The sequence below is a fragment of the Drosophila rhopaloa genome, unplaced genomic scaffold (assembly GCF_018152115.1).
Source record: "Drosophila rhopaloa isolate 14029-0021.01 unplaced genomic scaffold, ASM1815211v1 contig_3, whole genome shotgun sequence".
NCBI lineage: Eukaryota > Metazoa > Arthropoda > Insecta > Diptera > Drosophilidae > Drosophila > Drosophila rhopaloa.
The window spans coordinates 17310855-17363706 of record NW_025335123.1 but is presented as its reverse complement, the minus strand read 5'-3'; the positions used below and the strand labels follow the sequence as shown (position 1 = coordinate 17363706).

The 52852-nt window shown below is 38.8% G+C and overlaps 1 protein-coding gene across 1 annotated transcript; it reads right to left on the bottom strand.

Annotated features, from left to right (window-relative positions):
- Nucleotides 1-7815: 7815 nt before the first annotated feature.
- Nucleotides 7816-52211, bottom strand: LOC108045270. Its single transcript, XM_017124544.2, has 4 exons — nt 51646-52211; nt 16816-17027; nt 14167-15394; nt 7816-12351 (listed from the first exon to the last, which is right to left on the bottom strand). The coding sequence occupies exons 1-4, from the start codon at nt 51893-51895 to the stop codon at nt 10517-10519; spliced, it is 3525 nt and encodes a 1174-aa protein (XP_016980033.1). The 5' UTR covers nt 51896-52211; the 3' UTR covers nt 7816-10516.
- Between the last annotated feature and the right edge of the window lie 641 nt (nt 52212-52852).

The window sequence follows — 52852 nt, the reverse complement described above, 5'->3', positions numbered from 1 at the left end:
ATTTACGTAAGTATATATGGGAGTGTGTGGGAAAAGCGCATTGCGACGTTGGCTGGCAATATGCCCGAAAAACATGGCCCCCTCGTAAACCCCCAACCCACCCCCAGTACCGGAATTTCCCATTCCAAGTGTCATAAAGTGACAAATCCATCAACGGCTCGGAAGTGAAATGATGCGAGGCGTGAGCAATTTGTCTCGTCTGAAACGAAACGAAATGAAATGAAATGAAATGGAACGGAACCGGAATGAAACGGGATGGGAATGGAAACGGGGAGGGGGTTCCCGGGCAATTCAATTGCAGAACATGCGGGATGGGATTTTTCCGAGTATGAGGAGGCCAAATCGCTGGCCGCATAACCATCCATCGTAAAAATTCTTTATATGCCTGGGTGCTAAAAACTAAATTAAAGAGGAATATTATTCGAGGTCTGTGGCAATCTGTCGTTTATGTTACTCCTTAAGGCCGCCACTGATGTTAAAATAGCAATGAAACTGGCAAGTAACTTAATGTTCAGGAGCCAAAGAAACTTTATACAAGGAATACCAAAAATCAAAATAACTAGAATTTTCTTATGCAAAATAATTGGATATTATTGAATTACCAATTTTAAAAATGGTTTCTTAACAACTTGTTAAAATTCTTTTACTAGATTTAAAAGCAGAATTTGAACTTTTTGATTTTAATTTAAACTTCATTTTTATTGCTGCTTTTTGATGTAGAAGTTTCATGCAATTTTTCCTCTTCACAATAATTCCTATATTCCGTATGCATCTTTTGCATGTTGGTTTTTTTTTCGAAATGTTCATCGCAAATATTGAACGAATGATGAATATGCACACCTCGGTCCCCCTTCACACCCAATTCGAAACTAAATAAATATTTTTGTTGTATTTGAATTTTATTTGCCTGACTGCTGCAACTGAAAGTCAATATATGTGCTATATGCAAAGATATATGTATATTCCCATAGATATATATGTTTTTTGCAAACTAAATTGAGCGTATCCTTTCGTGCCTTACGGTGCATTATTGGCCATGCTGAAACACACAATCGCGTATACATGGAATTGTAAAGGGAGTGACGGACAAAACAATCACATAAATTGTTCATAGTTCATTTCAACGCTTTCGGTGTGTCCGCTCTTAGCTGTCGATTTAATACCATTTCTACCCGGCATTTTTGGGTATAATGGGTTGTTGATTTTTGCGTTTTGCACAGCCCATAAAGTATATCAGAACTTTCCCTTTTAATCTCATTATAACTATTTTATTTTCCTTCTTTTCTGAGAGTTTCATTAATTTATACTTAAACTGCAAATGTACATTACTCTTCATTATATTAACACTGAAAAAGTATTTATAAACAGTATACCAATAATTTGTTTAACACAAAAAAGAGATACGTTATTATGAAGTTTTAATTGTTTTCTTTTTGTAATTTCGATCGTTCTATATAGCTAACCCTTTCTGATTTTTTCCGACCTGCTAATATATATGTTTTTCTTAGTGCATTCATGGTATTTATTGTACTCGTGTTCGGCCATAAGCCGTTTATGCCCTTGATTTATTATGGGCCAACAAATCACCAATATGTTGGCCCAAAGCCCACCCCCGTCGATGTTGGTGCATTTTTAATACATTTCGTGGAAAGGTGGAAAAGCACTGACATTTGCATTGTGCCCGGGGGTCCTTGAAGGAAGACGTCGAATTAAAGTTCAATTCTGCGGCGAACACTTAAAGTTGGGCCCCCAAATTCACACACCCACACATGAAAGTACGCACGCACACCCAAAAAAAAAAGGGAGGGGTTAGGGGTCAGAGGTTGGAGGAGGTTTTTGGAGGCTTGGGGATGGCAACCAGGTGCGGCTGAGGCTGCCACAAAAGTGATGATGACAGGGGCAAATGGAACTTTCGTGTATTATTATTACTTGCCTTGTTCGGTTTTTTTTCGGTGCCTTTGCTTTAATGGAAAGCATGGAGGTTTCCTTTCAACCACCTCAAGGGGTTTCCCTACCTCCTTTTTACCATTTCTTTAAGAAGGGCACAATTTTTGAGAAATCAATTGCTTGATTTAAGATGAAAACCCCTTTTTGTGTGCCTTGATGTGCAATCAAAATCAACATTGGTTTTACGTAATAATATAGAATGAAAATATAATCGTTACTAAATATTTGTTTACGGTGTTGGAAATATATTTACCCTTTTTTTAAATATTTGTTTTATATAGAATTTATAAATTTTAAAGGTAATATTGAGTACAACTTCTTTTTGCAAAGTTTTTGAAACCATCTAAATCAATTTAAACGTCACCGAATTTTTCCCCATGTGACAGTAATCAATATGATCGAAATATAATTTCTGGTTCAATTTTCTCGGTGATTTCTTCCTGGTCTTATCCTCGTTCTCGTCCTGAAACTACTTGAAAGTAAGCGGGAAAAGGGGGAAACTCGGAGAATGGAAGAAAGCAGTGATGCGAAAAGTGTTGAAAATGAAATGGTGTACGCATCGAGAGCATAAAACGTGCATAAAAATCTGTCATTTACATTGGTAAAGGCGTGAAAAATTGGCAAAGTTACCCCCGCCCCCGTTCCCCTCGTTCTCGCACCCCCTTTCCCTTTTCCCGATTTTCCACACTTATCCCTACCTTTCTCTTTCACTCTTTGTGTGTTTGCTCCCCTGGCGAAAAGTTGGAAAAGCGCTGACGAGAACTCGGCTTGCCTTTGGCTGTCGCAGCATCGCTTTTCCCTACTTATATCCCTCCCGATTTTCCTGATTTTCCCTCAGTTTTTTCCCGCTTTTCCCACCTGCCCTCGTTTCGGCTTCAACTCTTTTTCGTTTTGAATTTGCTTTATGAGAAATTTATTATATCCCCCAACTCGAAGTCGAACGGAACTTGTTTGTTAACCAGAGAGAAATGGGCGGCGGTAAAAATGGGGAGTGGTCAGGGAAAATGCTAACCAGTTAACTTAACTAGTTAAATATATCTGGAATTTACTGCAAAACTTCGCTTTCAATTTGTATTATTTTTTCCTCGAAAAAAAGCAAAGGGCTATTTTATTTTCAAACAATTTTCTTAGTTATCATGTCGCTTTATTAGATTTGAATCAGTCTTAATTATTAATAATTAATTTTAATTGATTTCAAACATCCAGGAATTGTGTTACAGATTCCTCTTCACAATTTTGCATGGCACTTGACTTAATAGCAAGTTCATTTTCAGCTGAATACTTCAATGCATTAGTAAATTAGCCATCCCTCCAGGGCAAAATAGCGATAAAAGAGTAAAACCCCATTGAGGGTTGAAAATCAGGACAGCAACTGTACTTCTAGTTGAGCCACAGATATAAGTTGATTAATTAGCGAACGGATTCCGGATATCAAAATGGATTAACTGCTAGCCCCTCCCAGCAACTTTTCAGCAAGTAAAAACATTTTAATTGAAATGCCATTGCGTATACGCAGCATGGGCAGGATCATTAAAAATGTAAGCGTGGAAAATGTTAGGGGTTTCGAATTAGTTAGAGTTGCGCGAGAGCTCTCCAAAACGCAATTATCAAGTGAGCATAAAAAGTAATTATTTGTCATAAAAATGGTACTAATTTAATAGGGATAACAAGGATGGGAATTCGGGGGGGGGAGTGAATATTTGACTAAAATACAAATCAACATGGCACCGCTTTAAGTACACGACATTAATTCCACCAAAAATAAACCGAAAGTGAATCAGATACTTGGATCCCAGCCTGCCGGCTGTGAAGCAATTACATTTAATTATCAAAGCGTTATGCAAATGCTGTCTGGCTCTTAAATAACAAAAATATAAAGCTCTAGGGCGGATAGCGCCGAAAAGACGCTCGAAAATTAAAAAGAAATCAAATGCGGTGGAGTCAGTCGTGCCGGTTTTACATTACCCTCCATCGAAACCGTCCCCAAAAAAACCGCCCACAAAATTCTCGTTTGAGGTCGTTCATACAGCGTGACAGTCTGTTGCCTTTTTTCGGGCGGAGCTGCCAGGAGAACCACATGGACACCACTGGAGGAGAATGGAAACCGCAGTGGGGCAAAAAAGGGACGGGACATAGTACCAGATGGATGGTTATCCTGGCAGAGTCCTGCAACGAACATTGTCTCACAATGACGGGAATTTCATTTCGGATATGAAAATCGGAAGTGTTGTGGTTCATTAACTATGGCAACTTTAATAGTATAAATTCTTTGAAGCATTTCAAATCGCCTAGAATTTTGATTACAATTGGTTTTGGGAAAAATATTAAGTTAGAGTAAACATGTTCTGATATTACCATTAAAGTATAAAATTTAAAAATGTTTTACTATTACTTAAATAGCATACAGAAATATTGATAATGTATAATGTGTAGTATATAATGAATTTGATTGATGATCTATAAAAGGCAATAAAATATAACTTGTTTTATTATTATAAATGCAGGTAGCAAGTTGGTCAAAATAAATAAATTGTTACTTATTTAAATGAATACTATACATTTGTGGAAAATGTATTCTCCAGTGTGGGATTTTCGTATTTAAACAATTTTGCTTTGGTTAAATTCCCACTTCTAGTTATCTTTGTATTTTTACCACACTGCCATGCTGCTCATTTCCCTTTTTGTCCACTATTTCTCTTGCCAGGCTTCAGGCGGGGCCACATGGCGTATGCTTAATTTTGTTGCCACTTTGACAACTTGACTGTCTGCCTGGAGGCTATGTGTGTTGGTATGTGGGTGCCTTTCTGAGTGTGTAGGTGTGAGTGTGTTTGTGCTGACCAAAGGACATTCAAGTCCTGCCAGAGATGAGTTGAGGTAAGCTGGGCTGAGCTGAAATAAGGTGTTGTCTGCCAGCAATTAAAAGGACTTTATCACAAGTACATTAAAATATACCTCGCCCTCTGAAAATACACAAGGCGAAAATAGAGAAATCCGGAAAAGGCGAGGGGCAAAAGGAGCAAGCGACAAACAACCTAATTAACTTGTCAAAAATTCAGACTCTGCTCACCGGCCCAAAAGAAAAGGCAAAGCAAAAAAAAAAACAAAGGAAAAAGGAAAAGGAAAACAAACAAAGGCAATGGCAGTTATCCCCGTTTTGGGCTACGTGCCCGGCTTAAGGTTCTATTAAAATTTCAATTAAATATTTTCCTTTTTCCCCCCCTGCCGACACCGAAAATACCGACAAGCGCAGTACTTATGTGCTTTAATTATTGTTTTTATAATTATTATAATTATGATTGCGAGACAGCGAACCTCCGGGGTTTAGCGACTTGGAAAACTTTCGGGGAAAATCGGATGAAAAGTGCGCTGCTGGATTTCACAGTAGAGGGAACTCTACGCGGCCATTTCGCACACAAATGTTTAATTATTGAAAATGCCTGGCTGAGGAAAACAAAACGTGGAAACGTGCGGAGTAGTCGAAATATGCGAATGGTTGCTGAGACAACAAAAATCTGTTTACGTGATTTTCTCCATCTTCGTTTGTGTGCGACTTTGTCGCACATGGAAAATGCAGGCAAAAAAAAGTTCAGGAAAAGCTGTGGTAAACTACAGCTAAGCCAAAACTACAAGAACACACGGAACAAAATGTTAATCTCATTTCATAGACTACTTTTTATTTCGGAACTAAAAAACAACAAGATTGTTAATAAATTTGTTAACAAAAATCTAAGCTTTTGAGGTATTTTATTTCAGATTTTTGGATTAGTTAATTGCTTTTAAATTTCGAGTCATAAATGGCTTAAGTTTTTTTATTTAATTTTTTCCTAAGTAAAATAAATTTCTCTTAGTGAAGAACAAACATACGCAGACAGACATCGAGTTAAACTAAAGCAGCGGCAAAGACAAACAGACGGGAAAACTCTTGGACAGACGGGGCCACACACGTAGGTACAAGGAATGCTGCTGCACTTGGCACGACTAGGAAAATGTCTCCACCTCTCCACCTATGCCCCTCTGCCCCTGGTCCTGCTCCTTGTATTTTCTGCATCGCTTCGAAAAGAGCGCCGCAAGCAGTTTGCCTTCAACTTGAGCCACCATCTTGACGACATTGATGCACTGCAAAAATAGTATTATAGGTAAGCTTTATTTTGTTACAAATAGCGTACATTCTTGCAAATATCTTTATGCGAATAGAAAGTCTTGTGATAGCAAATAGGAATTTAGAATGTTTTAAAAGGTGCCTAAAAGTATGCTCTAAAAAACAGAACTTTTTTTTATTGGACTTCTTTGATTTCAAATATATTTTATAACTTGTAGATCCTTTTTTTATGAACTTTTGTTACAGTTTGTGAGTTTGTTTTTAATGGTTTTATTTTACTTCTTTTCAAAAATGTTTTACTGTTTATGTTTACAGAAATAATGCCTCTTGATTTTGTACTTGTTTAGAAAAACTCTTTAAAAAATATTTTTTTGATAACCATTTTACCCTTTGTAAAGGTTTTTATATATTTTTTGTTTTAGTGATATGTTGCCGCTACGGGACTTTGTTTTGAGTCGGCGGTTTTGGCAGCTCCACTCCCTCAGTTGCAATGTCTCCATTTGGCTGTCTGGTCTCCGACTACGTGTCTATTTAAATTCTCGCCAAGATACCCTGTAACCAACGGGGGAAGCGGAAGTGCTTGCCTGTCGACTGCCTGGCACTTTCCACGATCGCCAACATTTATTTTAACTTTATTTCGGGCGGAGACTTGTGGAAACTGAAACTGCCTCGAAAGTTCAAAGAGAGATTCGCAAATTGAATTGGAATTATTTGGCAAGTGTGCAGCGACGTATAGAGTAAAGTCAAATAAGAATAAAAATAGAAATAAAAATAAAAATAAAAATAAAATACAAATAAAGCGCAATGGAGTGCGGCAACATTTTATGCAAATCAACTGACAGATTTTCACCCCTGGCACGTGAGCGAGTAAAAAAAAGAGGTGAAAAACAGGTGAAATAAAACGTTGCCGTCGTAATTGAAAAACTGCAGCGACAAATGCATCACTGCAGCAGCCGTCTCTCTCTTATCGAATCGCCCCGTCTCTTTCTCGACGGGGGCTTTATGCTTCAGTTTGCCGGTGATTTGTGCGTGGCCGTTATTCGATAAACGTTTAAGTAATTAAATGCACGCCCGTTGCGATTGATAAATGACCTGCCGTCTCCCTCACTTCTTCTCCCCGTCCCGCTCTGATCGGTTTAAATGGGATATATGGCATATATCATTCTACTGGAGAGTAATGTACAAATATTTATATGAGAGAAAGCCCGAATAATAAAATAAAAGGGGCCTTTTCATCTGGAAAATGTTTATTTCTAGAAGTCCAAAAATTTGTTTCTTTTTTTTTTGGGTTTTTAAATCTCCATAAGTTTAAAATCAAAAATATGATATTTCAATATTTTAAGTGGAGCATCTCCAATTTTCTTATTTTAAAATTGTAATTTGCTTTTAAACTATTTTGGAGTATGTTTCTATTTTAATTACTTCGTTATAAAAATCAATTTTTAATATAATGTTAAGTTGAAGTTAGTAATGTGGTATGGGAAAGTATAAATATATAATTAAACGAACTACCATCTGGTAAATAAACCCCTTGAGTTGTCAGAAATTTCTTTAATTGAGCATTCAAATGCGCTACGAACACTTGATCGTTCTCATTGTTGTTCCACAAATAGGTTCAAGGTAAAATGGCCCTAGGGAGGTTTTCCACACACATGACCGCCATTCCAAGGGAAAAGCGCGTTAATTGCTGAATATTTCATTTGCATTTAAATGGCTGCCAATGGCGGCATGCAAGTTCCCCATGCCAAGAACAAGAAACGAGCCCATGATTATGCGTAAATAATAAATTGTTGCTTTATTGAATTTCATTCCATTAAAATGTTACCACATAATGAGAAGTGTATACATGTATATGTTGGTGTGGTTTTGTGTTGCCATTTCTTTTTTTTTTTTGCATTTTTTTCTTTGGTATTTTTGATACGCTGATACCTTTGAAGGATTTTCCATTATACTGTTCATTTACCCGCTGTGCCTCAATTTTTCCTGTTCTCATTTCAACACAAATTCCAATTAAATTGTACAACAAACAAACGGCGAACATTTCTGCAAATCCGGTAAATTTAAAATCGGGTTTTGCGCTTTCCCTTCAACTTAAAGTATTTGAAAAATTAAAGTTTAAAGTTGAGCCACAAGGAAGCTCTGTATGAAATGAAATTACTTTTTATGAATCCAGTTTGAGAAATATTTGCCACTGCGCTTAGTTTTAATTGCTTGGCGCTTTTGCCATTTTTTCTTCAGCACGTTTCGCTTTTGATATGTTAATTACACCGCATTGCATTCTCCCCCCTTTCTCCACGACTCTCCTTTGCCCTCTCCTTTATCATTCGCCTTGCTTATGAAATTTTTTTTTAATTTCGCTCACATACTTTGTGTGGGTGTGCGTGTGTATAAACTTGTAATTCGGCTAAAGCTTTTTGGGAATGCATTTTATCCTTTGCTGTTTTCTTTTATATTCCTACACAAAGTATTTTTCATTTCTTAAGTTCTCGACTTATTTTTGGGGGGAAATTTGTCAGAGTTTTTCATCATTTTCCTTTTGCACTTTTATTTTCTTTTTTGTTGTAGCCCGTTCGTTATTTCTGAATCGACTGTGTGTGGGTGTATTTATGTTATATTTGCTTCATCCTTTCCACAGATAAAAATTTAGCTTGGGGAAGACTGTAAAAATATTATAAAACATAAAAATAATAAAAGTATTCATTAGAATTTTTCAGTTATTTCTCCAAATTTATTCTTACTAAATCATATCTTGTTAACTATCTTGTGAAAATTTGTATTTCAATTTACGTTGCATACTTTAACAAGAATTAAAATGGCAAAAAAAATTAATACTTAGGTTTTTTTTTGTATTTAATATGATAGTCATTAGTTTGGTTAAAAAAATAGCAAACAAATTATGAAAAAGTTTGTAAACTAACAGTTTAAATTTCCCCTTATTTCCATTTTCTTCAATTGTCGGCCCGAAGCAAAGTTTTTTTTTTTTAAATATATAATTGTTTTTCCTCTGCCTTGATATGTTGTTTTACACTTTGTTTTCTGTTCGTCTGCTTTTCTATTGACCACTAAAACTTATTGCTTGTTTTGTTCTGGCTAATTGAATACTTTTAAAGTTTTGTGCAACATTGTCCGTCGTCTTCTGCTTAATTTCGTTTTACCTTTATTGTGTTTTCATTGTTTTTCGTTTAATTTTGAAACCTATTTCGATGGATTTTGCGTGCAAGGGGCGAAAGGAAAGCATTCAGTGTGTAAATATCTGTGTGTGGAGAGGCGCTTTTTCTAACAATTTCCTCTAATTTTCAGCTACTTTACACCCAAAAGCAATGCTTTCTAAAACATAAAACACCAATCGAAACTAAGGAATAAATTATTCGAATATTTTTTAGGCTATCACTTTTTGATTTCTAACAGCTCTTTGAGTGTCTGTATGTGTGTTTTGTATATATGTGTGTGTCTACAGGTGTTTTTCGCTATTTATACACAAAAAAAGTTTTTCGCTTAATTTTAATTTTACATTTCATTTTTTTTTTGTATTTTCACTTTATTTTAATGTTTACTTTTTCTAACGTTTACCGTTTAATGTTTTTTATATATTCATCACACCAAAAAAAAACGTTTTCGACAATTATCTCTATATCCATTGATTCGCTTCTTTCGTTCCTTGTAAAACATAAAACACCAAAAATAATACATCCGAAAGCGGCGACTATAATATAGTACTAGAATTATGTTTAGATTTTGAGTTGGTAACATGTCTGGAAAAGGGAATCGGTATAACACAATCGTATTTATTAAGTAAGGGCAAGAACCCGTTTATCGCATCGGTTTATTGTGGTTGAAACGGTTAAAAACGGTTTTGGATTTCCCATAAAAGTTTCAGCATGCATTTAAATAATATTTTTAAACACATTATACTCTAAATTTAAAAAAAATTATACAACATTTTTATAATATCAGTCTGAAGTTGTCAACTTAATTTTTAAACAAGCTTCTTAAGTTTCGAAATATTCGTATTAAAAAGAAGAAAATACTTTTTTAAAACTGCATGAATACAAATTCGGAAATTTTTAAGGGTAAACAAATTGAAGTTGGTGTTTTGAATTCAAACAAAATAAAATGGTGTATGTGTAACTCGACTTTATAAAAGGGTTTTTCACTCACTAAATAGAATTATCTTCCCAAAAACGTTAAAAATATCTTACTAACTTTCAATTTTTAAAAGCAGACAAATGTGTACTTTATAAATTTTAAATACAGCTGTTTGTTTGCTGATATACATTTCCTCAATAAACTTTTCAAATTGAGTCATTGTTTAAGGGTTCTTATTTTTTGTATTATCTGGTATTCCCGATAATTCCCCTTCCACCCACAGCTACCAACTCATCGTTAATTTTTCCTTTATTTTTCCTCTCTCTCTCTCTCTCTCTCTCTTTAGCTTTTCCAGCTTTTCCACTGCTGCACAAAATTCGCGGCTTAAGGCATCGGAAAGTGATTCTGCTCAAAGTCTTTGTGTCGCTCCGCCAGCGATTTCTCCAGCCGTCGATCCGTGATGGCCACGAACGGCAGTCGCGACTGTTTGCCTCTACTGCTGCCGACGAACCCGGAAATGGCCGAGCCACTTGCTCCGCCCGGGCCAATGCCGTCGACCACGCGATGGTAGACAAAGGAGTTCAGGGGGGAGGGATCTCCCCGGCCACCGCCACCGCCCCCTGCACCTCCTCCGTCGGTGGTTCCCCCGCCAGCTGGCTTCTCCGTGGAATTACCCGTCTCCAAACGTGGCCAACTGCCCTGACTTTGACCCCTGCCCGCCACATTGGCCACAAACTGGGCACTCCGGCTGCGACTGCGCGGTGTGCCCAGGAAACTCCCGGCTATGGCGGGATACGAGGGTAGCTTGAACAGCGCCGGCTTGGGCGTGGTTGTTGTGGCTGGCTGATTTCCCGCTGCATTTCCCACCCTACCCGCCTTGCTGGCCATTTCCCGCTGCCAAAAGTCCAGGGCATCGGGTGCAGGATCTGCCGGTTCCTCGCCAGAAACAGCGGGAGCATCTTCCTCGGGCAACTGATTGCTGGGCGCAGCTGTTGAAGTCACTGGATCCACCTTAAAACCCACATCCTTCGAGCTCTCCTCCTTGGACACGGTGACCTCCAGTTTCGGTGTGGATTGGGTGGTGCTCAAGCGACTCCTTTGCTGGGCAAACAAATCCTCGAATCGCTGATGTTGGTGGTAGCGACGCCTCTTCTCCTTCAGATACTCATCATCCAGGCGCACGGCTTCGGTGCTGCCCGATGGAGAGTTGCCCGGATTGTTGGTCGGCGTGGGCAGGGTGCCCTCGAGGAGATTGAGCAGCTGCTTGTTCCGCCTGTTGTACTTCTTGATGTAGGGCGGCAGGTTGGCCTCCTCACCCCGCTCCTGCTGGGCCTCCTCCAGTTCGGCGGCACTCTCGTAGTCATCCTCGTAGTCGCTGTACAGCTCGGGATGCGATTCGCGGTAGTGCTCGTCGTAGACCTGGAACTGCACCCTGGCTAGATGTGGCCACTTGGCGTAGTACCGCTCCAGATGTTCCAGTTCCGTAATCTGATGTCCCAGTTGGGGCTTCGGTGGCGGCAGCGGTGGAGTCGGCGGTGGTGGCGGTGGTGGTGCACTGGGCGCACCAACTCCCGACGGAACCTTCCGCTGGTAGGGATTACTGGGACGTGGTCGCAGGTGACTCGACTTCTGGTGGCTATGATGGTGGTGGGTGGTATGTCCGCCGCTGTGATGACCGTGACTGTGATGGTGGTGATGATGGTGGTTGCCCAGATGACCACTGTGGTGGTGATGATGTCCATGGTGGTCCTTCGCCGGCGGATCACTCTTAACGCCGTTTCTCAACACTGGACTGATGCGGCGATACCAATTGCCATTGTCGTGGGCGATCAAGCGCTCCATTTCCGTGTGATGCTTGAGATCCACATCCAACTGCTGCTGGTTGTCGTAGTAGTTGACCTGTCCCTCGTAGAATGGTTTCCCGGTGGCCACCAAAGGTCGCTGGGGTCGCAATCCCAGGGCAAAGATCGGTGCCGAGTGCGTGGATCGTTCCCGTTCCTTTTGCAACTTTTCCAGGTGCCTGGTGGAAATGGTCGCAGGTGGATTTATTTCCGGAGGCGATGTCGCCTCCTTCTGCGGATGCTGCCGCTTCAGATAGTCCTTGTACCGCTTCTTGTGACTCCTGTGACCCGTCCGCTGGCGACTCCGCCGCAGCGCCTTAAAACGCTCGAAGGCCGACGAGGGGGCGGCTGTGGTGACGGTGGGCGTGGCCATGCTAGCTATGGGGCGAAAAGAGGACAGAAGAATATCTTTGTTAGTCTCGGCACGCTTTTTAAGGCTCGGAAGTAATAGATTTCTATTAGGCCAACGGACAACAAGAGCTTCTCTTGTCCAATGCCCTGCAAAAAAGCCAATGGGGTATATTAAACACGCATCAAGTTTGACAAATATAAACAATTTATTTTTCTTTACTTTAAAGTACCCAACAGTTAAGTGCTGATATGATTTGTTCTGATGTTTTTAACATCCTCAAAAAGACCATTTCTTGTCAATATTATTATATTTATTTTTTTTACTTTTATAACATGATCAATTATTTTATTCTATTTTACAGCTGTACTTAGTTCATTTATATTTAGCTACAGATGGTTTTTAGTGACCCTGGCTTTGCAAAAAAATTAACTTCTTAGCCCAGACTTTTTTGATTTAATTCCCTATCTTCCTAGGTTATAAAGTTCCGTTGTGCCTTAAGCATAAATATAATATTGTAGGGTATGTACGACTCTCGCCGCTAATCTTGCCCTTCTTTATTTTTTGACCCAGCTCAATGTTGGTCCTGAAATCCTTACAAACCACACAAAATCCCCAAAACCGCCGTTCCCCAACCCCCCAAACCCCCCGCCCCTCGAACCACCACACACAAATTCATTTCAACTTGATTTGTGCCAGCGAGGGAGGTGCCAGAACTCCTAAGAAATAACCAACGAATTTATGGTGGAACTCTCGAAGCAACCCGGGCATTTTCCTCTTCTAGTCAGGGCACGTCTTCCATCACCACCGCCCCCGGAAAACTTCATTTCTTGGCCAATCCTCTGGACAGATTTTGTTGCTTCCGCTGGCTGCTATATATATATATATATATATACACACGATATTTGCTATTTTGTGAGCTTTATTGTTTAATGCCAGGAAATTGCGGAGGGCAGTGGGGAGGTTTTCACGTCTCCCGAGGGAAAGCTAAACTTTTTCCGTTTGATTTCTTGACTTGCAGAAAAATTTTAAAGAAATTTGCATATATTTTTTTTTTTTTTTTGACTAAACTAATTAGGGGCAGGCAAACTTTTAGCGTTTTTTTTTTGGTCTTTAAGCAGAGTGCTCGAGCATTTCGCACATGTGCATTAAAGCGATTTTCCTGCCATCATCTGTCTCTCTGTCTGAGGGACTTCGTCTGCAGAATGCTTTGGGGATTTCCTTTACATATTTTCAATTTACGGTAGGCACACACACATACACACACACACAACCGCACACACAGCCACATAGCTGACTTTGATGGGATCTCTAACTGGGGTCCAGTTTTGTGGGGTCCCCTTCCGAAAACCGAAAACTGCCAGGCAAAACCAAACTCAGAGCGGAATTTCAGAACAGTGGGTCAAAAGAAGATGTTTTGGGGGGCCGAAAATTCCCATTGATTTAGGCATTTTGCGGAGCTCACTCATCAAAGGAAAATGGAATGCGACAAAGGGGATAGTTTCCAATGTTTGACTGCAAAGCCATGACAAATAATTTACAATTTTAGTTTATCATTAAGTACAGTGGATTTCCCATGTCGTAGATTTAAAATAACCTTTAAGAGTTAAGACCAGTGATTTAACTTATACAACTTTCTCTTGTTATTTTAATAAATATCTTAATTACTGAAATTGGTTTTAGAAATATATATTCTTTCAGTATTATGCAATATTTTTCTATATCCATAAATCTCCTTTCCTTCACACTGTGCCTTTCAATGCGGCATTCAGTTTGTATTTCAATGTTCTCTTTATTTTTGTTTTTAGTTGCTTATTTCACAGTTTTACGTGCGAACGACTTACCCTCGTGATATCGCTGCAATGCAGATTCCAAATCAGATTCCTTTTGCTCCTCCTCCTCTGGCCTTTCATCGCCGGATTTCTCCCAGGGATTTTCCGCCATGGAATTTTCCGGCGGCGGCTGCTGTTCGGCATAGTCGTCGTCCACGTAACGTGTTGCATGTTGCTGTTGTGCAACAACATGTTGCTGTTGCAGCTGCTGCTGCTGTTTCCTTTCGGTTGCATTCAATTTGTCAGCATAGTAGCTGCTCAAGTAACTCTCCTCGGACTTTTCCGGATCGAAGCTGACCAACTTTCTGGGACTGCTGCTGGTGTCGTAGTAGTGCAACTCGCCCACGTCCTGCTCATCGGTGGTGTCCTCCTCCTGTGCCCGAATCCGTCCGATGTCATAGCTGCCATAGTATCTGGTTTCTGGCTGGGGTTGGCCAAAGAAATTCCTCTTGAGTTTGCGGCCAATTGTTGGCGGTGTTCTTGGTGTTGTCGATGTTGTTGTCGTTGTGGTGGTGCTGCTGCTGCTGCCGATGGTGGTTGTTGATGTGGCCAAGGTGGTTGGGGCCTTGGTGCTTGCTGATGTGGCTACTGGGTATTTTTTGGCCAATTCATCATTGTCAATGGGCGACTTAATGTCCTCTTCGTCGCCATCGCCATCGCCATCCACCTCATCTTCATCGCTGGGCAATACTTCATCATTATCCAAATTGTCCTCGATATCGCCAATGGCCTCATCCACTTTCTTCGGCTGAGTCTTCTCCGTTGATTGGAGCGATGGCTTATTAAATTTTCGTTCATTTAATATTTCAATAGCATCGAACAGCTGTGACGGGTATGTCTCTAGTAAATCCTCATCGCCATCATCGCCCCGTTTCCTGTTGGCTCCTTTTTGCTGCTCCTGTTGACTTTGCTGTTCGTGCATGTTCTTCAATTTTTTATACGCAAAACTTTGCCTGCCAAAGTTCGCGTTGTCCTCCTCAACGGAAGTGAATTTGGTTCCGCCACCCACATCCACATCCACAGCCATCTCCATTTCTGATTTTCCGGCTGCTTCAGCTTCCTCATTGCCAACTCGCTTTGGTAGCTGCTGGTTCCCTTTATTGTTTTTCAATTTGTAGTTGTAGTGGCTTATATTGTTCTTTTTGTTCTCCTTGGACCGCTTCTTGTTGTTATTTTGGTATTTCTTAGCGTCCAGGTAAACACTGAAATTCCTTGAAGTGGGCCTTTGAGATTCAAGTATCTGCAAGTAGTTGCAATGCACAGAGCGGAAAATCAGTTGAATGTGTATTTTAGCAAGAAAGTTAAAGTTTATTTCTGAGAAATTTATTTGGTAATAAAAAATTCTTACTTAAGCATGCTTAATAAATTTAAAGTTGTCGTCATTACATAATTGAGTTCAAGTATTGCAAAGCAGTTAAAAAATGGTGTTACTATAAAATTTATCAGTGCACAAGAATAGAATAGATGCCTTTCACTCAAAAAAAAAACTTAAAACAAAAAATCTTTTCCTTGAACCTCTCCTTAGGATTTAAGGGGTTTTTTTTTCGAGAAGGAGGTCCTGCGGATAAGAGTGTGCACATGTGCAGTTAGACAATGAAATGAAAGTTTCATTTCGAGCCCTCAGCTGCTTTCCCCACTCAACTCAAGTATCTGCAAATCGGTGATTAAAGGAGTGGAGAGCCAGGAATTTCGGGGAATTGCAGTTCCAAGACATTGTCAATGCCACGTTGGTATCGATAGAGTGAGTGAATTTTAAAGTAATAAAGGATTTTTCCGATTCATTACAGACCACGTTCCGGGAATTTCAAGTCTAGTAGTTAGTCTTGATTACATGAACAAGCTATTTTAAGGCTCCTATTATTATTTTTAATGAATCAGTCATGGGTTAGTTATGTGCTGCCTTATAGTTTCTATCGATTTTTAGTTTAATCGTGTACTTCCGTTTTTAATATATTTCTGTTAGTTCCTTACTTTATTGTGAGCTTTATAGGTTTTTATCAGGGTCTTCTTTTGTTCTCCTTTTGTATGGAAAATATTCTTGATGGCTAAATTTTGGTTTCAAAAACGCTTTCAAACGCTTGGCTCTTGCTCTACTCGACTTTGGTCTCATTTTTTGCTCAAGTGAATTTTATTGCTAGGCTTGGCCTCCTCACCTGCCTCAACTGGAAAAAGTAATTTGACTTGGCCGCTCGCATTGTGCGACATTTCAATGGACACCCCCACTTGATTCAATAGAACTGACCTCATTCGGAATGGACTTGACTGTAGGTTCGGGCACTCCATAAAGCATCTGTGTGTGGCTATGTGCTAGAAAAACGTCATGGCAGGGGAGAAAAATCTGTGACAGCATTTGGATATTTATTTTCCATCATTTTATGCAACTGAGGTCTTTAAAAATGTAATAACTAAAAATATGTGCATATTGTAAGTCTAAATATCGAGGTCAAAAGTATATTATTTAAATACTAACATAAACTTAATGATGAAGGTTAATATAATACATATGTTTAGACAAGCTATAAAAAATCTGTTATTTATTAAGTGATCCAAAACTATGAGGAAATAGATTATTATTTTAAAAATATTTTGTTTGAATGGGGTCATGTCGATAGAATAAGAGGGTGCATATTTCTGCAAGTGCATAGTCATGTGTGTACTCACGATATCAGCCGCCTCGGATGCATCCTCGTCCTCGCCCTCCTCCTGAATCAGCCCCACATCCTCGTCGCCGGCGTCTTCATCCTCGGCGGTGGAAGCTGCAGCAGATGGGGCATATTGCAGGTGCGGAGTGGCGGCGTCCTCATCCCCGATGTCGCCGTCGTGCTGGTCAAATATGTCCTCCGGAATGGAGGCCTCTTCTTGCAAATTGAAATCTGCAAGGAGCAAGCGAGAGGCAAGATGAGTAAGAGAGACAGACATGTGCCCGTGGGCGTCGTTCAGGTGGATAGTCAGAAAAAAACGCCACAATCCCCACAATAAAATAACATAGAAAAGGTCAGCAGCCATAGCATCTCAAGTATATTTCGAACAAAAAAAGGCTATATGTACATATAAATATATATACATATAGGACTGAATATGTGTTCTTTTGGCTTTTACTTAAATAAAAGTAAGCTGCTTGAATTGACTTCCACTTTGGGATATATATATGCAGATATATGTAGATATATCTGTGTGTATCCGCATGCATGACCTGGGCGAAATAGGTTTTTACTCATAGTTGAATAGACAAGAATTCTTTTTCATTTTTTTTCTCGTGACCCTCTCGTGCGGTGGATCTTTTATGCCATGTCATTGACTGAATTGCCATTTGGGGAAACTCAAGAAAGGACGTGGGGAGTGGTGATGGGGGATGAGGGGGTGGCAGGGCTTTAGAGGCACACATAAGCAGGATTAAAATAAAAATGGCATTATGTTGTGTGTGCATGGTGCCAAACGGGCGAAAAAAGTCAGCGCAAATTGCCAGTGAAATTTCCTTTTTTCGGCAGACACACAGACAGAAACATAACCAGAAATCATTGCATTTGGATTTACATTTCACTATTGCTTTGATTTATCAAATTGTTTGGCTCTTGAAGTTCAAAATATTTGGTATTCATTTTTTTATAAATAATGATGAGGGATTTTACACACTTAGGTCAATTTTGTCTACGGATACAATAGTTTTTTTTTTATAATTTATATTTATATTATATATTTAGCTTAACTCGTTTTTGTACAATATTTTCGCTGTGTATTAAGGACTGCATCTCCTCAGGAAGCACTGCATCTTCATTTTTTCGCCTTACTTCCTTTGCTTTCATGCTTTATTTTTTTTTTTTGGCCATTGTCCACACCTGGCGAAGGATTTAAGTCAAGTTAATAATTTGACTAGGCCAGATGTTTCCATTTCTAGGCCTCTCGAATTATGGAAATTTTATTCAGCACGCCCTTTATTATTGCCATTGTTGCGCATTGCCGCTCTTGTTGTTGTTGTTGTGTGCGCGACTAATTAAATTCTTTTTACTGTGATTAAATTAACACAAGCTCGGCAAACACACACAGCCAATCTCCGGAGACGAGCCTACACTCCGGCTGCAGAAAACAGAAAGCTGAAAACAGTGAAAGAAGCGCCGCCGGTAAAAGCAAAGTTGAGCCGAAGCAAGTGGAGAGGCAGGAAAAAAATGCGAAATAAAATCACGCAAATGCTTTTTATGTCCCTCGACGCTCTGCGGCGACACTTTGTGGAATGGGAGTGAGGGGGACAGAGCGGCAGAGACGGAGACAGAGACAGAGCGAGACGGGGCGCGAAGATTGGGGGCATGGGGACCACGGATGGGGACCACGGACCACGGAGTTTGCAGGGGCGCAGAGGCGCTCAAGTGGGCGCCGCATTGAGGTTATCGTCATTGCACAGTGGGCTCGATTCGAACTGATTTTGATTGCGAGAATTATTGTTGGTTCTTAAAATGTAAGGCCTTTATTTTGACCAGATTGCTTAAGTGAATGTAAAAGTTTCATATTTGCAGAGAGTTTTTAAAGTAATTTAAAACCCCTGAAGATTTCTGTGGCAATGGTACAGAAAAATTTAAAAATTGTTTGATAATAGCAACAAAATAAAAAAAACAATTTAGCTTTCGAATTCTTAGAAAATAATTTTACACTTTGAAAGGAGACAAAAAGGAGAAATAAATTTTCAAGAGGTAGCTTTAATCACTTAAATATATATTCTCTACATTGTTAAGGTACTTAAAGATTGTACGGGTTCTATGTTTACAAATAAATAATATTAAAAAAAATAAAATATATATAAAATCTGATTGCCGAAATTCGCCAATAATTTTAGAACGTATGATGAGCAAATGTAATTGAATTTATTTTAAAAACCAAAGAGGAAACCAATGCGTTCATTATTTGTGTTCCACTCGACTCCACTGTGCTTTGGTGTGTCATCGCCTTTGTTGCCCGGCTGTCGAGTGGTTGGCTGCTTCATTTGTCCTTCCAGTCCCCACCATGGCACCCCCTCCCCTGGTTATCCTTGCACCCCTCTGCCCACCGAACCAGTCCGCCCCTCTCGCCTCTCTCTCGCTGCTTCTATGACTGTTTCATGGCATAATGAATAAATGTCGCATTAATTTGCACGCAGACCCAAAGGGGGTAGCCAAGGGAAGGGAAGGGGGGAGGGGTGGCAAAGGGAGATACCACGGGGGGAGGGGGGATGAGTGGGGTACGTTCAGCACTGAGTTTGCTTGTGGAACGCTTGTTTTTCTTCATAGCTTCCGAGGCAAACAACGCAAATCCATGCCAAACACTCACGCACATATATAGTGCATGTACGTGAATGAATGTCATACAAAATCGCGCAAACAAACTGACCCCCGAAATCCCCCCTCCACCCTTTAACAATCCACAATTTGTACCCCTTCTCGATCCCCACTTCTGTCAGTGCATATTTGAATTTTGTGGCACTCCGGAGTTTAATTATTATGCTTGTAATGAGCATGTTGCATATTTTAGCAGGCCCACAGACCGCTATGCTTAACCCTGCTCTGCCGTTTTCCATTTTCCGTTTTCCCACACCCCCTCACCCTCACCATTTCCTCTATCCACTTTGGGCTAATTAATAGACAGACGAGCGGACCAGGCGAATCAGCGGACAGATGATTCAGTTTCATGGAGTGCAACACGGCGGGGTTTCAAATTATCCCACCTTCGCCCATTTTCTATTGCCCTGCCTTAATTAACCCATTATGGCCTGTTGATTTTTGCACCGCCTCTCTTTTGCACCTTTGCCCTTTTGCTCACAACTTTTTGCATAATTATCCAACGATCTATTTGTCCATTCAACTAAGCAATTTGTTGTCGGTCGCCTGTGAGCATTTTCCCCATTTTCCTTAAAGCCCCAAAACCATAAAACATTGCCTACTTTTTTGGGTAGTCAAAGGATATTTTGTGCAGCCACAAAAATGAGATTATTAAAAGAGGGGAAAAAACCGTTAAAGACCGGTAAGAACTAAACAATTCGAAAAATAGCATGAATAGCAAACAAAATAAACGAACGCTGTGTTAGATAACATTTCGCATGGAATTTTGCTGGTGCCCTCAGATTAGAAATGGTTGAATAATCCCAAACATAATGGCTTGCACGTATCTGGTTGCTTTTATCGTTCTGTACTTGTTTTGCACATGGTTTTTGGCATAAATAAATTATGGCATAACCAAGTTAAACAACTCTTTTATTTGGTTTTATTTTTGAAATGCTGATTAGCTAAATAAGGTTTTGTGTTTGGATTATATTTGCTCGAACTTTTGCTCTAATAATTATTATTAATTATTATTGTTTTGTTAATAGTTTGACCACTGACTACCTGTCTACAAGTAATTATACTATTTCATTTTATATTCTTTGGTATTTAGAGTTAGAGTTGTTAGTTAGAGTTTTTTTAGACCTACAATTATTACCTTTCTTTTATCTTTTATTGTGCAATATTATTTTCCATTTCCTTTGTAAGAAGACAAAAATAATAAAATCATTTCACTATATTGCGATTAAATTTATTGTAGTGAAGCGCGAAGCTAGTGTCCTTTGCGTCCTTTTGTGCGTGTGTGTTGAGCTGGAGTACCTATGTATCTGTGTGTGTGCCCCTTGTCTGGCGTTTGTGTGCGTGTGGGTCTGAGTGTGTTTGGCATTTAAATTTATTTAGTGCATAGTTGGCAGCAAGACAACAATGGCGACCACAAAAGCCACTAAAGTCTAATTAAAATGTCCGCAACCGTAACAATGTGCGGGACACAGCCCATTGTTGTTGCTATTGTTGTTGATGCGACAACAAGTTTTGGCCTCCCAAAAGGATCGCACACCACTCAAAACAAAAGACCACCCTCTCGATTTAAATGGAATAGCAAAAATTGTTGAAATTGTTTTTGGGCGAAATGCAAAAGTTAGCAGCCAAAATTCTCGTTCACTTGACATCTGGCCCCAGCTGACCTTGAAAAACTCCAGTGGGTGGTGGATGGGTGGTGGATGGGTGTGTGGGTGTATGGTGGTGTGGGTTGGTGGTGCGACTTGTTAGTTTCTTTGGACTTGGTGCCCCCCCTTAACCATTTGCTCTCGCGGCGTATGCGTAATATATGTCACTGACATTTACCCTGGCCATGATGTTTTGTCAATAAAATAACAAACAAACGTAATCTGCGGCAGGCGATGGTTGCGCGTTCAACATGGCGTATGCGTTATGTGCTTAGTGAACAAAGGCGACTGGAAATGGCAGGAGAAAGCGTAGGAAGAAAGCCAGAGAAATAGTTTTGACAACTTGCATTGACGTCCATAGAAGCTGTTATGACTTTGACATTCACTTGCGAAATGAAATGCAAGTCCCTTTGCTTGTGCAACATGGCGTATGAGTCATATTCTGAAGGCACGCTTTAATCAGTCAATGCACATGCTCGAAAATGTTTTGCATATACAAATAAAGCTTTGTCAATGTCCCTATGTATGCTAATACATATATACTTAATTAATTAATTATTTAGTAAAGCCCCTTGTCATTGAAATTGTCACGACTCGTTTGCTATACATTCAATTGTAACCACGTAACATACAATTATAGAATATCAGTGCAACAATGCAAAAATCTATGATAGATTATGCTACAAAATTAAAGGAGGTTAAGAGGGTACAAAAACACAGAGTGGCAGGCTTACAAATTGCTACAACTATCGATATATGCAAATGCAATTCAATTTCCAAATAGGATTTGTGTGGCTTACAAGGCACTTCCATGGACTGGCAAACATTTGCACCTGTCTGTGCATCGGCAGTGTTTTGTAATCCCCATCTCTAAGTGGAGACAGGAAAATAAACCGCCAACCCTTCTACTTCAACCATCCCATTTCGAGGCCCTCAACTATTCATCGATGTCATGGCATACTTAAACATAAGCTAAGCTTTATGTTTCAGACTGGGACAAACACATATTGATGTGTATTAAGGGGGTGGAGATGGATACAAAAAAAAAGTGCCAAATTTCCAAAGCCTCCCATTTAAATCGGCTTTATATATTCCTGCCTTTCAGTACGGATACTAAAGCAAACTGGCACACACTCACACGCCGACCCATTTGCATTTTTATGATGCTGAAATTGCAACATATTCCACAAAAAGGCCAAATACAAAAATTGTTTCAAAATGCGATAAATATATAACAAAAAGAGAAACCGAAAAAAAAGGGAAAATGCAAATAGATGTGAGTGTGTGTGTGTGTGTTTGGAAACAAAAAAATAAATGTAGACAAAGTGGCCACGAAAAAGCCCGAAAAATGTCAACTTTTCCTTTTTTGTCAAAACCTCGAGGCCAAAAGGGTCGGAAAAGAAAAAAGTCGGATTTTTGCATTAAAAATTCCTCCGAAATATGCTTAATAAACCGACAAAGCTATTTTCGTTCTACTTATTGTCTCTCTCTACGTTTTTTTGAATATATATTTTCCCGAAGCTTTCCACTTCCCTTGCCACGTTTTCCACTTCATTTTCCCGCATTTCTGTTACCTGTAGGCAGTTGAGCATAACAAAAATATATGGAAATACAAGCCGAAGACTAAGGTACTGAAATTTGCCAAGCCAAACAATAGATACTTTAGCTATAAAATAAAAGAAGCCTCTACGGATTTAAAAATCTCTTGAAAGGTGTCTACAAAATGAAACTTTTATAAGTGGAGTTTAATAAATTAGAGACCACTTCTAGCCAGCTTAAGATCATTAAAAATTAAAAGCCAGTCAGTTTTTTATTTTTTGTTTAAAAATGTAGGCTTGCAAAGTTTGACCACCAGTTTTAATAACACTTTGTAAGGGCATACAAATTTTGACTTGGCAGAAGCAAAATAAACAAACCAAAGTGAAAGTAAACAAAAATTTTCAGAAGGCAGACTAAATAAAAAATGCTTTAAGCAATAACAAGTTAAGGATAGCTTCGAATATTAATCTTTCTTTTCTGTTTTCTTTTGGTTTCTTCACATTAAAATAACTAACTTTAGCTTGGATAAAACAATTCAAAATAAATATGACTAAATTCTGTACAATTTCTATGTATACCATTTCTTATTCATGTGGAATAACTTGCTTTGGGCCACAACTGCGCCAATAATAGATAAATAAAAGAACAATGTATATGTGCGCCCAAATTTATGATATGCGTATATGGGTTATGCTTTATATCCCTTTTCAGGAATCCATAAAACCGCCTCGTTATGCCAAAATAAGAAAGCAAGAAAAAAACCCAAGTCAAGTCGAGTAAAAGCAACATAAGCAGTACACAACTGGGTGGGCAGTAAAGTGTGAAACTTGGAGTCACATCGAGGGTGGATCGAGAAGTATAGTTTGAAATAAAATATGAAGAACTTAGAAAATAGCCAATTTTAGCTTTGAAGTGGAAATAAAACAAATTTAATCTTGACTTATTAAATAGCTACTTTTGAGTTTAGAAATCTCTATCTGCCCTATTAATTAACTTCAATTCATCATTATCCATAAACAACCAATAAAATTCCCAAAATGAACTTTACAAACCCACCTCGCTTTGGCACAAGAAATGCCTTAATATATGTATGTATTTACGAGTATGTATACTCATAAAATTGCCTGTGTTTTTTTTGTTTATGCAGGCCAACCTGTTGTTTCATCGTGTTTTTTATGCCTTTGATTTGCTTTTATGTTGTCCTTGTTCCTGTTGCTTTTGTTGTTGCCTTTTATGTGAGGGGGGTGGGGTGCTTAAATACGAGGGTTTGGGGGTGGTGTTCCAGGGGATTGTGAAAGCGTTTAATGCCATTGAAAGTAATTTGCCACACAGATGGACAGTTTGTGAGAGCAGGAAGAAAAGGGAAATTGGAGAGGAAAAGGCGGAAGGGCAATGTGTGGTGACTTACGCTAAGCCGATTTCTTTCATTTCACTTCATTTGAGCTCAACAACAATTTTCCTTAGCCTCTCCCCGTTTTCCTTACGGCCAATAAGCAAATTCACACACACACATTTTTGGGGCAACAGGTGACAAATTTTCCTATGTCTTTGGCTTATAATTAAATAAATTAAAGCCTAAATTAATCAAAGGACACATTGCTCAACTGGGCGAAGCGAGTATAAGAAACTACTGAAGTGTATTAGATACACAGCACCAATTTTGGTGTAAGTGAGTTGTGTTTTATTTAAGGAATGCATGTATGGAAAACATACACTTTAATACAATTGATTAGAGAATTTAACGAAAACCTTTTAAAAGTAAAATCTTAATTAAATGGCTTTTGCCAAGCATTAAAATATTTGCTTGGTAATTGATATACATTTAAAAATTCAGTTGTCAGTTAAGAAAATTAGCCTTATCAATATTTTAGTCTACCTTCTTCTTTCAATAATTTCTTATCTTCTTCAGATTATGTTAAAGCTGTCGGAAATTGGGTTTGCAATATTTTTATAAAAAACTCTCCCCCGGGCAGCTTAAGCTAAACCAATTTAAATTTAATCCCAGTGAAAAAAAAAAAACTCAAAAATGTAGTCAATAACTTCCAACTATGCCAAACTTTATGAGCTCATGGCTGCAGTTGCATGGCAAGTGTCCATGTGATATGTCCATTAAACCGATTACGGTTTTATGGCGCTTCACTGAGCAGTTGGCCACGCCCACAGCTTACTCCTCCGGTTACGCCCCTGGTTACGCCCCCTGCTGACCGTTCGTCAATTTTCGGGGCCCCCGTGCCCAGTGGAGTGTTAAGCGTTTTGGCACACAAGACCACGCACATTCCAGAGCGGTAAAATCGGAGGGGGAGGGGGGATACCTACAGTATCCTTTGACCAAGACTCGAAGCAAACAACATGGCCTCTGCGCCGCACAGACACGGAAACAAACGCAGACATGGACAAACACAAACACAAACAGAAACACCGGGCCAAGCGGCCTGTTTACAAGGCCTTTACATCGCAGCTGCGTGGCCGAGACGAGCAATTAATTGAACTCCGACCGAGTTTCCTGCTCCAGGGAAAGGACCCTCCTCCTCCCACTCCTCCTCATGAACTCCCGAAGTCCTGAAATCGCCCGCTCATAAAATCCAGCATAGCCAAGCCAAGGGAACAAATGCAAACAAAGACTGAGTATTGTAGAGACTGGGTAAAAAGACAATTGCACGGGAAAAAATATTTCCAATTAAATAATATAAATAGAAAACAAAAAAAAAACATTTTTACTGATTTCCGGTTTATTACATAAACCATTTATGAGCATTTACTTTTTGGATATTTAGACTTTTTGTTTTACAGAAATATTGATAGCAACTGAATAAAACTTTACTTAGTTGTTCTAGGTCTAATATGCATTTTTTGATTATGATTTACATTTACATTAATGAACCTTTAAAAAAATGAATATTAGGGTTATCAACAAAACTTTCCCAATATGAATTTTCTTTCTGTGTCAAAAGATCTCATCTAAGGGCCAAAGCCAATGAATTTGGTTAGCAAAAACGTTGGCCATGGCTAACACACACAATTCCATTGTCATGCTCTCATCGATTTAATTGGCATTGACTCAAGAATACTTTGGTTTTGGGAGTTAGTTGACGTCAAACAACAATGATTGCTGCAAATTTTAGCACAACCAATATTTTTATGCATAGAAGACTTTGAAAAGTTTAAGCCAATTAAAAAAATACAATATGCCTGTTTGTGTTTTAAAATAACAAATACTAGCTTTTGTTTTTTATCAATAGGCACATTGGCAGACCCGTATTTCAATGATTTCCAATATTTTAGAGTTTTTTCTCTGTATCTGACACATGACTGCGGTAAAAACGTGTGTTATCTTTGATTGTATGAGAGCTAGTTCATCCTGCTAGCAAGTTTAATACCAAGATTACCACGTTTTTTTTGCTGTCATGGACATGTGACTTTCTTGGCAGCAATAACAGTTACACTTTGGCCAACAATCGTAGGCTGGTTGGAACACATGTCCTGCGACAAAGTCAATTTCCTCCGCATTTTGCTTGGGGTCGTAATCGACGTTGCAAGCCCTCTGAGATTTTTGTCAACATCCCCTGCCCCATCCCCATCCCCTTTTCTATTATCCCGCCTCCCATGTCACTACCACAAAATGACAGTGGGTTGAGATTAAAATTCCATTGCGGTGGAGTGCAGATGTTTTTGCCCGTCATGGAGGAGTCACCACTACTTTGTCAAGGCGAAAGAGTTGAGAAGCTTGTGGTTTCATTGAAAATTAATTACAATGAGACACTGCACAGATTTAAATTACTGTAAATAATTTATAGTTTGAGGCTTATTTTAAGGACATTTTAAATGAAACTTGCAATGCTTCCCACGAGTTTTGCTAATTAAGTGCTGCGCTTTGAAATATTTTTTATAGAGCTAATTATTTTATTTGGTGTTAAATAAGTAATGCACCTCCTAAACACTGTTTTCTTAGTAACAGACAGAATGTCTGAATATTTTAGGTCACTTTCTAATGAAAAATGTAAGGTAAATATGTCTTGACTAGCATTATAATTTATAAGTTCTTAAATTTCTTAAGCTAGAAGGTAAAACCAATAAAAAAAAAAATGTTTATTTTGGCGTAATTAATTTGCTTAGTTGAAGTGGCCTGACCCAAATCACTCTTAAGCGTCCACTGTGACTTGTGATCAGTCAGCAGTCACTGGTTGTGACCGCCTCTGCCCACAAAGTGTCCAACTGTTGATGGATTACGCTTCAGCCATCAAAATCTGAGTGCAGGACGAGAGTGATCCGAACTGATAGATCCCTCGCAACATAAATCCCTCACCTCGCCACCATCGCTGCTGCAGGAAAACATCATTTACAAGCCGATTAAACTTTCTAGTCTGGCGAAAACAGTTTCGTCTCTAAACTTTTCACTCAAAACTCCTTCATCCCATCTCGGACTTTCAGCTTATTGTGGAATTATGCAAATTTACGCAGCTGTAGCTGTTGATGTTCCTGTTTTGTTTCTGCCAAAAGTGAGACAGAGAGAGAGTTGGACTACGAGTACATGTGGGCTGTGGCATCAACTTCAGCTGTTTTCCACCATAATGCAATCATAAACGAGAGACACAGATACACGGACTGTTGGTCCATTTGTTCTGCGAGTTCTGTCGTCATCCGAATGACAAACTCCACAAAACTCTGCCAGAAACACAAACCATACGGAAAAAGGAAAAACCAGGAGGGGGGGGGTTTGTAACTGGAGAGTGGAGTTGACAACATGGGCACTTACAAAACGTTTCCATATTTCAGCGGAGGTCCTCACTAACCAGTGCTATTCATCACCCTTGCAATAGGGTGATTCTAGTTATGGATTGCTTATTAAAAATAATTTCATTTGAATTTATATAGTACAGATTTTATAAGTCTGCAGGTAAGGGGATAATTAAAAAATCCAAATATATTTATTAATCATATAATCATTTTTATATATCTGACCTTGTGGCTTACTCTCACATCGCTTGTTTACTATTGAATAAGTGGCACTTAAACCTTTTATTTTTTTGAATTGTTAATTTCAACTTTTGAAAATTTGCAAACCGCACCACCCTAATGCTGACACCATCAAACACAAAGTTCGGTCTTTCATTCCTCAGTTTCAGTTTCGGTTTTGGGCCAACTTGGCTGGGAGACTTATGGCCAAAGGCAAAGCAGGCCTGCCAAAAAGGAAAGTGGAGTGTGGGTGGTGGTAGTGGTAGTGAGTCCTCTTGGAGAATATCGTGACCCCAACTACATGGGCCAAAGGGATTTAGGCAATCCTTGGCGAGGCATGCCACGTATTTGTGGCGCAATTAAGGTGCACACACTGCCGTTACGGTGGTGCTTTATTACTTTTTACAAATAACCCAACAACCCGCTATAGGCAGTTTACCAAGCGATTTCTCAACACTTGATGTCCGAAAGTTTTTAGCCAGGTTTCGCTTAAATATTTGACAAACATCGAAAATATGTTTACGTATGTTTATGTATATTTACGGCTTGATGCAACTATGAAATTGAGGTAATTTCTTAAAGACTTGCTTTAGCAACCAAAGCCTAATACTTTGTCAAGTTTTTAAAAAGTTACATGTTTAATTGGAAAGTTTTGACTGGTTCTCACACCTCTTAAGCCCCTTTTTCTTTAATGGCTCAAGTTTTCTGACAGCTCGGAAACACCTTGCAGCTGCTGGCTGAGCTCAATTCACTTGGGTTAAGCGCTTTTTTCCAACTTTCTACGTGGAAATATAATTAATATTTGCAGACAGACAGCAGACACACCAAAATATCCAACGATTGTGGACCGCAAAAACATAAATAAATCACTGGCCTGTCAGCGGTCTTGGTATTTTACAAGCTGTTGTCAACAGATCCCAGTCAGCAGCATATCGATTTAATTAAATATTAATCTCGTGCGGTGGCCCACGGTTATGGCCAAAATGCTGGGATAGACGGACGCCACCTGTCGTCAAGGAAATGGCCGCACAAATTGCTTCTCTTTCATCGGGCTTTATATTCTATGCTATTCAATTCGACTCGAATCCATCATCTTTGGGCTCTGCCATATTGATTATTAATTTCTACTTCGATTTCTATTTCTATTTCTATTACAGTTTCCCTTGATTTCAATGGGTGGAATAAAGCAGGACCAAATAATATTAAACAAAATTCAAGGACACGTAAATGGAATTTGCTACGTGCGACCGTTGAAAGCCCCAAAAGAGACAAACAAACACGAAAACACATAGAAAAGGGAGAAAACAGAAATTGGTAAAGATGAGGGGGGAACGGGGGGGTGAAAGGACCAACAAGGCCAGGGACAGACAATGTCAATGGTAAGGTTCTATTTGCCATGATCTCGAAAAGGGTATAGGCGTTTTAGCATCCGCTTAAAGTTCAAAAATAATAAATAAAATATGTATTAAAGTAAAATAGCTTGTATCTTGGAATGCAAATTATGTTATTAAATTAAATTGTCATTGTAAAAAAACATAAATTAAGTAAGGAATATCTATTTAAAAAGCTCATATAAAAATCCAATTGAAAAAGTTAAGTTATGGGAAAGTTATTCAGCCATAACTATCAGCTTGAACAAAATTCCAGGTTAAAACTCATTTATTATTTAACGTGGCAAATTGCCTTAAGATATAGGGTATATAAGACATCGATTCATTGTTAGGACGCCTTGTTCTTGTTTTTTTTCAGGGCTTGGCTAACAATTTGCGTTTTATTTGTTGTGCGTGTGGATCGGGCAACAGCTGTGGCCCAAGGTCGAACTTGAAGATACCGAGATAATGGTTAATGGTCGGATAAGACCCCTCCGATATAGACCAACTAATGGCTGAAGCCAAAGATCAGACAAGCGAATATGAAAATTAAAGTGGGCTTCACTATCTGCTTGCTGAGTTTCCATTAATTCATTGCTCGTAAATCAAGTCCACTTAACTTTCTTGCTTTTCCATTTTCCCCATTTTTTTTTTTTTTGTTTTTCTAGCTCAATGTCACGAATTCTTTGGCTGTGCGTGCAAGGTCAAAAAGGAACGAGGGTCGAGGGTTTAATTGGGTTACCCATATATACCCATGTAGTTGCCCTACACAGTACGTTTAAGTATTGTAGTCACATACGTAATTACTGGCAATTATCCCATGGGAATTCTAAGTTTTAATCATCCCAGCCCTTTTGGCCTTGATATTAATTATTGCCTTGGAATTTATTGATTTGTTTTTAATAAATTATAACATAAGGGTATTAAGTCGTTAGAGAACATATAAAGCGATTTATTGATTTGTTATGTCTATTTTTTATAAATTTTAACATGTCAGAAAAATTATTAAAAGATGCTTGTTACTTAGATTTATTATATTAAATAATATAAATAATACTTGCGAAAGTTGTAATAATCTTTCGTGGCTTACAATTATTATAAATTTGGTTGAAAGAGTGTTAATAATATTATTGTTTCGCAAATTAAAATAAAGAAGTGTAAAACTTTCCTACTATTTTGTGTTAGAAAATGTGAATATTATTGTATATTCTTGAAGATTTATTTAGTTGTGTTGAATTGGCTCAAGGCCAAACCGTGACGAAACGCACTGTATTTGAGCACCTGTGTAACCTGTCGTCATATCAATGTCCAAGTTTTCACCTTTGCCCATTGCCTCCTCCTCATCTTCCTTTTCCTCCTCCTCCCCCTCCGGCTTTCCCATTTACCCACCGTTTTTCCGCCTCCTATCCCAAACTCTTGTTTTTCCTGTGTGACAATTTCTCTGGCTGATTTGCGTGTTTGAGCCAAAGTAACAAAGTATTATGCGACACGCCAACAGCCAATACACACACACTCATACACACACACACACACACACACTCATACACACACACACACACACACTTCTAGAGTCCATAACTTTACCAAATTTAATCCGATTCCAAAGTGGCATACCTCTAAAGCCTTGTGATTCGATCCTCTAAAAATCTGCATTCAAAATTTTCGATTTAACGTTGGTCAAATTTTTGACCCATTTTCATGTTAGTTATTTCTAATTTTCCGATGGTTTGAAATAGAGTGACTCAAAATTGGACTTCGAGAGTCTATAACTTTACCAAATTTAATCCGATTCCAAAGTGGCATACCTCTAAAGACTCGTGATTCGATCCTCTAAAAATCTGCATTCAAAATTTTCGATTTAACGTTGATCACATTTTTGACCCATTTTCATGTTAGTTATTTCTAATTTTCCGATATCTTGAAATAGAGTGACTCAAAATTGGACTTCGAGAGTCTATAACTTTACCAAATTTAATCCGATTCCAAAGTGGCATACCTCTAAAGACTCGTGATTCGATCCTCTAAAAATTTGCATTCAAAATTTTCGATTTAACGTTGATCACATTTTTGACCCATTTTCATGTTAGTTATTTCTAATTTTCCGATGTCTTGAAATAGAGTGACTCAAAATTGGACTTCGAGAGTCTATAACTTTACCAAATTTAATCCGATCTTAAAGTGGCATACCTCTAAAAACTTGTGATTCGATCCTCTAAAAATCTGCATTCAAAATTTTCAATTTAACAATTATCAAATTTTGGACCCATTTTCATGTTAGTTATTTCTAATTTTCCGATGTTTTGCAATACAGTGACTCAAAATTGGACTTCCAGAGTCCATAACTTTACCAAATTTAATCCGATTCCAAAGTGGCATACCTCTAAAGACTTGTGATTCGATCCTCTAAAAATCTGCATTCAAAATTTTCGATTTAACGTTGGTCAAATTTTTGACCCATTTTCATGTTAGTTATTTCTAATTTTCCGATGTCTTGAAATAGAGTGACTCAAAATTGAACTTCGAGAGTCCATAACTTTACCAAATTTAATCCGATTCCAAAGTGGCATACCTCTAAAGACTCGTGATTCGATCCTCTAAAAATCTGCATTCAAAATTTTCGATTTAACGTTGATCACATTTTTGACCCATTTTCATGTTAGTTATTTCTAATTTTCCGATGTCTTGAAATAGAGTGACTCAAAATTGGACTTCGAGAGTCTATAACTTTACCAAATTTAATCCGATTCCAAAGTGGCATAAACGCACTGTATTTGAGCACCTGTGTAATCTGTCGTCATATCAATGTCCAAGTTTTCACCTTTGCCCATTGCCTCCTCCTCATCTTCCTTTTCCTCCTCCTCCCCCTCCGGCTTTCCCATTTACCCACCGTTTTTCCGCCTCCTATCCCTAGCACTTGTTTTTCCTGTGTGACAATTTCTTTGGCTGATTTGCGTGTTTGAGCCAAAGTAACAAAGTATTATGCGACACGCCAACAGCCAATACACACTCATACACACACACACACACCCTCTTAAGAAGGAGTACACCCACACCCACTTAAAATTTATGCACTACTTTTTTCCGCACCCCTTGAGCTTGTCAACATTTTCGGTTGTTTTTCATGATTAATGAGCATAATTTTGAAAATGAAGTTTCAAAAATTTTGTCTTTTATTTTTGCCACTGTTGCTGCTGCTTCTTCTTCTTCTTTTTCCCGTTCGTCATGTTGTAGATCTTCTTCCTCTTCTCCTTTTTCCTCTTCTGGCTTAACATGTTCTTCTTCTTCTTGTACTTGGTGACTCTTCCTCTTCTTCTCGTCTTCGTTAAGTGTGCAAACAGTAATTATAAATATGGGCGGCTCCACATCGTATTTCCCTCGGCCCCGCCCCCATTTCCGGCCCCCTTTTTACCCCTCCACTTATACATATAAAGGGGTGAGAAAGGAGGAGGAGGGGGGATCTTAGAGCAGTAGAAGAACAGAAATTTTGCTATAACGATAATTAGTTTTGTTTCCTGTCTTTGCCAAGTTGCTACGAATTGCGTTTTTGCATTGCACACCCTCGCACTAGTTCACCCCTTTTTACCACGTCCCTCTTTTCAGCATACACATACATTTATGGCCAACATTTACACTTCACTACACAGAAAAAATATTTTTATAAGACTAGGGACACACAATTACTTTTTATTATGATATTTACATGTTTTTTATTTCTTCTTAAAATTTTTAAAATTTTGAAAGCGTAGTTTTACATTCTTTAATTATAGACACCATCTTAAAAGATTTCAACTACTATGGAATACTTTATACGCAGCTTAAAAGTTTTCTTAGATCTTAAAATTAAAAATGATTTTACATATATATAGTACCCATATAAATTCTTTACAGTGTACCCGGCCGAGGGAATCATAAAGGGGAAAAAGACAGCAAAAGGACAGAGAAATTGGGTTTTGTGCTATGGATGGAAAAGGGGGCGTAGTTAGGGGGCGGAGCAGGACCAGGACTCGCGGCCAGCATTTTGATTAATTGCATTGAGCTGCCTTGGCTTCTTCTTTCTTTACAACTACAAATGCTGCCTTCTCCTTCTTCTTCTGGCTTCGTCCTGCGCTTTTTCAAATATTAAATTGTTGAGAGCGGAACGGAAGTGAAACATGAAAATGAAAAGGAGCAAGAAAAGAAGAGCGGAAGTGGAATATTGCCAAATAGTAACTAACAAATGCTCTAAAAATATTAGTAAAACATTGTACAATAACAGCAACTGTTTAAAATAATTTACGTTTGATTTAGTAACATATTGAAAACAAAATGAAGAAAATTTATAATATATTTAATTTTTATTAGGCCTTCATAATTATTATTATTTATTATTATAATATTTAAAAATAATAATTTAAGAATTAAATTATAAATGATTTGTATAAGGAAAAAAAGGAAGACGGGTGTCAAAATCATAATACCCGCTGGCAAAGCAAGTTATTCATGGCATGAAATGACTTTAAATTATGGAGTGTTCTTTCGAGAACGCCTTAGAGATCGTCCTGGTCCCACCCACCGACTTGAGAGTCAATTAAAGTCAGCATTATAGTCGAGATGTGGCAGTAAATCATATTGGAGGCGGGGAAAGGGCTGCGGTGCAGCAAGGTGGGAAATCGATAAGTAAATCATTTGAGGAGTCTTAATTGCCCCCGCATTGCGTGTTGGAAATTTCGATTTAAATTGCCAGTCGAAGTTCCAGTCGAAGTTCACGCCCACCCAATTGCGGCGCGTCCTCGGCTTAAAGACAAAAGGACTCCATCGAGTCCTGTCCCGTTTGCTCGTTGTGCTCATAACAATAAATTTCAAACGAAACATAAACAAAACTGGGCGAACAGCAGTCGGGTGCTAGTCTCGCCATTCTAGTCCGGACTTTTAACTTAATGTCTCCGGCAGACGCAGAGAGCCGGAGGACAGATGACTGGGAGGGATCAGAGGGCAAGGATTACAAATTGACCCGAATTTCGGTCATGAGAAATGACCGGAAACGATCAAAGAACATTTCCGTGTGCCATGTGCAGTGTGTCAAATAAATCACAGCTTGGGGGCTCCCAAGGAAACTGACGAAAATTCGGCAATTTTAAAGCAATTTTCGGAAAGCAATTAAAAGTTGGGGACATCAGAAATGCTACAGTTATAAACAGCAATTATATAAGGAAAATCCATAGGTAAATTTCAAAATATAGTCTTTAAATTGCCTTGTTTGTTTTTGACTAACGAAAAGTTGATTATCAACTAAACTAGTTTTGTATCAATATTTGATTTTCGGAAAGAAATAAAATTCTGTGGCTGAAAATCAAAAATTACAGTCTATTAATAACAAACCTAATAACGAGAATTAATTGGTAACATAAAAATGCACAAATTTATTTTCATCATATGGACTTCAGTATTTTTAATAACCAGAAATTTTACTTAAAGGGATCACCATTTTTTGTTAAGCTTATAGTTACTTGTTCGTCAACGAATTGCAAAAAATGTCAATTGTAAAATTGATCAAAAAGAAGAAAAGTAAATATATTTATGTAATTTTTATACCCTTGCAGAGGGTATTATAATTTCAGTCAAAAGTTTGCAACGCAGTGAAGGAGACATTTCCGACCCTATAAAGTATATATATTCTTGATCAGCATCACCAGGAGAGTCGATCTAGCCATGTCCGTCTGTCCGTCTGTCCGTCCGTCTGTCCGTCCGTCTGTCCGTCTGTCCGTCTGTCCGTCTGTCCGTCTGTCCGTCCGTTTCTACGCAAACTAGTCCCTCAGTTTTAAAGCTATCTGCTTGAAACTTTCCCAAAAGTTGTCTTTCTATTGCAGGTAGTATATAAGTCGGAACGAGCCGGATCGGGCCACTATATCATATAGCTGCCATATAACTGAACGATCGGAAAAGCCATAACTTTGGTGTTTTTAAAGTTAGGAAGTTGGGATTTGCTATGGGTTTTATTTTTGGCTAATCAATCCGACCTGCCAAATTTCATAAGGATCGGACGACTATATCCTATAGCCGCCATATAACTGATTGATCGGAAATGCCATAGCTTTGGTGTTTGTAAAGTTAGGAAGTTGGGATTTTCTATGGGTTTTATTTTTGGCCAATCAATCCGACCTACCAAATTTTATAAGGATCGGCCGACTATATCTTATATCTGCCATATAACTGAACGATTGGAAATGACATAACTTTGGTGTTTTTAAAGTTAGGAAGTTGGGACTTTTTATGAGTATTAAGAATGCATCATATGAATAATTTTGGAGAATATAATTTATAGAATATTCTGCAAGGGTATATCAACTTCGGCTCCGCCCGAAGTTAGCTTTCCTTTCTTGTTTAATTTGAATTGTAATAAAAATCTCATACTTCTCACAACTTTAATTGCGTTTCCCAGTCATAAATTTCATACTTAAGAAAACCCATTGTTCACCTCATGCCTGAAATTCGGCTTGATGTGTCCTTGCCTTGACATTTTTTGGTTTTTTGTTGGCCAGAGTACGACGGATATTTTCGTGCTCCTTTTGTTGGCCATAAATGACTCATTTGTATTCATTGTTACGCCCCGACGCTTTCGTGGGCGGCGGACAGTGGGCGTGGCAATCTGTCCTGTTGCGGTATGTAGTGCAAATGAGGAGCTAAGTTTTTTGTACTTCGCTTTCTCAGTTATTTGCTGGCATTAAGCTTATCAAGGATTATTGCGTATCCGCACTGTTGGTTGGCTTAGATATAATGATGTGGCTGGTGCCAATTTAATTGCGACAACAAAATTTGATCATTTAACTGCAAGTCATAAGAGATAATTACACACAATAAAAATAAATCAATGTATATGTTAATTTAATAATAATTTAATCAATGTGAGAGAATAATCTAATCTAATGTATTTTATATTTGATTGGACTTTATACTTACAACAAGGTAACTGAATTTTGTTATTCATTAAATATATTAAAAATACGAAGTTGTTGTACTGTTTTTAAAAAACGATCTATTGTTTAAGCTTCTTATAGCCTGAAGCCAATTATCAACCATTTAAACACAGAAAACAAACTGTATTTTTTTGTTTTGCCGTGCATGTTGGCAGCCACTGCTTGAAATATTGTTTAACAGACTTCCAGATTTGCTACGACTCGAGTGGGTATGTATTATATGCTCTTATATATTGCCAGGACATGACCAAGTTGCAGGAATTTTAAATGCTCTCTGTGTGCCGCGGCGCTTTATTTTGTTCCACCCATTTCCGCGTGTTCTTTGTTTTGAAGGCGGCACTAATGACATGCTGCTTAGGGTGCCAGTCTGCTGAGAGTGGTGGGTGGTTTTGGGTGGCTTTTTGGGGTGGATTTTGGGGGCGTAACTGTGGGTGGTGCACTCCCGCTGCCGGCAGCCCACATGCTGGGGCACAGTGTGCAGCTAATTGGGGCAACGTGGCGCCATTGCCTTTGCTTTTTGCCATGGACGGTGTGCCAGCTTCCAGTTCACTTCGCCTCAGCCTTGCCTCCTCCGCCACCACCACCCCCCACATACCTCCCCCCCCTCTCGGGTGTCTCTCCTTTTGGCTGGGGGCCCAGACATGCCATGCATTATTTTTATAGCATCATAAAAATTTAAATTAATTTTTTTCTTTGCTGCTGCCACTCGACACACGCACACACACACACACACACACACACACACACCAACACACATGGGGTATTTGTATGCAGCTGTTGTACTCTGCCCCGCCCACTTACCCACACCGCCCACCAGTGGCAGTTAAAGTTTCCTTTCGTTTGGCGCAATTTTCCTGGCTCCTCTCCCTTGGATAATTTTCATTGCTTTTCCTGCCACTGGCCCTGGCAACTCGTTCCATTCGATTTTTGTAATTCATTTAGCCTCCACAAGTGCATTGGCAAACACCTCAAGTTGGCGCCTTTTCGCGCCCCTTGCCACGCCCATGGAGAGAACAAAAAACGAACCAGCCCTTGACTTTATGGCTTCTGATTGCCTAAAAGTATGCAGCACATTTTTTATCGCCTTCTGTGGGCGGAAGTCCTGTACTTTTTATTTTATTTCTGGTGGTATGTGCAACATTATTGATTGCGGTTTTGAGTTCGCCCATGTCCACTGATCATGTCGCCAAAAATTGGAATGTGGTTTTAGAATTTATGTGTAGTAAAAAAATAATTGTTTGTTTTTAATAAAAATATGTTTTTAAAAGCCTCAACTGTACAGCAAATAACTTTTTAAAATATTATAAAATACATCTCAGTAATAAATGTAATATTTAATAAAAAAAACCATCATTCTTTTTCAAAGAAATAATGTTGGACTGAAACTTAAGCGCCAATAAATAACATAGTTAAATATTAAAACTTCGATAAAACAGTAAATTGAATAATAATCGTAATCCATGATTTGTAAATTGCAAAACAACTAATTGAAAATGTCGACCATTAGAAATACATTTGTAAAAAAGTAATGTGGAAATTATACCCAGAAACTAGTAAAACAAATTAGTTTAGCCAACTTAAAGCCAACTAAACTACAAACGTAAACTTTTTTGTGAGGACAATCAACTCTCTATCTCTCTCTCTCTCTCTCACTCTGTCTCTGTCTCCCTTGCTCCCGCCCATGCTTCGTCTCGCTTTCTCCTTGGATGTGTGAAATGCAATAAAAGCGAATTGTCTGTAAAATTTTTATTGCCGGCCACAGTTGGCGGTTGACTTTCCAAGGAGTACGAGAGCGAGGGAGAGGGAAAGACAGTGCGAAAGAGAGGCACAAACCGGAAGTAACTTTGACAGCTGCTGTTCTCATTGCGGTTTCATTTGAAATCAAACAAACTCTATTGAAATGTTTTCTAAATAATTAATCACTTTCAGCGCGGTGGGAGATCTTTTCACTGGGGATTTTTCCGGTTTCTTTTTTTCCAGTTTTTTTTTTTGCCAAATAAAAGTGCCTCCCAACTCGTTTATGTTAGCCACATTGGCTGGGCCAATAGAGCGTGACTTTCCGCGCCTTGGAAAATGTTTGACTGAAGACGGAGGTGGAAAAAGAGGAGGGGTTTTTTGGGGGGCATAAATATGCATGTCGGCGCGCCTGTCATTATGCAGCAAACTATTCGTACATGCGGCAACTTTTGCCTTTCTGCAAAGTTGCCTCAATTACAGCGCCCAAAAGTGCTGGCAAGGGGAGGGGGAATGGGGGCGTGGCAGGGACACTCGGCCTGTCCGCTGCCTTAAGTATGCACAAAAGCTTCCAGCACCAAATCAAAACAAAAATCAGGTGCTAGTCTCAGAAGGCGTTAATAAGAACTAGTTACAAAATAAATAATCATATTTTGTTTTTTGTATAATGCTAAAAACTTAAAAATACTATTTATGAGCTAAATTTGTATTTGTAAATATAATATATTAATAACAAATTAATCTATATGTTTAAACTTTCTTTAAAATTCAGTGTTTACATTACTCGATCACTCTTATGATGTACATATACGTTAGCCTTAAAATTATATTTATACATTTTTTCATATTTTCAAGAAATATTTTAATGAAACTTTGAAAAGTACTTTGCAATATATATTTTATATAATTTTGGGTTTCGTATTTGCAATAATAAAATCAATTTTAAATTGCACAAATGATGAAGAGTTAGCCTGAATTTCTTGCAGTGCACTAAGAGATGCCTATGTGTGTGCTGGGTAGTAAGTAACCTACTTTAAGTTCTTTTGGCTGCCATCATCAGCGGCAGCAACAACAATAATCACAGCCAGAGCGTTGCCACTCGCGATTTGTATGCAGCAAATTGCCAACGTCCAAGCGTTGAGTTTGACTAGGGTTTAGGGTTTTTCGAGGGCTACACAGTGGACTGGGCCTTCAATTTGCAGTCGGTACACAAAAATTAAACAACAAAATGTTGCCACACAATTCGCGTGCCAAGCGATGCTCTCATTTCTCATACAAACACAAGCCCCCTTCCCCACCATCCCCTCCCCCCCATCCTATCCATCGTATATGTACTGGAGACTATGTACTCTATATGTTTCGGTAAAACTTTATGAACTAAACTGCAGCATTTGCATGTCAAACAAAAGCCGAAGAGCAAATTGTACAATGAGGAACGACCAAAGTTTCCAGTCCAAGAAATGAGGATCGCAAGTGGAGCGGGGGGAAGGGGGGGTTTTAATGCCCCAGAGATTTTCTGCTTGATGGTGGAATACTTAAGAGTTGGCAAACGATTAAAAAATGTAAAACTTTCTTTGAAAAATGTGTAGAATCCACTTCACAAAAAAGTTATTATGGGACAACTGGAAAACTGAATATGGATTATGGTAAAAAAATTTTAGTATTATTAAGAGTTCTTTAAATTAATTGTGATGTAAATAAACAAATGTGGTTACTACTTCAGTCAACCTTTTAGATAAGCTGTATAAAGTTAAACATTTATTATTAAATTAGTTAGTTAAAATGTTTAACTTAATACAATGAAAAAATTATATATTGAACGACTAAAAATAATGTAAAATAAACTAGAAAATAAGCTTTATAATAAGACCACAAATATTTCTGATACCCTGTAACTCCTTACACTTATAACTAAATCTGTTACCAAGATCAACCCACTTTCTTTGTACCTTTGCCTTTTGTTACTCCCCAAGATTTATGACAGACAAGGAGCTTTTTTTTTGGCTTATCTTATCCCAAGGATTTATGAAGCAAAGGGGCTGTTTGGCACCTTAGCCATTCATAGTCCTTTCAGTTATCCTCTAAGGAAACACCCAAAGTGCATATAGTGATCCCATTTTGCAGGCTCTAAAAAGATAGTCACTTGACTTATGCTCGTGTTGAGTCTTAGTTGCCTTTAAGTAGGCTATAAATACACCCTGGGTGGCTAATGTATGTCAGTCGTGCGCATAATTACAGTTGCATTACATGTACAAACACGTGCTACCAACACGAACAGGTAAAGGCAATCACACACACACACACAAACACACACTTATAACCAGGCCAAAAAGAAAGCCAAAAGGAATGTGCACACATGCAAAGCCAACTTTAATTGCATGTCGAGTGCTGGCAAATTGAACGCTTAATCATTTGAGCCGCATGCATGGTCTGCGATTAGTTTTTAATGCGACTCGATTGCCATCTCGTCGACTGATGGCTTTTGGCCTTTAAAAGGTAGTTTTTGGTACCACCTGGGCATAACTGATGGCCCCACTCCACATGCATTTCAATTAGAGATTCGGCATGTTGGTATTTCGGAATGATAACAATCTCTGGGTTAACTACACTATAATCCCTGTAGTTTGTATTTCAAGAGAGGTTGTATGGTTTTCATACAATATAATTGAAGTAATGATTGTCCTTGTCCTTAAATATATATTAATATATTTAATAAATTCGCCATGCAATAAGAATTTGTATATAGACGACCGTTTAATAAAAGGCTAAGCTTTGATTAATAGGCATAGGTTTATATGAATAGTTCCCTGTCATATTTTTAAAGAATATCCCCAGTTTAATGTAGTCATCATTCAAATATCTAGGCCTAAATAGAGGGCATTAAAAACTTTTGATTGACACTAATTGGTGGGTCTGCGACGGTTTGGTTGGCTCAGGTGCAGAAACCCGACATAAGCAATTTGCCCACTTAAATCCAAATGGAGCTCAGTACCCTTCTCTCACCTTTTCCCTTAGAGCCTAAACAAATATGCATAAGGAATAGAACGAGGAGTGGAGAAGGCTACAGGACTTGGGGCAAACGTTGACACACATTCAAAATCCTGCTAAGCTACGCCCAAAAGTTCATCGAAAACTTTGCTCGAGATTGAGTTTTTGAGATTTGACTGCAATTATGACAGAAATCACAGACAAAGTGATTACAATTTGGGAAGCATTTTTTTTTTCTTAATTTAATTTAGGACATTTCGTCAAGGCCTTTGTCTATATGAAACTGGAAAATAAGCCATTTGTGAGCATGCACACAAAAAGTTATATTGCCTGCCATTTAAGTAATTAGAAAAGTTAAAAATTGCTTTATATCAAGTTATTAGTTAACATGACCAAATATAAAAGAGAGTTAAGTAGTTAAATATAACTTTTAATCAGCTTAACTGTGTACTTTACTCTAAAGGCCAACAAATTTAAAAATAAATTATTATTTTTGTTTCGTGTTTAAATAAAAAAATATATTTTGAACTTTTCTTTCAAAATCGTATGAAACGATTTCACTTCTGCAAACGTTTTAATTATCGGCTTGTTTTTATGTGGATATTTAGTGGGAACTTAGTGGGTTACTAAAACAATCAAGGTTGGAAAATTTTTGTTTATATAAAATTTCTCTTCAGTTATCAATTATTTTTTTGTGTGTAGCCATTTCGAGTCAAAGGCTTAACGTTAAATGCTCTCAGTGGCCGTAACAGTCGAGCAGAAGCTTATTGGACTTGAGGGCCAGAGAAATGCGGAAATACGGACTGACCATTGAGTAAATGTAAATGTTAAATGCTGCAGGACAGGGGCGGTGGGAATCGAATTGGCAGGGGGCGCTATATCATCATTGCAATGCCGGTCCCAGCCCACAGTCATAAATTTGTCTGCGCCATTTGCCTTCAGTGCCTGGAAATTAATTCATTATCGATTTTCGTTTCGCTTCATTTGGTCTGGCTTGGTTTTTTTTTTATTTTCATATTCCCTGTAATTGGGAAGAAGGAGTTGTATTGTACTTCATAGTCAACCGAAAGGATAACAAGTCCCTGGGGGACACAATATTTATGGTAAAATATTTTGGGCTTGCAGGCTGTTGGTGTATCCTTAAAAGAAATACATCTTTAAAATGAATCCTAGTAGTTTTTCCGGGCTTCGCCAGCAAATTGATTAACCATTAATAACACTCTTCAATATTTGAATGGTATTTTAATATATATATTTTTTTTAATCATAAAAAGTTATCATTCAAGTTAAAGGAAAAATGTTTTTGATATTATTGTGATAAATATTAATTCAATATTGTAATCCTTAAAAGTACAACAATAATTTCTAAGACTACAAGTTTACTGCTCAAATAAATCACTGTTACAGATCTTAGGAATACAGGGTACTTTATGGCTGTAAATCCTTCGATTCCTCTTTTTACAGGCTTTGTTGCTGTTCGGACCCGGCTTAAATGCGGCCATTAAAAACAGGCTGGACGAGCATGGAAATGATGACGACGATGACGATGGCGATGCCTTCGAGTAGCATTATGAATGGATCATTTACAAAGTCAACACAATTAAAATACACGCCCATCCAGCGACCGCAACTGAAACTGAAACTGATGGCGGGAAAAGTGAAGGGGAAAGCTGGCAAACGGAAAAACAGGAAATCGGCGGAAGATGCCAATGGGAAATGCGAGCACGAAAAAAAAAAAGGAAAACCCTTTTCAACTCCGCTGACACGGCCAGACATCCGGAACCAGTCCGTGTAACCAAACCAGTCAGGTAAGTGAGTACTCCAGCTGGTTGGTGGGCAAATGCGAATGCGAATGCGAATATGAACCGTGAAATATTAATAGGGCAAACGGACATCGATTGATGTCCTTGCTTGTGGTCATTATCATATTTCAAAGGACACCGACGGTGCGTTTGTGGTGTACCTCTAATGCACAGTGATTTCAAGGAGATGGGAATCCAACATGGAAATCGATTTATTTATATAGGTATTTACTTTTAAGGAACACTTTTTTAAAATTTTTTAAGTCGACTTGTTAGCTTAGAAAAGTTAAATTAAATTAGAAAAGTTAAATTAATATATAAGCTAAGGTAAGGTGTAAAATTCATCCATATTAGCGAATCAAAAGCTTAGAAAGAAAACCTCTAGAATGCAAAGTCCTTCGGTGACATTTTTGTTATCTGAACATCCATCACACTGTGTACTAAACTTTACCCCACCTCATCACCGAGAAAGTTGCTAACCTTTTATTTAATTTGATGTGGCCAAAGTTCAAAGGTGAGCCTTGAGTGTGTGTGTGCGTGCGAATGTGTGTGGGAGTCGTACGGCAATCGGGGATAACCATTTATGTAAATGGACTTTGTGCGTTTGTGAGTCGTCCCCGCGGTCGGGGCTCCACCCCCTTGACCCTTGAACCCTTCGCCTCAATCCAGGTGAAACAATGCATTGGCAGGGGTTGTTTGAGGGAATTTGTTTAAATTTGTTTTGTGGTAGGGCTTTGTCTTCGTCCTCGTCGGGCAGCCTTTCAATAATGCATGTGGTCGAAGCGATTCGTTGGCTCCATTATGATGGGTAATTATCGAACCGAGCCTTTGACCTTTGCCCTGGCACTCTATTCATATTTTCTGGCTGCCTGAAATATAGCCTTTCACTGCTTTCCCTCATTCCCAGAATCCCAAAGACAAATGAGGTAAAACAGTAGACGTATCTACAGGCTTTGTTCTCTGTATAATTATACCCTAGAACAGTATCTGTTTTGGCTTCTTTTTGTGCTTTTTATAACCTTTTAAACATGACATTTGAACACAAAAATAGTGAAGCGTGTTTAATACTAATTAAAAAATATTATACAAAAATATTTATATTCCCAAGCAAATGAGAATTTGAAAATGGATCACAAGCTTAAAGTTTTGAAAGCAAGCTGAAGGCTATAAAAAATGGCTTATTCTTAAAAAAGATCACGCAAAGCCATATAACAATAAGTCCTGTGGCTGAGGATTAAAGGGTTGACTGGCATTTTATGAACTCTTTGCATTCCCCTTTTTGGCCGGCAATAAGCAACAATTTTCGAGGGCGACTCCTTGGCCCGAAGGCAGCAAATTGAGTTGCGCATTGAACTTCAAGGTTAATTTATTTTATGGCTGCACCCCCTTGCCCTGCAACCACCCACTTTTTTGTTTATTGTCATTTGATTTTTGAGCCAGAGTTTCGCACTCCGTTGCGCTTGAAAGTTTTTTGCCCCGTTCCCTTGTTCTGTTTGTTTTTTGCTTTTTCTTCGCCAGTCATAAAACACAACAGGCGAAAGAAGGCAGCTGAAAAGTGGGGAAAAGACAAAAGGACTAAATGTTGCCAGTTTATCACTTCATTGAGCGCCTTGTGGGGAGCGAAACGGTTGGGTAGATAAGTATATGAGTCAAGTGAGTTTGAGTTTAAGTTTGCTTCGGACTTCTGGCCTTAAACTCAGTTGGGTAACTTTAAGTTCGAAGCTGCTTAGTATTTATAAAAAAAAGGCACTTTGTGTGTAGAAGAAGAGCACATGAGTACAATACTATAAGAAGATTAAAAGATTATACTTTTGAATATTCTAAGCAATGCGTAAGTATATGTTAAATTAAAAGCTACTGAAGATAGCTCGATAATTCTTTGATTGCGCCTCTCTCTGCGCTTCTCATTATTTGATACCCTTACCTTTTTTATCGATCCCTTCTCTGCGCTTCTCAATTGTTTTGACTTATGTTTTTAACAAGTTTCCCCGGCCACTTTGCCATGACTTTCGGGAGTGCAATTTCCTTTGAAAGTCCTCCGCGAGGTGCTAAAAATTACACTTGAATCCGTGCGTCGGAGCTGTTTTTTAATGGCTCACCATTTTGCCACCTGTGCCACACCTGTGTGTATGTGCGTATCTGAGAGTGTGTGTGTGCCAGCGGCAACATCTCACGCCCGTCGTCGTGCATCAGTAAAAAAAAAAAAAAAAAAGGGTGGCAATGGAGCACCTGCCACGCCCCTTCGCTGAGCGGCGTTTGGGGCGGCTTAACAAGTATGAAAAGGAAGGACATAAAATTTAAGCAAGCTGCTGCAACAATCGTCTGCGTCCAGACCACTGGCTCCCGAAATCCTGCCCCTTTCGGTGCACTTTTCCCGGCTTTTCTTTCGTCCGTCGCTTGCGGCTTTTCCTCTTCCCGTTTCGTTTTCATAGGCAGGCCGTTGAATTTTTGAAGCGTGTACCCGATTTTTATGCCGTTTTCTTTTTTTTTTGTTTTTGTCCGGCGTAGTACTTTTCTTTTCCCAGGTTTTCTTCTATTTCATTTTTTTTTTTCGTAAGGTTCCGGTGCGGGAAAGAGGAGCCAGCACTTGGTGATGCTGCATGCGGCACATGCAAAACCACAAATGATAGCAAAGTTGAGCTTGGTGCGTGTGGCTGATGTTGTTGCTGTTGCTGCTGGGATGTGGCTGCCCCTGCTGCACCCTGCTGCTGCTGCCCCCCTGCAACATCAGCAGCAACCCAATCACGGCGATGGCAGGAGGAGCTGCAGCTAGTGATTCGAAAGCAGAGGGAGGAAGACCGAACAGCAGAAGAGTGCTCCGGCATTCGCCGTGGCTGTCGCACTTTCAGTAATGTGACACTTTGCCCCATGGCATGTGGCAGCTGCAACAACCACGGCACAGCAGCAGCAGCAGCAGAAAAGCAGCAACAACAACCGGAACCGGAACAACAACAGTGCCACCTCTCTAGCCGAAAAGCTAAATACACGCTTTAAGCATATGGAAAGACAGCGAACTTTCTGGGAAATGCATGTCTGAGCAAGCGGTTCGATCGATAACTCAAATCGCTGGCAAATGCACTGAGAAAACAGGTTGTAATAAAAACCTTATAAATTATAATCTACGCATACAAATTCAGTATGTATCTGAACAATTTATAAATCAAACTATTAAGTTGATACACTTTGATGAGATCTACCTATTTATAAGGCGTTATATCTATTAAAACTTTTTCTAAATTAATTATTTAAATAAACTCTGTCAGAAAAGTATATTATTAATGTTATAGTTATCTAAATGAAGATTATCAACTTTCTTCAAGTAAAATCTTTTTATATAACTGAGAACCTGGAGATGAACAGCTCGTTATATTCTTAATGTAATTCGTGCTTGAATTTTACCAACTAAGGCCATAAATGCAATGCTTCACTGTACTTTAAGCGGGCGGCAATTCCTTTAAGTGCTCGCAAATTCAGGACCTCTCCATTCTCCCACTGCTCTATGCCTTCATGGGGTGTCAATGGGTGGAACAGAGACGGGTAGAGGGTAAAAGCGAGCGAGAATGAAGTCCAAACAATTTATATTAATCATACGCAATGTGGTGCCAAATTGTTCCGGGCATAGCCAGCACTTAAGGAGCCCCCATCGCCTGCTCTGTGGCATTATCTTGGTGGGTGCAGTGCACCAGCCACGACAACAGCAAAGACGCTGACGACGACGACATTTGGAGCGATTCAAGGGACAAAGTCAGGCTCTTAACCGTATGCAGCGGCAGGACGAAGGATGCGAAGGACGAGGAGGATGCGGGCGATAAAAGCGCCGGCTAAAACGGATGGAGTATTATCACTAACGACCAGGATATAAAAATAAATCCTCAGCCGATTGCAGAATGGAATCGGACCCGAAGTGGGCGTGGCCAATTGGCCTATAATTTGTTGGCCATGAATGCACTGCTCAAAAGAAGTTTTCTTTTAGCAAATAATATTTATAATATATTTAACTATAGTTATAGTGCTTATTAAGATTTTACAACATGACTGTTTTATGGTTTTTTGAAATAATCGGTATTTCTATGCTTCTCACTAATTTATATTTATCATTAAAATGTGTTTTTATCCTATATATACTAATGTATCATTAATAAGGTGAATAATTTTGTGCTGTTTAAGAAAATTTAAATTTTGTGAAAGTTCACAAGTTCGGCAAATGCCATTAATAATTTTTCAAGTGCACAGCTGGCATATGGCCTCAAATGCATTGCAGGCTAATTAGGCTGAGTGAGTAAGGACAATTGTCGGACGACAAGTGCATTGGGTTGGGACGATTATTAATTGGCCAACAGACAAGGGAGCACTTTTCACTCGATTAACAGATGGCAGATTGCTCACTTCTCAGGACTCCATTCCTTCATTCGGAGTCCGAGGACACAAAGGATCCTTAGCCTAATTTAGTCGTCCATTGCGGCATGAGGTTTCAGGTTTCGTGCATCTTGTATCCAATTAGGCAGGCTAAACAAAGCACTTCAATTCAAACTCACGAAATATGGGTAATTTACCAGAATTTTACTTATATAAATCCGTATTTAAATTTAAATATGGTTGCCCACAGAAACAAACCACCACACACACACACGCAAACACCGAAAAACTAATTAATTTAATTTGATATTTTCCTTGTGCTGAAAGCAAACAAATTGTGAATCAACAATTTATGGCAAACGGAATCCCCACAGAGAGCGGCTTAACCGAAAATAAACAATAATTAGAATTTAAAATTAGTTGACCGGGTAAACAAATCATAACTTTATTTAGCTAACTAAAAGCGATGAACTATTATTGCTTAACTATCGATAAAAGCCATACATAATTTGAGCAATAAAATGGGAGAGTTTTAAAGGGAGGTTAGTAAAATGTTGTAGCTAAAATAAAAGTTTAAGTGTGCGCTGTAAAAACTTTTTCATTCCAGTTAGCTCCTTACTGGAAAGTAAAGAGATAAGGTTCCATAAAGCGTTAAATAGGTTCTAAGAAACATATATTTCTAACATTTATAGGCATAACAAAAATGACTGAGAGCTTTGCTTAATTTAAAATCCTATTGAGTGATTAAATTTTCGAACAATAGCTGTTGCCTTGTTTTGGAAATGAATAATATCCAACAGGCCCAAAGCTTAAATTACATTTTCCATAGCTTTGGTGCCATAAAACGTTTTCCCTTTGTCCTCATATTAATGCTAAACTTAATTAATTTTAAGCTGATTAACTAACAAATGCCGATGCTCAAGGATTCCATCCTCCAATTAAAGACTATGGGGTGTTTTAAGCCGATTGTGTTCTTCTGTTAAATGTGATTAGACCTCTAATTGTTCCAATCAAAGTGTCTTCAGAGTTAATTAAATGCTCTTCTCCGAGTGCCTTTCAAAACAAATCCCAATAATCGTTGAAATAATTACCTATCCCACTGAAAGCACACACACACACATGAGACTGTGAGATTGACTGACTGACAAAAGTTTTGCGTTGGGGCCAAAAAAGCGTTGATTATTTAAGTACTTAAACGTGTTTTCGTTAATGAGCTACGAAATAATTCATAAAATGCCAAAAGGCTGAGTGGAGCTTCTCCTAATTTATCCTCTGCCCGCTTCAGGCACTTGAAAATAATTCATGTGCGCAAAAATGTACGAGTATTTACTTAGTCTGTCTCCTTTTGCGGGGTTTCCTTTCGCTGTCTGCGAATCACACAATGAAAAATGTTTTTATTTACTTTTGATTATCTGCTCATGGACAGCACAACAATAACATCGGCACGGTTAAAACGTTGGAAAAACGGTTGCGAAAAACAGCAGACAAACAGGCTGGCAGTGATGCTAAAAACTTGCAGAAAAACCAACTGAAAAAGGCATCTATTATATTAGCAAAATGCATTAATTTAGTGGCCGTAAATTGCGCCAGCAATAAAAGTAACTACCAAGGGAAAACATTCATAAGGATATAGTATTTGTTTCAGGCTAATAAATATAGATGTTTTCAATTTAATGTGGTGACCATTTAAGGATTTTCTCTAGAATATATAGACTAGCACAAAACTTTGCGGCACCAAAACTCGCAAACAAATCTAACTTTTCATTACTTTGTAGTTAGCTTGAATAGAGATTTAAATAGTCCCTAATTAATTGTTAGCTATTTAAATAGTTTTTCCTTGCTGATATTCGATGGTTTCCAGCTGTGAGCAAACATAAAACTAAAAGCTGGAATTAAAGCAATATAAGCAATAAAATATATATTGATATATAGATAGATATGCTGCACTACACTGTTACTTATCCATTCTTATATTAGCCAACTTCCAAAACAGTATCCTTGAAGCATTAGTATGACAGTAAAATGGAGAGGAGGGCGAGAAAATGCCACCAGCAAGGTGACAACAAACAAACAAACAACGGCACAAACTGGCAAACAAACGGCTTATGGCCAGGTTTAAATATGGACCATATGGCCGGCGATGCTGGCCAACAAGCGAGGGTGGTTTCCACGGTTCAACGACGGCCAACAGCGGTTTCTACTCTTCGAACTTTGCAAGCCAACCGCTTTATGGCTTTCCCCTTTTTTTCGGCTGTCAACGCTGCCTGTCGCGGTTGTAAAATCAGCGAAATGTTAGCACTCAACCAAAAATAAACGAAAAAGTATCTAGATGGATTTTTCAAGGATCGAAAGTGAAGATACTGAGTATTTGTTTTTGGCAAAATATTTCAATTAAATTGTCAGACTTTGGGCTACAAAATATTCCCAAGAAATTAAAAGAGAGGAAAGTTAAGATTTTAGTTTGATCTAATAAAATGTTTTTAAACTGTTTTGTAATGTAATTTAAAGAAAATTCTTTAAACACAGACATATCTAGTTATTTGTATTAAATAAAATAACTTTATAAAATTATGGATAAATTAAATATATCATTTTAGGTATACTTTTATTTTTACTTAATATTTAACATAATACAAAAAAAGATGTCTAAAATATTTTTTGTCTAAAATCTTTTTTTGTAATACTACAGATTTTTTGCGTGTGGAATTATTTAGAAAATTTCATCTTAAATATCTTAAAGTAAATTTCAAAGCTAGTAAAAATCGAATATCTGGAGTAAATTAAGTGAAAAGGTTTTTGTGGGGCGCATAAATATTCTATATATATATACATTTACTCGAACGAATCTACCCTTTGAACTCGTACCTTGCGGGGTACTACAAACAAAGCCGCACCTGCAAAGCACACATATGCATGGGGCACACACCCGCACACCTCCCACACATAAGCCACGTGGCACACACACACACTCCTATCGGGCTATAATTTATGGCAAAACGGATGCAGCAAAGTAGCAAAAGTAAAAGCAAAGGCACAGGGCGCAAGGTGTTACCTTTGGCCGCCGGCTATTTAAAGTGTAAACGCATGGCATTGAGTGGATTCGATCTCATCGGGACGATGAAGTGGCTGAATATCGATGGTGCAACAAGTCAGAGCAGCCAACCAGTCTCCTCCTCCTTCTTCAATTTGCCACACAAAAGCAAGACACACTTGCAATAATTGTATAACTATCATGTGTTTGTGCAAGTGTTTTCCGAATTTAATTGCTTTCGAATGGATGAGGAATGGGGGCAAAGCGAATGGCTAAGCATATTGACATGCAAAAATTTATAGCATACATTTCGGGAGGGGGGTGGCGACTCACACTGCGTATGAGTAATGCAATTGCTTGCCAGTCGGATTACACATACGCAGTGTGGGCATGCTGGCTGTTCGTGTGCCACAAACTCATTTTGTGATTTCCACAAAATTACATTTTGCAGTTACAAGTGGTATAAATAAATTTTACGTTACGAAATGTTTGTCAGTGCGGTCAGTTCGCCTTTTATACCTAAACCCCCTCCCCCCTCGCCACAATCGCCCCACTAAAAATTGTTTGTGTGACTTTTGTGTAACTGTTAAGTGGCAAAGCACACACACGAACACCATCCTCGCATTTAACAACATTTAAATTGCAATTTTCGCAAAGCAAAGCAAACATTTCGGACGACATATCATTGCAGTTATCTCAGCCATATATATATTTATATACGTACATATATAGGTGCCAATTGTAATATATATGCCTCAATTCGCAATTGACAGCTTGATAGTGGCAAATATAAAATGAAATTCTCTAAATTACCACTGTTAGCATAGACGATTTAGCATTTGTTCGGTTGTTAAGTTTCGACATGGAAATTATTTGGAGAATATCTGATTAATATCGGGCACTTCCTGTGAAATTCATTGGATATTAGGTTCTGATTAACAGGAAAGCACTCTGGAATTTGACTAGCTTGGAAATGATTAAGTATTAATGGGTGCAGCAAGGGGGCACTTCATCTTGTTTGCGAAGGTGAAATTTCCATATTGATTAGGTTAATTTATGACCAGAATTCTATACTTATTGATTGGCAAAATAATCAACAAATAAACAAATCGCTGAGGACATACGAATTATACCTTAAAAATATTTTACAAATTTTAAAAATGGATCCCAATTCTCTATTTTAGTTATAACAAACCTCAGGTATTTTTTTAAAATCAACAATTGAATATTGTAATTTGGCGTGTTTGATTTGATTTAAGCTCTTGGAATAAAAAAAGAGTTTGAATAGATTTAAGTTGATCGATTCAAGAGCATTCGAATCACCAGGGATTTGTATATTATGATGTAGGTACTATTCAAGTATTCTAATTCTATTCCTGAAAGCAGTTGATTTAAAAGTAATACACTAGTAATACACATTTTGTATTATTCAGTTACACAAAATGGTAGGTACTTTTGCATAGCTACATTTCCATTTACGAATCATAACTATGCTACTTAGAAATACAAAGTGCTTGGTTCAATTAGCCACTTTGCGCAGTCCTTGTAGATGATTTACCCCGCGCACACTTGTGGCCAAGTTTTCCAATCAAATTAAATATATTTGCGGCTAAGAGCTGGAAATTGGCGCAGTCCAGACACTCAATTGTTTTGTGACCACTTAGAGTACTAAAATTGCTTTTCAGCTGCACGTGAAAGTCTCTGTGGAGAGTGGCAGGCTAATTTCCATTTTGGCGAGTGCGACAGGATGCGAAAGTGATTGGGTCCCCTGGCCATTTTGGGAATGCTCTGTGGTGGCAAAATAGAAAAAACTCACCGTTCACATAGGCGGCAAAGTCAAAGTCCTTGTCTGGTCGCGCTCCGCCATCATCTTCGATGTCCGGCATCTGATGGCGTTGCTGCTGCTGCTGCTGCTGCAGATCCTTTGCCGTTTTCGGCGCGGAAATGGCGTCATTTCCGGCTGCCAGCGTTGCAGTCAGCCCCAAAAGTATTGCCACCAGTTGTAGCAGCGACATTGTCTTCAAGCGTTTCGGCCGATTGCGGTGGCGGCGGCTCGGGGCCGCCATGCCGCCCACTAATTGCACGCACGCGGAAGCGGAAATAACACGCGGAACGCGGGGGATTACTGTACTTACTGTACACCAGGATATGCCAGGATACACTGGAAAACCAGCAGGACCTTCTCCCCTACAAATAGCACTGGAAAAAAAGCACACACAATCGAACCGGCGAATGCAGGATAATATAACCCGCCTGAGTTTCAGTTTGGAGTTCGAAGTTTGAAGTTTCAGTTGCTCACGCGTAATAATTCGCAAGCCGGCCACGATGCGTTAAGCTCGATTCGGGACTTTCGGGTGCCGCAAGGACCTGCTGCCTGGCCAACGTGCGAGGCGCAATTGAGCCACCAAGTCCGCTGCCAGCACTCATATAGCCTTGTCGCCAGTTCTGCCAACTTGCAACATGCCGCACGCCAGAAGCCGAACTTCTGTTTTGGTGAATGGACTCGGCATCGGATTCGGCATCGCCATCGGAATCGTCGGCATCCAAAATACGACGAGTCCTGTCGCCCGACGCCTGCGCCCTTTCGAATCGCAAAATCTGAAAAGGGGGGGGACCCCAAAGGTGTGCGGCAGTTGCAGAAGCCAGAAGTCAGTTGCAGTTCATTTGCTTGCCTACGTGACGCGGGTTTATTTTTTTTGGGATGGAGGGGGGACCGAAGGCAGAAAAAGGGAACTCCGGCGAAACGGGATAATGGATAATGGTTAATGGGCATGGGCAAATCGAAATCGCAGGGCTCTGTTTTTGAAAATCCTCGTTTATTGTCTCCACGACTGTTGCTATTTGTCCTAGAAATTGCCGATCAATTGGTGTTGTCCAATAAAGCGGCATGATTATGTAGCTGGTACGCTTAACTGAAATAGTTTGTTGGAAGAGAAGTTGTTGGTGGAATATTTCATATAGCTATTTGATTGATAGACATGGATAAAGTTGTTCGACGTGTTCTTTGTCGTATAATTTGATCT

Excerpts from the sequence above, each read along its gene's own strand:
- LOC108045270 (XM_017124544.2), bottom strand. The coding sequence starts at position 51,895 with ATGGCGGCCCCGAGCCGCCGCCACCGCAATCGGCCGAAACGCTTGAAG. Across the intron at positions 17,028-51,645 it reads CTTTGCCGCCTATGTGAACG|ATTTCAATTTGCAAGAAGAG; the intron begins GTGAGTTTTTTC and ends TGCTCCTTGCAG. Across the intron at positions 12,352-14,166 it reads ATTGCAGCGATATCACGAGG|CTAGCATGGCCACGCCCACC; the intron begins GTAAGTCGTTCG and ends TTCGCCCCATAG.